The 72089-nt window shown below is 36.8% G+C and overlaps 1 protein-coding gene and 1 long non-coding RNA gene across 3 annotated transcripts; both read left to right on the plus strand.

The window, feature by feature from the left end:
• Positions 1–7945: 7945 nt before the first annotated feature.
• On the plus strand, positions 7946–56006 carry LOC122844892 (gamma-aminobutyric acid receptor subunit beta-2-like). 2 transcript variants are annotated; one of them, XM_044140728.1, is made up of 10 exons: positions 7946–8286; positions 8440–8537; positions 9153–9220; positions 34547–34767; positions 41140–41222; positions 46006–46143; positions 47529–47681; positions 49387–49631; positions 50923–51063; positions 51306–56006. In XM_044140728.1, exons 1-10 carry the CDS (start codon positions 8111–8113, stop codon positions 51651–51653), a joined length of 1671 nt encoding a protein of 556 aa, XP_043996663.1. In that variant the 5' UTR covers positions 7946–8110; the 3' UTR covers positions 51654–56006. The 2 variants fall into 2 exon arrangements, with proteins under 2 accessions (XP_043996663.1, XP_043996664.1); XM_044140729.1 differs by lacking the exon at positions 8440–8537 and having other exon boundaries at positions 8180–8286; positions 51306–55980.
• On the plus strand, positions 23198–24902 carry LOC122844894. The gene is made up of 3 exons (XR_006372950.1): positions 23198–23456; positions 23658–23798; positions 24789–24902. It is a non-coding gene; the product is annotated as an uncharacterized LOC122844894 (long non-coding RNA).
• Positions 56007–72089: the final 16083 nt, after the last annotated feature.

Genomic DNA, 72089 nt, shown 5'->3' on the forward strand with positions numbered 1-72089 from the left:
ACACATGCGGGAGAAAGTTAATATTTTGGCCAAAATGCATGATTGCGTGTGGCAGAAAACTTATTCTCCAAATTATTCTAAACACAATATCTTTAGACTGAGGCACTGTGGTGGCAGCATCATGCAGTGCCCATGCTGTTCACCAAAGGAGAAGGGGATTTCAATCAGAATTGAAGAAAAGATTTATATACCAAACTACAGGAAAAATGGTTGGAAAAATCATATTAAAGAGCAAAAAAAAAAACATTTGTGGAAGAGTTTCACCTCCCAGGTTGACATCAACTTTAACAACACACTAAGAACTACAATGGAAAAATTTTGCTTAAAGCATATAGATGTGCTAGTAAGACCTATTCTAAGTTCAAACCTAAATCCAGTTAAGAGTCTTGAGCTGCAATTATTTTAATTTGCAAAGCTGGTAGAGACCAACTTTAAGATTGCTAAAGTGAAAAAAAAGTATCATTTTCCTAGTACTTCAAAGATGTGCATTTATTTGGTTGGAATTTCACATAAAATCTTAATAAATAAAATTGAAGTTTAAGATTGTAATGCGACAAAATATAATAAGTTCAAGGCGTATGACTATTTTTTAAGTCACTGTAATCTGTCTGATTACTTGGCTGACTGGTTTGTTAAGTGGCTGATTTCTAAAAGACTAGTAAGTGTTTCCTCTGTGGTAATCTAAAGTACAGACAACTACAAGAATCCAATACTTGACTTCCTGACTGGATCAATGGCAATCTGGACACTCCATCCTGGACCATGCTCTGTCAGGCATCAAACATCCACAGTAAGTGGTGCAAGGAAAGTAAGTAAGTAAATGTTTTGACTGACTCTATTGGGAGGCAGCTAAGTGCAGGTTGTTAGACATTAAGTCTAGATCCTGAAAGCTAGTAGCAGTAACAGTGAGCTCCGGCTTTATTGATTGTCCTGCTACACCAAGCGCAGTCTTGATATTTCACTACTTCCTTTTGGTGCAGTTCAGGCTTCCATTGTAAATGGTCATTAGTTTTTTTAAAAACCCAGTTCAGTGAATAATACTAAATAATGGGGGGTCATTAACTCCTGCAGATAATATTTCTGCAAAATATGAAACACTGTAACAATGTGTTGTACTGGAGCTTTGAAGTGAGATGAGAAAAGCCCAGCGATTATGATGGATTGCAATTATGAATGCCCCATTCCATGAGAACAATGCACCTCATATGCCAGGGATGTGGGAAGCAATTCAATTATGTCATTTTAAGAAGTACAATTACTTGTAAGATAAGAAAACATACTTCGAAATCCACTGGGTTTTGGAGATGATAAAAAAATGCATCAGCAGGAGTTTGTTAATGAGTTCATTACTCAACAAAAAACGGTTTTAATTAAATAAGTCATGATATGCCTTCTGTGTTTGATTCTACTTAACACACAAAACAAGACTGCAAGGCTGCATAGCTTGCAGATGAATGCAAGAAAGTTTTCAAAACCTGCTGACCCTTTCAAGGTACCAGACTCTGAATTGGCAGGAAAAGAAGTGTTGTTAAGCTGCATGCAAAAGTAGATGCAAAAAGCATAGAAAAGACAAAGGAAGAAATACAATGAAATATATATACCTTGTTCAAGTTATGTTTATTTTTTCCACTCCATAGACAGATATAAAGTCACATGTTTCTGAATTATTGAGATGTAAACAATCAAACACAATCCAAAATCACTCTTGACTCAGTGTCCATTTTTCACATTGTGTATTTTATTTCTGGTTATTACTAAATAGAAGAGCATTGTCTACACCCAATCCTGGCCACACCACAATGCTTCTATAAATACATGATTTCTCCCACATGAGATGGACCCACTGTACTTTATGAGCCTCACCATGTGGTATCTATGGTAACCACTTAGAGTAGAAGAAACTCAGCATGCATGGTGCAATTTGAGTTTGAGTGTGTTTCAAGACTATTAAGAACTGAGTGTGTTCACAAAATTGAAAAATAGAACAAATGTTCAGGTCACAGCCAGTAAAATGACTTGAACCCAGTGTCAGGTAAAACATGAAGTTAGAATCAAGCTAAAGTTCAGAATGAGCTTCAATCACTCTGTAGTGAACAAAAGGTCTACAGCGGCAACAGCAATTCAATTTTGAGATACTGTTTTGGGAGTCGGTAAGGCAAATATTATAATAAAAGAAATCATTTAAAATGAATTAGAAAATGTTAGACTTAATTTCCTCAGCCGCATTTCGACACAGACAGCAGTACTGCAGAATCTCCGCCTACTTTAAATGCTACGCTACAACACCTGCAATTGACATTAGGAACAATCTTACCATGCCAAATCAAGCCAGCCATTATTTCAAAGAAAATTAGATTTTTAGAAAATGTTTGACCATTTGAATGTTCAAACCCATATCCAACTCATGCATGCACAGAGAGAACCATACAAACTCAATGTAGAAAGACTCAAGATGAACCCAGAGCCCAGATGATGCAAACTCACCAGATACAATCAGAGCTCAAATCAGACTCCTCTGCAGCAATGTGCAACATCCTGCTGATGTTTCAGAACCATCTGCCCATGCCTACAGCCTCTCTAACAGATCACAAACAAGAAGGGTGAGGAAGACCTTTTCCCCTCCTCTCACTATCTTCTGTATTATCTAGTTGCAGCTTGAAAGGCTGGATTTGTTATGGGACCTTAGCTGAACTGAATCTTTTTGGTCTATTTACAAAAATGTTAGCACAGAGAGAAAAAAAAGGTTGAACCTTGATTTTGTTTCCTATAACAGTTGAAAACATTAACAACTTGGATCTCAATGACTATCAAACAAATTATACATGTAAAAAAGCTAGTGGCAAAACAGAAAACACTCTAAAAATATCAGACACCTAAACATTTTGTTTTGTTGATGATTGTTCTTCTTCCTAAAATAAAAAAAAGAAATCCTTCATCCTGTGAAAATAAAGTGCTGACATTTTAAAACATTGCAGTGCATTTGAATTTCCTCTTTTAGCCCATGTATGAATAGAATGTCACTATCCAGTCTCTATGGTTACCCACTCTGGAAAAAAAAACATCAATGTTAACTTAAAGTCAAGGAGCCTGCAGAGGTAGTACTTGGCAGGCTAAACAGAACTGTATTTTCACACTCATGTGATCTGATTAAGCAGATGGTTATTTTCAGGAGTATTGCTTCATTTCAATTTTCTTTTACTTGATTTGACAAATAGCTGCATGAATAGAGTTGGAAAGCTGATGTTCTTGTACTGTCAACATACCATCAATTACAAATGAACAAGTCTCTAGTGTTTATAAAATTGTAATCCCTTAGGATCTCTTTGAATGTCAGTTTCACTGCATCATGGGAGCTCTTGATCTTTGTAATCTGCATGTGGTTTGGAGGAACAGCAAGACCAGAGGCCAACCACTGCGTTGTCATCCTGTGTCACAGTCTAATCACCACTTTTGATGCCAATACCCCAAAATAGGGTCGTTTGACAGAAGTTGTCCAATAATCCTTCCTTTAGTTTCCCTTTTCTATCAGTCCCTCCATCTTTCCTTCCATCCAACTGTGGCTAAAGCTGACACTCAACCTGGACTCGAGTCAGCAGTTCTGGCAGAGCTGGCCAGCGTCTGTCAGGGGCAGGATGAACAACTGAGAGAGAGATGAAAAGAAACAGAGTTGGCCAGCAGTCCATGGTTTTGGTATTGGTCAGATGGGTAAGGTCATTGCAACCTTGAAAAAAAGCAGGTGGCGCCTCCTCTGGTAGTAGTAAGGTAATGAGGCATAAAGAAGGTAGTTGATGGAATTTGTTTAACTATGATTAAGAGGTCAAAACTGTTGCCATAAAAACTTAGGGGATAGGAGGAAATAAAGGGTTAGTGACAGCTTTCGATTGGATACCTAAAGTGTTGTGTACCTCAGTAAGATTGGACTGCATAAAATAAGGCTCAAGCAGTTTGTGCAATCACTTAGGCATAATATAATATTCATGATCAGTACTTCAGCAAAATGCAGGTATAACAAACCCTTTAATCTTCACTTGTTAAAATGGGTTACAGCTGCAGTGTAACTTTTACAAAAATATGTTCTTTCCATATTTATTAAAACTGTCACATGTCGTCACATTATACTATGAGTCAGATAATCTGTGAAAAAAATGTGCTCCTGGAAATTTTGACTGCTCCCAGTGAAAAACAGCCAATCAGAGCCAGAGGGGAGGTCTGTAAAAAAACTCACACCTACAGAAAAATCATTTATCATCGGTGGCTATGCTAACTGGCCTTAGCATTTGTGGCAGTCTATGTTTTGGTGAACCGGGTGTAGCTTAGCAAAGAGCAAGCAGGAGGGGGGGAGCTCCAGAGTCAGTGTTATGACCCTCCTCCTGGCTCTGATTGGCTGTTTCCTTCTGAGGGGTATTTTGTAGCAACTAGTAATAGTTGCAGATGAATGTCGATTTCTGTATAATTTCTGAGAAAATTGTTGTGATAAAAATGTTTACAATCAACATGTCATTTTTCTCGTCTCCCAAATTACAAGATTCTGTTGATCTCTTTCACAGCTATCAGTGATGCAGAGTGATCATGGTTTTACTGAACAAAGCTCACATTTACCACAAACTATTGAACCAAACAAAAACTTCATAATTTGACTTTATGAGGAACAATTTGATATTTTTTCCATTAACTTTACAATAAGTATACAGGTTTTTTGTGGTATATCTTTTAATTTGGATACTGTGTAACTGAATCTATATATATATTTTGGATGTATATTAATGATGGTTGACATACCTAATTTTAGCAAGCCATATAATCAAGGTGTATGCTATAAACACCTAGCAGCATCATGTTCAGGAAAGGTAGTAAAAATCATACCAGCTGACATTCTGGTGTGGCTGCAGATAACTGAGGAGAATGCAGACTAATCATCTGAGTACAGGACTTTACCCTTTTTGCATCAGTAAGATAAGATTTGTCTCAAATTCACAGACTATATAAAAATAGACATGAATAAAAAGATAGTGTCACCTTAAAGCAAATATCTGATTTTATCAATTCAGTCACACATTTGCTTTACCATTTCGAGACGAAGGCTTTGTCCACTCTTTTAATGTAATGTTGGGTCAGTTACTACAAAAATAAAAAGTAGCAGGTTAATGGAAGGCAGGCCTGTAAATATGAAAGCTCCCCTGCTGAGTTAGGGAGTTTTAATCAGCAGTGTCAATGCTGTAATTACAACATACATAAAAGAAAAATACACAGAGATGTTTTAATTATAGGCAAGCGAGAAAGCAAAAGCAGGTGAATTGTGTTTGATTATTCCATATATATACATCCAAACACATACTCAATATGTCTGAGTGGTGTAATAAACTATATATATATATATATATATATATATATATATATATATATATATATATATATATATATATATATATAGTTGAGAGATACACTGTACTTGTTTAGGTGTTTGATGCAGATAATTTTAAGCTCTAGTACAGATAGGTGAAACACGGAGGCAATTACAGTACTTTATTTGAGCCATGTGCTCTGGCATGCTGCCAGTCTATCAACGCAGTCCTGAGTAGATATCAGCCTGCCAGTCCATGGGAGGTGTTACCTGCTGAGAGCAGACCAGGTGGAAGCTCCACAGTAAGACAGCATGAAGCAAAGGTTTATCAAGCACTGCATGGCAATTCACCCTCTTTTCGTAGCACGGTCATTCTGCACATGCTGGTAATGTATCAATAAGTAAAAGCCAGTTGCTATTGATTGCTATGGTGTTATTGGCTTACCACTAAATAAATTACATACTGTAAAGACAATTACATGTGTTAAAAAAAAAAAAAAAAAAAAAAAAATTCTTGGTAACTGAATGCATCTTTCAGAAATCTATACAAATGGTAGAATTAATAAGACTATTTGACAGTCTGCTTCCATTTGTTGCTAAACTTTGTTTTAAAAAATAAATAATTTGAACTCTGACAGACTTTTCTGTTCTGAAGAACTAACTTTGGAGCTGTGAATTTATGTCTTTTTAAAAACAAGGTGACTTCATGTCTTCTTCTTGCTTAAAACCAAATTTAAACCATTTTAACATTTAATGTCATTCCCATCAAAACAACAAAATGATTATCATCGGCTCCTTTTATTACGGATTTTAAAAGGACATCTCAGAACAATAAAACAGAAAATGAATTACTAACTGCTCAGACATCTGTTATCTGTGTATCCAGGCACTTCTCAACAAATTTCTTCATCAATTTATGATGCTGCTTATTAAGTTTGCGTCCAGCATCAAAAAAAAATAAATAAATAAATAAAAAATAAATAAATTAATTCAGCAAAAGGATCATAATACACTCAAAAAACCTACTATATTCATCTTCCTGCAAACATGCAGAAAAACACAACCGAGCTAGATCCATTTTGGAAATATTAAACAACTAAATACATAAGTACCTATTCTATTATCTGTTCCATTTTACTAGTTAAAACTGAAATGAGTTGAAATGAGATGTTTTGATCCACTTAGCTATGTCCTGTTTGGTTGTTTTGATGGATTGGGTTTGGGGCTTCTCAAGCTGATATGCTGAAGTGAATTTTATTCAGTCATCAGAGTGAACAAAGTTCGATACAATTGCATGTTACATTTTTCTCTTCAGTTTTTTATTTTTATTTTTTTATTTTATCTTGTTCCTCTTTTTCTCCCATTTCAAAAGCCAAACTTTGTCACACATAATCAAAATAAACTACATTGGATTTTCTGGTTCAGTACTGTATTCAGTACAGAATGTTCATCTGTTTTAATAAAAAAGAACCAATGCATATATTATTTGTATTAGTTCAGATGTATATGTTAGACACTAATTTATGTTTAGCCTTTTTAACTCAGTATTTTTTTACTTTTACGAATTTTAAAATAAGCTTCCCCTAAGGTCAAATTCAGTTCAGAATTATTCTTGATCATATTGAAAAAGGACTGGATTCCATATTTATGAGATGAAGAAATCAGAAGTCTAGAGATAAATAAAGTCATTAATTATGCATTTACAGTTCAGAACACCCTGCAGATTATGCTTCGTTCTTTGACTTTATAATGCACTCATTCCTCTAACTTCCAGCTCTGATGATACCATATCCATGACGATTTGTGTCCAAGTTCACACAGCGGAGCTCATCCTGCTTAGCAGTGCATGGAGCCAGCCAGCAACGAGCGTGCATGGCTGTGAAAAAACAGCTACGGAGGAACCGGCTCATGCTCTATCAGCCCCTAGGCGCTGCATGGACTCTGCGCTTCCCTGGGCATTAAGGCTCTCCTCTCATCAAAAACCCAGAAGAGTTGAGATCGATGCGTGAGCAGTGTTGGTACAGAAAATCATTTGTAGCATGAAACCCCGAAGTTTACTACATTTTCTTCACAAGGAAAGAGGCAAGTGTGTGTTGGAGGTTGGAAACTGCATTCAGCACCATGGACAGAGCAACTGGATGGGATTTTTTTTTTTTTTTAGCAGCAGGTAATTTATACAAAAGATAGATAGATAGATAGATAGATAGATAGATAGATAGATAGATAGATAGATAGATAGATAGATAGATAGATAGATAGATAGATAGATAGATAGATAGATAGATAGATAGATAGATAGATAGATAGATAGATAGATAGATAGATAGATAGATAGATAGATAGATAGATAGATAGATAGATAGATAGATAGATAGATAGATAGATAGATAGATTTAATATTTTTCAATTGGAGTTATTTTGTAGGGACTCCCCACCCCCGATGCTCCAGTAACTCTGCTGGAGCAGGCTGGGTTGCAGGACTTGTTCAGTGTCAGCTGAACGTCAGTTTCAGGAACAGCGAATGGAAAGAGAACACCCCACCCACATTTCCTCACTTTTTCCCTAAACTTTTTTCTTACAGTCCCCCACACCCCTCTCCCCCCTTTATTTCTGAAACACTGTAAACTGAACTTAAATATGGCAAGACCCCTTGTCCTTGTGGGTAACACGGAGTCATGATTCTCCTTTAAATTCTTTCTTGTCTGGATCTGCCATTGGCATCAACAGCAGCACCGCTGCTGCTTCTTGATGTTGTGATCTGAAATACGCATGCGCCCGGTGTTGGAATTACTGCACTGGCGAGAACAACTTAGACCTCGTCAAGTCTTTACTAAAAGAAACCGAAAACCATATAATTTAAAAATTGCAGTCGTAAGCGCGAGAGGGATGAGGACGACGTGTGTCTTGTTGATCTTCTTCACGGCAGCTGTGATGCGCGCTCAAAGGTGAGTGAAAGGGGGTCGGAGGATGCTCCACTCATTTTACTAAGTGTGACTGTCTCACAAGCGGGATGCAAAACAATTGGCATGTATTGCACAGCAGTTCTCCGTCTCTAAAGCTTTGCTCTCTGCTTTCTCTTTCTTTTCTTCCTCCTATAGTGCCAGTGTAAATGACCCTAGCAATATGCCTTTGGTCAAAGAAACGGTGGACAGACTGTTAAAAGGTTATGATATACGACTGAGGCCAGATTTCGGAGGTAATTAGGTCCATTACAAACATTTTGTTCCAGTTTGAGCGTTGCCAGGCGGGAGTTGTACAGCGTCATTAGTCTAACTTGGTTTAAAATTCCCGAAAGTAGTTGTATCACTAATCTAAGAATTTTAATGCTAAAGCATTCCTAGACAATCTATATGATACAGTCTGATCTGATGATAAGTTGAAACATCCTGTCGTAATGTTGGCGTAAATGAGTAACATATCTCAGACATCAATAACACGAAAAATACTAAAAAAAGAAAAGAAAAGGAAAGAAAGAAAGAACGAACGAAAGAAAGAAAATGTCAGTCATCTCCGTGTTGATTTCTTTTTAATATCTTAATATTTTCGCGATCAGAAATGTATATTTGGAGGGATTGTGATTTACTGTGAGGAAGACACTTTGATTGCAGGTCAGCGCATCTAATCCTAACCCTCGCATGAGCACTGTGAACTAATAATCCGCCTGACAACAGCTAAATTTACAAGTGTTAATCTGTGTTCCCATTACACACCTTTTAAAACTCTTTCTACTGATGAAAGTCAATAATTTGATTCCTTTTGGCGGTAACTCCAGCTGTTTTCTGATGCTTACTGTGTTTTTCATCTGTCCCAGGTCCTCCAGTTGGAGTGGGAATGAATATAGACATAGCCAGCATAGACATGGTATCAGAAGTCAACATGGTAAGAAAACCAACGACATTTGTGATTTCAAGAAACTGGTGCTCGTTGTAATCGCCTCCTGAGGGAGACACCTCCCGTCCCTCCCACCTCCCTCAAAGCGCAATGGGGAAACCCTCCGTTATGGGGAACTTACGTGACACTGACCTGACCACGTTAAGGCTATAAGAGCCATTAAAGTTGCGAGAATGAAATCATGACTTTATTTTTGCTGATCTTTATGAGCTTCTTGATAAAGACAGATGTTTTATTTTAAGTTTTCCACTTAAATTTGTGAAGCAGAGAAATGATCATTCCACGAATCACCATGTTTATTAAATCAATATTTGAAGAGTACATTAACCCATCTTTTACTATGTCTGAAGGAACATAGTATGGATGTACTATGGATGAACATAGGTGTTGCGTGTAGGAGCATCGGAGATTAAGTTTCATACAAGTGCGCCTCTTAGTGTTGAAATTGTAAAACTGCACATGATTATTAATATTTTTTCCAGACAGACAATGCTGCATCTTATCACGGTTGAAGGTCACTCTTGACATGATTAAGGTGACAAAGTGAGAAAAAAAAGATTTTTAAGCTAATATGCATTCTTAGATCCACTGTCATCAAAGTTTTTATTTTTATTTTGGTTAGATGCTTCTTCCTGTGCTTGACCTACACTGTGTTTCTATTGCATATTTTTAAATCCATTTTTTCTTTTGGGGGGTGGGGGGGGTGACAGAAGTACATCTGTATCTTGGTCCTGTAAATTTTTAGCTGCAGATAAGATGAAGCCTGATATTTTATGTCTGTTCACTTGTATTTACACAGACAACTGGCTTGGAAACTGATGCAAGCAGACAAATACGCATATACATACAGAGCAAATTTTCAGTAACCACCACCCATCCAAAACAGCATATTATAAACAGTAAAATCAGACTTCTGAAAAGTCTTCATTTATATATTATATTACATATTAATTACTTTGTAGTCCTTTTGCATAAATTATTTCATCAATGCAGCGTGGCACAGAGGCAGCGTTATTAGTCCAACTTGGTTTGCAAGTGGCATTGTGAAGTCTTGAGCCAGGTTGCTTTGGTAGCAGCTTAAAGGTCATCTGCATTGTTGGGTCTGGTGTCTTTCATTTTTCTCTTGACATTACTCCGTAGATTCTGTATGGCAGGGATCCCCAAAGTGGGTCCTTGAGGACCGGCATCCTGCATGTTTTAGTTCTCTGGTGGCACCAACAACCTTTTCAGCATGTCAATGTTCTTCTTAGACCTTCTAACGAGCCATCATTTGATCCAGGTGTGTTAAACCAGGGAGAGACTAAAACATGCAGGAGACCGACTTTGAGCAATCCTGCTCTATGGGTTTAAGTCATGCTTGTTTGCTGGCCAGGCAAGCACAGTAACATCAATAACAAGCTTTTAGTACCTTTTGCAGTGTAAGCAGGTGCCAAGTTCTGCTGGAAAATGAAATTAACATCTCCATTGAGAATCTCTCCAAAATTCACTCATGGATTTTGCTTAGAAGTACTCTCGACAATGCTGCTATCCCTTTTGCTGATGCATTCTTTCCTGCCACACTTTTTCCTTTCACTCAACTTTCTATGAATGTGTTATAACATTTTAAGATTATTCTAATTTTATGAAACACTGAATTTTGGGTTTTCATTCTCTTTCATTATCAAGTGTAGGTTCTTCTGATTTATTTTTCAAGTATGACTAAAGCCCCGTACTCCTTAGCCTTTTCCCTGTCCACTTAAACAGTCAGTTAGACACAACTGTTGCTCTTGTCAAATGTTATCTGCAACATTTGACAAAAGCTACGACCACAATGTTTTGTTCAGAAAATAAAACAATACTCAGGGAGAATGAGAACTAAAGTTAGGCAAAAGTTATTTTCCTGAAATTAATTCCTCCTTTCTTTTTTAACAGTAGCAACTTTAAGATCTTAAAGCATATAGTAACACCTGTGCTCAATAGTTACTTGCTTCAAAGCAAGTTAGAGCTAAAGTTTTCTGTATATACACACACATCCAAACAAAAAAAGTCCAACTCTGCTAACATACAAAGCGAGTGCCGTGCAGCCTCTTTGATCATCCCATTCCTTTGAGAAGGTTTGGCTCACTCAACACCCTCTAATGTGAAAGGGGAGTCATTACCACCTGACCCATTGCAGCCTCGTAAAAAAGAAAAGGCCACGTGTGTGTGTAATGGTCTCATCCTCTTTGATCTGCTCTCCCCACTAATATAAATGTAGCCACTTTTCAGAATAGCAGCTGGTGTAGAAGCACTTTCCTTTCTTCCATTTCCTGTACCCCATCTGGCTCTCTATCCGGCACTTATTTGGTGCACGGGTAGCACCGCCCTATGTTCTGTCTCTTAGCGAACAGATAGGGAACTGAGTTGAGGGTAATGGAAATATGTCAGAGGGATGCTTCCAACAGTGTCCTTTTTGTCATTATGGGAGTGCAGGACATCAATGCTTTGTTCTGTATGAATGATGCAGAAGGTTATTTCTTGCCTATGCACACTGTTGGAGACTTCACATTAGAAGCAGACACAAAATGAGGCAAAATGTTTTCTCCTAAAGCCATCTCATTTCATTCAGTTATTACTAATGTAACAGGGAAGAAAAAAAACTAAAAGTTTACTACAAATGAGTTACCATCCAAAAAGTCAATTTGAAAATTCATCTGTTGTTAATTCAGCCTGTTTTTTGTCAAAACGAGACAGGAAATAGTTTTCAAATCCACAATACAGACTCAAATATTTTTCCAGTTTTACACTCAGAACTAAAACTGAAATGCTTCTACAATGCAAAGATAGGAAAATATTAGAAAACATTTATTGATGTTCAGTGCCTTACAGAAGTATCCATAAGTTTTGCACAGTTGGTCATAAATTTCAATACTATATTTGGATTTAGAGCTGAACTTTGACTTGTCTGTTTTCACCCACGAATTTGTATCGTGTTGTATGTTTAGGGTTCTACTGCTGGAAGGTAAATATTCATGTCAGTCTCAAAACGTTTTGCAGCTTTTAACATGTTTGACATTAATTATGAGCTTCCCTGTCCATGTTAGAAGTGGAGCATTCACAAACATCTACCAGGTTTTACCATCAATGGATGATTTTTCAGGTGCAGTTGAAGCTTTTATACATTTATGTGCTGCTGTAAAGGAGAGTTGTCTCAAGTGTTTGTTGGTTTCCTTGAAACTGTTATTTCATAATGTTTTCCAATAAATCTCTTAAGCCCTCTGTACCATTGCTAACACAGATAAATTTATACTGAGATTAAATTACACTCTTAGAATCTTTGCTAATTAGGTTCTCCTAAAGACTTTTTGTCATACTAGACTTTATGTTTCAGGTTTTGATTAAAGGGGGAACCAGGTATCTACACAGCATCCTTTATGTATATTTATTAAACATTGGATTGCTCCAAATTTATGGTTTTAATGCTGCAACATGTGAAAAAGTTAAAGAGAGGGATACTTATGCAAGTATTCACATCTGGATTTCTGCAGCCTTACATACTCATGCATCATGTTGACAACATGAGGCCAAAATGTCATTTAGGCCTGAAGCTGGACATGAAATAAGGAGGCTGTCGCTAGTGTTTCTTGCACATCCAGAAAAGGTCAGAGCTTTCTGAGCATCACAGTACACATCTCAAGCCTGCTAGGGGAAAAACAGATAGGGTGCGAGTGTATAAGACCTGTGGGTCAAATTTTCACCCCTGAGCGTACAACATAAACAGAAAGAGAAACGGATGGAAACAGACGTAAGATGGAGCTTTAATATTATCAAACTGCCACATGGAGAAACCACTGTGCTGTTAATGTTGGGGGGAAGGTCGTGTACCTGCTGGTGCTGAGGGTTCATTGTGCATGAGTCAGAGGTGGACATACACGTAGTTTTACACACACCGCATGCTGATGTCGCATAAGATGTCTGGGCAGAACACTTTGGCTACTAAAGCCTTCAATTTTTCTTCTGACAAAAAAGGATGGAGAGTAAGAGAGCATGGTGAACCACTGCTAGATGTCTCTCTCTCTCTTATCTCCAAGCAATTCCCTTCAGTGATCCTCTGCTGCCATTCTACTCTCAATATTTACTTTTAGTTGAGCCTCTGAACACTTGAATTATAAGCCAGCAGCTTTTACAGGGGAGGAATACTCCTGTCTAAGGATGAACTAAAACTCTCATCCTCATCCAAAAGGCAGAAATACTATTATTGATGCACATAAAGGTCGAGAGGAGCTTATTGATTGTTGAAGGAGGGCTATGAAATTCTTCCCCAACTACCTCTCCACTCCACCACAATGTCAGTATGTTGTGATTTCCTTCTCTCAACACGTCTACTGTAAATGCATCAACATTGCGCTGCAAAAATATCCCTACTGCTTACATTATACAGATGTGATACATTATGATGTACTTTGCAATATTAAAGGGAAGGAAGTTGGATGAAGCACTTATGTGTTATTGCTTTATACATCATCCAGGCCCAACAGCCATTAAATGACATTAATTCTGTATTTGTGTTGTGTCTAAATCTGTTTTACAGTCACTTTCAACATTCTGCTCGTTATTTGGACAGATCTCCTAATTCATTAGTGGCTGAAATCAGCACAACCAGTCATCTAAAGGCTATGAGATTTTGGAGGAATTTCCACCAGAGGCTCTTAACCTCTAAATCACAAGAAGGCTGGAAAAATCCATCTTTCATTAATGGAAAGTTCTATTATTGATCCTGGCTATTTAATTGTGTTTATAGATGTTTAGAACAAAAATCTTACATTTTTGTTATCCATTTGGACTTTTGACACTAATTAAGCTTCAGTTTAAATGGAATGAACCATAAATAGAAATGAATTTATACTTCTGTTAATATGTTTTATATTAAAGGATAAAATGATAACACAATGTTCCATGTTCTATGACAGAACTAATCTGTGATACTTGGTAGGTAGTTTTAACATTTTATTAAAACAATAAAAAAACTACACCATAATTAAAATGTTTTGAATGAAAAATGCATGTGGTGAGCATTTGGATTCAGTCTGAAACCTCAGTATACCACCTAAGTAGTGAACTGAGTCTTTGTGTATCATTTAATCACAGTTTTAATTACAGCTCTGCAATATGCAGAATCAGACATTATTAGAATTTACAGTTTAGACCAAAATTATTCATACTTTATCAGATTTAGGTTTCTTTATTTATTTTACTAACAGGTTTCCTCTTTTTGAAAGTAAGTAAAGTGTTCTTCTAACTACTTCTACCAATAATTTTATTATACTTGGAGAGATGTCTTTCTCACTATTCATGCCAGTGATATAAATAATGTTTGGCTTAACTGTAATTGTGTGAAATTTAGCCAAGGATTATTGAGTGCAGTTTTTTTCAGGCATCAGCTTGACAAAATTCCTTTATGGAAATCTAAAAAAATCTCAAAGTAGTGACTATTGAGCCAAATTTCTTAATTTTATAAATGAATTAACTGTATTTTTTGTGTTTAATGCAGTCTATCAAAACCCTCTGAAGTAGAGGAGCATAATTTCCACCTAAATATGTTGCCTTTTTAAACATGCTTTCAAAAAAATGCAGTCACGCTAGCATTAGATGTGGCTGAAAACCTTTTCATAATGTCAAATGGAGAGCTCTTAACCCGTTTCCCCAACAACAGGTGAACAGTAATTAAGAGGGAGAGAAACAGTACATAGATCAATTTTATTTGAAAATCCATAAAAGGACAAGAGATCAAGGGATTACACAATTAAGAGAGTGCCACTCAAAACCCAAAATGAAGAAAGACAAACCAAGAATTGATCTACATAATGAAAAGCCTGACATCAGAGAATACCATCGACAATGTAAATTAACCAGTGTGTGCTCTCGAATGGAATCTGCTTTCAGCTTTTATTGCACTTTCTTCCTTGTTTTTTACTGCTTGTAGTTAAGTTGACCTGTAAGTTTTCACTTATTATTCTTAAAACCATCTGTTAAATATTTAGAAAACATTTTCTAACTTTGTTCTTTATATCCACTTGTCATCTGCAAAAGATGAACAAAGTAATACAACGTATGAATTTTAGGGGAGTTAAGCAGTTTGGTCTTTACAGAAAGACATTTCTTAAACCAAGAACTGTTAGAAAGATTTCACAATCTATTGTTTGTGATTCTCTGAGAGTGTTCTCTATGGTCACTAAAAACAAGCAGATGTAACTTCCAATAATCTGTATTAATAGTTTACAATCACCTGAAAACAAATCCAGAAATCCTTATGATAACAAAAATAGTAAGAGTACAACAAACAAATATACAGTACATGTTCATGTGTCTCTGAACCCTAGATGGAAAAATAAATTGCCCAATTCCCTCTGTATTTTTCCGTAATTTAACTTTACCTTTGCATAAAAGGAAGCCAGGGTTTCTTGTTTTGCAACAAATAAGGTTAGGAATAAAAACGCTGAAATCTGTGTAAACTCTGTAGAAATTACAAACTAGAAAATAGAACATCCATGTGCTGGAGAAAGTCTGAAGGGATATGTTGTGAAGGAAGAATACATGATTTGGGGGAGAAAAGTGTTGAATCGACCCACACTCAAACTTGCATTATTGATGTGTGAAGGTTTCAATACCCTTCCTGCTCTACAGAGTTTAAGTAATCCTTTTGGATCACATTCTGGGACCGCTTTCATGCAATAAAAAGAACATGTATTAATACAGTATACTTTGCTATTCATGCGTATATAAAGAAGGGACAGTGACCACGGATAACACAAACAGTGCAACATACTGCGATCACAGGCTGTTGGTCCCTGCATCTGTGGTAATTGCAAAGAAACAACTTACTGCTACAGAAAAACCATTTACCCACAGTCACCGGTGGCTATGGTTACTAGCCTGCAGCTGTAGCATAGACGAGAGCAAGGCTAGAGGGTATGAGCAGCGTATTCATGAGCTTGATTGACAGTGATGAGATCCTCCTCCATGCTCTGATTGTTTGTTTTTGACCAAGCAGTGAGCCAGATTCTTTCAAAGACTTTCTGTCAATTCCATAACAAAGATGTTTTGATGTTTTCGAATAGGCAAACATTTGTAAATAAGTTATTCATGAACTTAACAAATGCATTTAATGAATGCACCATCTTAGATAAGTGCCACTTATTTCTCCTCAGCCTCCCCGAGAACTTGCTGATGTGTAAAACTCCCAACCTTTATGTAGAGTTTGTAACCGTGAAAATAACAGACTCAAACTGTAGATCAGTCACTAGTGCTTCAAACACTGAAAGTGTGGGTATTAGTAAAGCTCTGGATTATTTGGTTTTTATTTATTACTTCCATTCTGTTGCGAATACGGGTCTGTGAAATTAAACTTCAAACTTTTACGGTCTTCAATTCTTAATGCTTTATTTCTGTAGATACTATGTTCTTTTTAGGTTTTAATACGCAGCTACTTAGGATGCAGTTTAATTGATTATTCATATAAACAGAGACTAAAATAACTGAACACATTATTTTTCTCAAACATTATATTTGCAACATTCTAGCAATTCTATTGACAGACAATTGACACAGATTGTTGACAACAATCCACCAAAATCAAATCCAAATGAAAGTTGCATGCTCACCCTGTGGTTATATGGAGAAAGGTTGTAAAAACGTTCTTGTAAAAATATTGTCTCCAAAACTTGCTGAACAAGTCTTTTAACTTTAACATTTTCACTATCCTTCTTAACAGTTTTCTGTTACTGTAGTTCAAGTTCAACAGACTGTCTTTTTAAAAAAAAAAAAAAAAAAAAAAAAAGCTTGGTAAATTCAAAGCATGGTGCCCCTTTATTGTACACTACGAATGGGAGATATAGTTCACAGTTGTCTCGTGTCGTATGTCTCATGTTCGCATTTCGCCCATATTCTTCTTATCTCTGGATTCAGTCTCATGTCTGCTTTTTTTCTCTGCTTGTTTGGTGATGACACTGTACTTGGGCGCTGCTGCAGGGGGATTAGACAGAGTTGCAAATCAAAGTGGGTTAATCGGCTAGAGTACCATTTCAGGAGTCATCTCTAAGCTTACTGGCCACACTGCTCCATTTAAGTGCTGCAGTTGACATTTACACGTTTCAGGCTGTAGGGAAGCAAAGACTCCTAAGAAAAGTACTAATCTTTCAACATAAAGATTAGCAATGTGATCCCGTTTTTGTCCAACTTACATAATGATATTCCATTAGGTAGGACTTTCATGTGCTGATCACCATAAAATTACCATAGGTAGAATAAAGCAATTGTTTTGCAAACCACAAGTAATTTTCTTATCTTTCTGGCAACTCTTGAGTCAAATAAAGGCATGAAAGTCCCAAGTTGAGCTGAAGTCCTGAACTTTTCATTTCAAATCTCAAACAGATCATATGACTCTTTGTGTAATTTAATTAGAATAACTCTGATGCTGATATTTATCAATTGTTTCAAACAACCAGCATAAACTGTCTGAAAATTAGTGATGATTCTTATATTCGCTTCTTATAGATTTTAACAGAAATGAAACAAATATTAGTTAATTTCACAAAATACTGAGAACATTGACCCATAATAAAAATAACCCAATGGACCAAATAATACAAATAATTATTTTCAACAGCATAAAGCTAAGTATACATATAGCTAATAAAAAAGCTAAGTATATATACAGCTATATAGAAATGATTTGTATGAGTAAGTTCATTTATAGAACATGATTTTGATTATAATATCAAGACAGCAGGATCAACCTGGATGCACTTTGTTTGTCGATGAGGCTGAAAGCAGAGAGACTTTCCATGTGTACATATAATAATCAGGATGAGATTAAGGGAAATATTGTTAATGATAATAATTAATATTCACACTAGCCTCTATCCCATGGTTTGCACACTGCAGAGCTCTGTTCTTTTCATTTGAATGTTGTTTGGTAAAAACCATCAACTCATTTCATCATGAGAGTTTTAGTGCATGATTAAATGAAAAGTTCATTACATTTTGACGTTGATTCTGATCACTTTCTATAGAACAGTTTGAAATGAATAGCCTCGGGATTGGCCTTGGTGGTGGACTGCATTCTGAGTGCCTTTTTAACTCTGACGTGCCAAGCGTGAACCAACAGATATTTGCTTTCAAAAGTTCTGCCTGGACACATTTGGTGTCTTTTGATGACATGGCTTTAGGCCAGGTGGTTGTTTATGTTAAAAGTGGAAAATTGTGTCTCATTCATAGTTAATTTTAAATAGTCTGCTCCCAGGGACAGTTGTTCAGTATGTCATAATGCTTTAGCTCTTTTCAGATCATACTTGTTCCATTATTTACATATTATATATTTGGTCGAATCCACGACTAACTCAAACGTAACGAAAGGTTTTTATCAGTACACCAATATTATACCGCAGACCCATCTTCAGAGGAAGGTCATCCATAAACAACTAATCACTATGAAACTGTAAGAGGGAAGATGGAATAATGGAAGAAGTATTATTTGTTTACAGGAGCATAAGTCTGCTGGTGAGCACAGAGTAGATTTACCTCATGATCTGATATGAAAAATACAACGTATTATATAAAACCTAATACCTAGATTCCATCTCCATGCTCTAAAAAACACACAGTGTACTTATATTCACCAGTTTAAATAAAGAATTCAAACTGACATTGTAATCTGTCAGAGGTGTATTGTGTTTTAAAATGGATGTATATTACTGAGTTTGTAATGATGGGAGGATCAACAATTAAATTTTACAGAAACACTTATAAGTGTTTTTATTGATATATGTCTTTATTTCACTGACAGAAAAGAAATCCATTTGGTCAGGGTTGATTGTAGGTATACACAGTCGTCTGGCTGTAAGTATGTAATCTTTTCTCTTAGCTCTGGTCTAAAGGGGCTGAACCATAATCTTATTATTAAACAAGTTTAATGGAGAAAGTTTGACACAGGATGATTTATTGCATAATTAACAGCCCATGAAGTGACTGTACAGAGTTCAAAATCATCTGTGTAAACATTAAACCTTCTGAACATTGATATTATGAAACATTATGATGTAATATTGATTTTTTCTAAATTTCTTTGATCTAAAAGTGATGATTTATAAATGAGGATAAATCTTTAAGTGCACTCTATCTGTCATTTGTATTTGAATTTAGAGCTGTGACTCAGAGAAGATTATGACTGTGACATTAATGTGTCATTGACTGTTACATGAGTTCATAAGACATTTCTGCTTTTTGTGTCTTTTCCAATGTTAAGCACCAGAGCTTTCTAATGAGCTCAATGTCTTTCTGTTAACCTTCCTTTTCACTTTCAATGAACAACAATGAATTAGAGGCACATCCATTAATTTGTTGTGTAAACGTCGGTTACACACAGTATCAATTTTGCTCTTCAGATTTAAATGTTTATTATAATACTATTGAGAACCTGATCATTTATTTATCTGTACAAACCACTGTACAAGTTACTGATGCAATAATCTGGTAAACATAAACTTATTTTCAAGTTTATTAACTAATTGTGTTAAATGTAATCAACACTGCTCAGGCTGTGTGATTCTCAAAAAAGGAAAAAATGTAAATGATTTACTGGGATGTGAATTTTTAGACTGAATTCAAAAGATTCAAAACTTGTTTTGAACTGCAGATATTTGTTAATCATAAAGTTAACCAGCTTATTCTTTTTCCAAACTTTATACAAGCCCGACATTTTTAAAAGAGTATTTAATGCATAACATCATGCATTATCTTTACTATGAATAGAATATGAGTGAAACTGAACAATATAATGCAGGAGCTATTGATTTAAGGTGGTGAGCTATAATCATTAATTAATACAACTTTATAATGTATTCTATTATGTTTGTTTTAAACGTGTGCAGACATTAACTAAGAAGTCAAAAGTTTCTCAGTCTACATATACTATATCTATATCTATATAGATACAGATAGATAGATAGATAGATAGATAGATAGATAGATAGATAGATAGATAGATAGATAGATAGATAGATAGATAGATAGATAGATAGATAGATAGATAGATAGATAGATAGATAGATAGATAGATAGATAGATAGATAGATAGATAGATAGATAGATAGATAGATAGATAGATAGATAGATTGATCAGATTAAATAGACAGTTGAAGAAACGTGTGAGTTTTGTAATTTGATGCTTGTCTGGCAACAACAGACAGATTTTCACAGTTTGTAGAAATCCTTCACTGTTAGTGGACTGCAGTTCTAGTTTCAGCTTTAACTGTGATGATCAGAATTCACACAGTTGATATCTGAGCTGGAGAGATGGCAGGTGTGGATTGGTTTTCACAGCAGCTGAAAATTACACTCAGAGATGATAATGTGTTAGTATTGAGAGGCAGAAGGCATCGTTTGCTTTAGGTGCCAAAGTTTCCCTGCTTTAGCACATCTATATCCAATAAATCCATCATTTCACTCCAGCAAACCTGGAGAAAGGCTGAAAACACAACTCAACCTTTTAAACTAGATTAATTGCAACAAAGAAACTTTGTAGATACTCAAGACATCAGGGCTGAAGATACTCAATTACCTACCTCTGACCTTTAGTTCCCATCAGAATAAAGGAATCATTTCCCGCCCCAAGCGAGGGATTCAGAATAGCCACTGTTTGAATTTCTTGTAGACACCTTTAAGACTTTGAGTACCTTTTATATTTACAGTTATACAAATGTACACCAGCCAGTGATTGTTAAATGATGATGATGTTGTAAAAGTGAAATACAACAAAAAAAAGAAAGAAAAAAGAATTTTCTGGTATTTCTTGTTCCTCAATTATCTATGATAGGGAAACAGTGAACCAATCTAAAAAGGCTTTATTTTAAATTTTGCTATATTTTTATGTCACCTCCAAACACTCCGGCGCTCGTGCCAACACACAAAAGGCTTGATTCCCCAAAGGCCTCCTGTGTCTGGCAGAGGTCACTCCTACTGAGGAAATATTGCTTCTTCAAGGGTGTTTTTGCTGAAGGGACCAGTGCATACATGCCATCAAACCTGTAGTCACAGAACTCTGGGCTTTGACAAAAAACAAAGAAGTTCACTCAGATCCATTCATGAATTGGTTGTTGGTGAAAAGTTTTTTGTTCTGTCTTAGGCACTGAAGACGTTTTCACATTTTAGATGTATGTAGACTGTATTGCATTTCCACCTTATGGACAAAGGTGAAAATGTGCTTTTTGGAATTGGACAGTAAAACCTTTCCCATGACCTCTCCAGACTTCTATAATACTTCATTTGTGGCATCATTTCAATGGGACATGTTTTCTGCACATTGACACCAAAACGTCTCAACTACGTGCTCTTTAAGCAGTGTCAGAAAGAAAATAACTTATTGTCATGTGTTCTGGCCCATCTGCCTGCTTTGTTTTCCTCCTCAGCCCTTACCTCTCCAATCAGCTCATCTGGCTCACCTGCATGCTGCTGCACAATCAGGCTCATGTCATCCACCTGTTCACCAGCAGTTATATTCAGCTCTCAGGCAGGCAGACGGTGCCAGATTTTTGAAAGCCTTTGTGTGAGTAGATATCCAGCGTTTCCTCTGTACCTGACCACGATCTTGACCACGTTTTTGCCTCTCGGAGTTTACTGCCCTGTCTAGCCCTTGTCGGATTTTCTACTGGATTCTGGTTTCCGGACGTGACCCTGTTTCTGCTTTTTGACTTCTGCCTCTGCCTCGCCCCTGGATTTGTCCACCTGAAATTGCCTCCACGTGCTGGACCCTTTGCTGTACCCTGACCACTGATCTTCGCCTGTTCCTCAGATAAGTTACCTCTTACTGCCTTTTCATCCTGACCCCTCTCCCAGATCAACCCCAAGGGACTGCTTGTTGTCACAAGCTACCTAGACTGTGTTTTTCCCTCCCACTACACCTCTAGAAGAAGCTCCTGTCCTGTTACTGGGGTTGCGGTCCCATATCCTGATTCCTCATTAAAGGCTTGTTTCTTTAACTTTGTGTCTGACTGAAATTTCGGGTCCTCAGCTCTGATCGTTACAGAAAAATCTGGCCATTAAAGATGGACTCTTCAGCACAACAGTGGCGCACCAATGTTGACGATTCAATTAATCGGCTTAATGCGGGCATGAATGAAATCATTACCATGCTTCGTGACATGTCTCCTTCTCATGAGCAGGCACAACCACAGGCCCCTCCCAGCCAGCTCCGATGGGCCCTGCGTTCCAGCCTGCTGCTGTTAAGGAGCCTCGTCTGACCCCTCCTGAGCTGTTCAAGGGAGACTCTGACCAGTGTCGTGCTTTTCTCACGCAGTGTGAGATTCACTTGAGCTGCAGCCCTCCTCTTTCCCTACTGAAGCGTTCAAGAGTAGCTTTTGTGATCTCACTTTTGTCCGGCAAGGCCAAACAGTGGGGTACAGCAGAATGGCAGAATGAATCAGTTTCCTGTTTGACCTACTCTGCATTTTCTAAGGAACTGATTAGGGTTTTGACCCCATCCTCCCTGAGAGAGAGGCAGCTAGGGGCCTACTTTCCTTAAAACAGGGAAGTAAGAGCGTGGCTTCTTATATCATTGACTTTCACTTGTTATCTGCTGACAGTAACTGGAATCAGGAGGCATTAATGGATGTGTTCATGCAAGGTCTTAGTGAAGATATCAAGGATGAGTTGGCCACTCGAGATTATCCTAAATCTCTCAAGGACCTTGAGGACTTGGCAACTAGGATAGATCTTCGACACACTGAGAGGAGAAGGAGAGCGTCACAGAGGGGCTCATCTGCTCCATTCTGCTACTCGGGCCCCCGTTCCCAAGCCTTCCCCTCCCTCAGCTGAAGCACCAGATCCTGAGCCGATGCAGCTGGGGAGAACAAAGATTTCCATGGAGGAACGTTCTGCAGAAGGCAGTTTAATTTATGTTTTTATTGCGGAGGCAAGGGTCACATGGCTGCCAAATGTCCGTTAAAGGTCAGGCTCAGTAGATGAGAGGAGAGAGCTACTGAGCCATAGTATTTGGTCCATCTCCTCATCATTTTCTTTCTCTGCTAACATTGTGGTCTCCTCCATCCCCCACCAGGTATCAGTCTTCATTGACTCAGGAGCTGATACTGAGTTTATGGATGAGTCTTTTGCCAAGGGCCTAAATATCAAACTCCTCACTACTCCATCGATCCATAATGTTCTGGCTTTGGATGGACATCCTATTAGCCGGTCCCACCTCATCACAGAAAAGGTCAGTCTGACGCTTGGGGGTAATCATAAGGAGGAGATTGTTTTTATTATTATCCAATCACCACAACTACCCATTGTTTTAGGGGCCTCATGGCTTAAGAAACACAACCCTCACATCGACTGGCAGGCCAAGGAGATCTTGGGCTGGTCAAAGTCCTGCTCTGCCACTTGTTTGCTTTCGCTTGCACCCCTTCTGTTCCAGACAATGCCATTGAGGAGACTTACCCTGACTTATCCAGGGTGCCATCTGATTACCATGACCTGAAGGAGGTGTTCAATAAGTCCCGGGCCACTGCGCTTCCCTTTCATAGGCCCTACGATTGTGCCATTGAGCTCCTTCCAGGTCGTCACCCCTAACGGGCGTTTATATTCACTGTCTGCTCCCGAGAACGAGGCAATGAGGAGATATGTCGAGGACTCCCTCAAGGCTGGAATCATTCGGCCATCCTCATCTCCTGCTGGTGCAGGGTTTTTTTTTGTTGGCAAGAAGGATGGGTCTCTAAGGCCATGTATAGATTACAGGGGCCTTAATGCCATTACAGTTAAGAATCGGTATCCTCTTCCCCTCATGAATTCGGCTTTTGATCAGATTCAGGGAGCCAAGTTTTTCACAAAGTTAGACTTGCGCAATGCATACCATCTTGTTCGCATCAGAGAAGGAGATGAATGGAAGACCGCATTCAACACCCCCACTGGTCATTATGAGTATTTGGTCATGCCTTTCGGGTTAACCAATGCACCAGCGGTCTTCCAAGCTCTGGTCAATGATGTCTTGAGGGATATGGTTGGGCAGTTTGTATTTGTCTACCTGGATGACATTCTTATCTACTCTCGGGACCTGGATTCCCACAAGTGCCATGTTCGATCTGTTCTTCTTCGTCTTCTCCAGAATCACCTTTTTGTTAAGGCGGAGAAATGTGAGTTTCACACTACTACCACCTCTTTTCTGGGCTACATAATCTCACCCGACAAGGTGATCATGGATCCCTCTAAGATTTCGGCTGTTGCAGAATGGCCCACGCCCACTGACCGCAAACAGTTGCAGAGATTTCTTGGATTTGCAAACTTTTACCGGCGCTTCATTAAACTATAGCCAAGTAGCATCTCCACTTCATGCCATTACCTCGTCCAAGGTCCAGTTTACGTGGAGCAAACAGGCAGATGAGGCCTTCACTAAACTGAAGTCCCGGTTCACCACTGCTCCTATTCTTCGGTCCCCTGACCCTGCAAGGCAGTTCATTGTGGAGGTCGATGCTTCTAGCACTGGGGTAGGTGCTGTCCTTAGTCAGAGAACCTCTGATGGTCGGATTCATCCTTGTGCTTTCTTTTCTAGGACTTTATCCAGCGCTGAACGTAACTATGATGTGGGGGAAAGAGAACTGTTGGCTGTTAAGTTAGCCCTTGAGGAATGGAGACACTGGCTGGAGGGGGCCAAAGACCCATTTCTCGTTTGGACAGACCACAAGAACCTGGAGTACTTGAAGGCAGCAAAACGACTCAATCCTAGACAAGCTAGGTGGGCTCTGTTTTTTGGACGGTTTAATTTTACGCTCTCTTACAGACCTGGGACCAGAAACACAAAACCAGATGCCTTGTCAAGAATTGGTGAATCCTCTGATTTGAGGGCGAGTGGTGCAGAAGGTTTCATCCTCCCTGACTCAGTAAGGCTGACGGTGACCATGTTGGAGCTGGAGAAGGAGGTCAGGGAGGCGACTCAAGACCTACTGGTTCCAGCCTCATGCCCCTCGGACAGACTGTTTGTCCCAGAACACCTGGTTCCCAAGGTACTCAAGTTCTGCCATAAGTCCCGTCTGTTTTGTCATCCAGGCATCAGTAAAACCTTACAGATTGTTCAGTCTCAATTCTGGTGGAGCTCCCTAACCAAGGATGTTAAGGAATTCATTACGGCCTGTCATCAATGCTGTCAAGCCAAGTCATCTCGGCGCCCACCCTCAGGACTGCTGCGGCCCCTTCCCATCCCATCCCGCCCTTGGTCACACATTGCCATGGACTTTGTCACTGGTTTGCCTGTTTCTAATGGTTTCACTGTCTTGTTAACCGTCATTGACAGATTCTCTAAGATGGTCCATCTGGTCCCCCTCAAGACACTCCCTTCTGCAAAGGAGATGGGGGAGATTTTGGCACAGGAGGTGTTCCGCCTCCATGGGCTCCCTACGGACATTGTCTCAGACAGGGGACCTCAGTTCGTCTCTCGCTTTTGGAAGGAGTTCTGTGCCATGCTTGGCATATCCGTCAGTTTGTCGTCAGGTTTCCATCCCCAGACTGATGGACAGACCGAGAGGGCTAACCAGGAGATTGAGACCAAACTCCGTATCCTTTGTGACGCTGACCCCACAAGGTGGTCACACAACCTGCCATGGGTGGAACAGGCCTTAAATGCTCTTCCCTCAAGCTCCACTGGTCTTTCACCCTTCTACATTGTCCACGGGTTCCAGCCACCAGTGTTCACTATTCAGGAGAGGGAGGCTAGTACCCTCTGCTCATGCTGCGGCCATGAGGTGCCAACGGGTTTGGAGAAGGGCAAGGAAAGCCATGATCAAGACATCAGAGGTGCAATCCAGGTCTGCCAATCGGCGCCGGGTTCCTGCACCAGCCTACCAGGTTGGCCAGAAGGTCTGGCTGTCTTCCAAGGATCTCCCCCTACGGGTGGAGAGTCGGAAGTTGGCACCTCGTTTCATTGGTCCCTTCCCAATCTCAAAGATTGTGAACCCGGTAGCGATCCGCCTACAGCTGCCCCGTTCCATGAGAATTCACCCTACATTCCATGTGTCCCGGGTCAAGCCCTACACCGTGCCTCGTCTTGAGCCCGCCTCCAGGCCCCCTCCTCCCGCCCGATTCTTGGATGGAGACCCAATCTACACGGTTCGCCGCATCCTCCGGTCCAGGAGGAGGGGACGTGGCCTCCACTACCTGGTTGATTGGGAAGGCTATGGACCAGAGGAACGGACCTGGATTCCTGGACGTTTTGTCATTGACAAGACCCTCCTGAGGGACTTCCACCGCCGCCACCCTGACCAACCTAGAGGTCCGTCGGGAGCCGGACCTTAGGAGTACTGTCATGTGTTCTGGCCCATCTGCCTGCTTTGTTTTCCTCCTCAGCCCTTACCTCTCCAATCAGCTCATCTGGCTCACCTGCATGCTGCTGCACAATCAGGCTCATGTCATCCACCTGTTCACCAGCAGTTATATTCAGCTCTCAGGCAGGCAGACGGTGCCAGATTTTTGAAAGCCTTTGTGTGAGTAGATATCCAGCGTTTCCTCTGTACCTGACCACGATCTTGACCACGTTTTTGCCTCTCGGAGTTTACTGCCCTGTCTAGCCCTTGTCGGATTTTCTACTGGATTCTGGTTTCCGGACGTGACCCTGTTTCTGCTTTTTGACTTCTGCCTCTGCCTCGCCCCTGGATTTGTCCACCTGAAATTGCCTGCACGTGCTGGACCCTTTGCTGTACCCTGACCACTGATCTTCGCCTGTTCCTCAGATAAGTTACCTCTTACTGCCTTTTCATCCTGACCCCTCTCCCAGATCAACCCCAAGGGACTGCTTGTTGTCACAAGCTACCTAGACTGTGTTTTTCCCTCCCACTACACCTCTAGAAGAAGCTCCTGTCCTGTTACTGGGGGTTGCCGGTCCCATATCCTGATTCCTCATTAAAGGCTTGTTTCTTTAACTTTGTGTCTGACTGAAATTTCGGGTCCTCAGCTCTGATCGTTACACTTATTTTATTTGACACCTCTTTATATAGTGTCATATATATAAAGACCATTAGATTGCAGTACATTCTATTGGAAGATGAAATGAGCAACACAAAGTAGCACAATAAGAAAAATCATACATGGTGTTATTTAAATAAATAAAAAGGGGAATCTGAACACTTTGGATCTAGAACCATTTTTACTCAGAAAAGAAAAGCAGCACAATTAATTGCCTTCAAAAGTCACTTTGTTAAGAATTGTAATTTTCTGTGTTTAATCTCACTCATTTTACAGCTGCTCTGTGAAAGCCTCAGTGCTTTCTTAGAGAACACATTCTGCAGGCTGAGACTTATGAAGACCAAGTAACATGCATGGCAGGTAAAAGTTGAAGGTGTGTAGAAGTTTAATGCAAGTTCGGTTATAAGACAATGTCACAATCTTTAAATACTCTATCTGAAAGTGGAAACCAACACTGCAGACCTACCAATATGCTGCTGTTCACCTAAACAAACTGGCTTTGCAAAAAGAAAACTTGCAGCCAAGAGACCCACAAGAACTATGGAAGAGATGCAAAGAAGGAAAAGGATGTGGAGTCAACAAATCTATTTTTATGGAAGAGATTCACTGGCACAGGTGTTGTTGAAAGTAATGTCTAATATATTCAATGTAAAACTAATTCTGCATCACAGTGAACATATACTATCCATGCAAACTGTGGGTGCTGGTTTCCCATAAAGTCACAAAATCATATAAAGTTTGTTGTTTGAATGTGACAAAATCTGAAAAGGTTCAAGTGCAGTTTCCCAAAAGCTAAAAAAGTCATTAATCTACTCCTCTCATCCAGCTCTACAGTAAAACACACATACAATTAATTCCATCAGAAGCAGGAATCGGGACATACTCCTCCTGAAACTTATTCAATTTTTAGCCCTCATTTCTGTAGCCAGCTAACCTTCCATCTCACAGGAATGACAGCTGGAATTGGAAATTCCTGCAAGCTCTCCCCTGTCTTCCAGAGCAATTCAAATGCACCCTAATAATCTGCCTTCTGCTCTACTGTGTAGCCCCCCACCACCATGAGTCCATGACCTCCCGATCTGAATTGCCACTCCACTCAACTCATCTCCAGAGACGGAAAAAGCCTGCAGATGCTCCAATCAACTCTAATAAATTCTATGTAGTCAGTTTAGCTGCATGACTGCCAACTGGCAAAGCTGTGAACTTCTACTTTGGGAGAACTAAAGGATAGGGACGGGGGAGAGGGTCGTTTTCTAAATTTGATTCACCTTCAGTGAGTTCTCTTGAAAGCCATGTCCAGGCCCAAGTAAATGATAAAAGAGTATGGAGGGAAAATGGGATGTGTGCTGAAAGATGGAAGAGGGACTGAAAAAGCATGACAGCATCCATGTAATGGAAAAAGAGGTTAGACAAAGTACAAGTAAACAAACAAGTTCATCCTTTTTTTTGTGCTGAAATACATTATCTTGTTTTGAACAAGCCATAAACTAAGGAAATGGCTTTCAGAGGAAAAATATAAATAACATACTTAGTCTAAAAGCTTTGGCCAAAGTAATATACTCTTAAGACCTTAATTTCAAGGCACACAAAGGAAGTCAACACTTTTTCTATTGCTGACCAAAATTTAAATTAAATGTGTCTTACCTCAGATCTTGCCTGAGGTGGGATAAACTAGCATGCAAACTAAAACTTTGGGTTTAGTTTGCAGGCTTTTGCTCTGTCTACATTTTTCTCCAGGTTTCAATACACAGTCCAATATTAAAGATGCTTGGATAACTGGAGACTGGTGAACCTTCGATGGTTGTGTGAATGTTACATGTCTAAAGTTTCTCTGTGGCAGCCTTGATGGATTATGGAATCTGCACAGAGTTAACTCCAATTCTTGCCCACTGACCAATGATAATAGGAAGCAGCCCCCCCTCCCCCCCCCTAATACCCCCCCCCCCTCCCCCCATAACTATGAACAGGATGTAGAGAACAGGTTAGTGATTGAAAGTCAAGAAATTCAATGACCATTTACATCAATTTACACCATTTACACCCTGTCATTACTGTAAAAAGTAAGCTGTCATGAAAAATAGCTTTCATCCATTTTTTATTTTATATCCATAATCCATACTCATCAAACTTGCAAAAAAAAAAAAAAAAAAGCTTGAAATATTTTACTCTTTGTTTTATGGATCTGTATGAAATGAGTACTTCACTTCCTGGGATGACTGGCACAAAATATTGCCTTTTATGCAATAATCAGATGTTGCTTAAATGTACCTGTAGATTAAGTGTTCACATAGCCTAAAGATATTTTGATAAAAATTGTATTTGAATTTTCTTCTTATGCTTTCACAATTTTTGGACTGTTTTAGTGTAGAGAAATTCATATTCTGATTTATGTTCCACCATTTTGCATTTCAAAACTAATCATTTGATTTTTGTATTTATTTCTTTGCTATTGATGTTGTAGGTTTTTAGAAAATGGAATAAATGTATATTTTAATTCCAAGTGTCACTATCTAATTGTTTAATAATCTTCATGTCATTTTTCTGTTTATTATATTTTCTTTTTTTCTTGCTTAGTTTTGTGAGTTTTGTGTTTTGTGTTATTGTGGTTTTAATCTCTGTTCTGCATTTTTACACCTATATTCAAAAAACAGAAACAAAATCTAGTGGAGAAAAACAACTGGAAAAGAATAAAAACGTATAGCTAGAGAGCAGGACAGAATAGCAAAGAGAAAGAAGAGGGTGTGCACAGGAAGGTCACTGCTGGTTCTGAAACCAGAAACAGAGAATAAAAGCAATTTGCATCACTGCTCCACTGAGCTTTGAAATGTCTTTCATATACCCCCAGCTAAGCCTCTGAACCTTCCATCCCTTTGAGCAAACTTGCCATACTTTCCCACATCTGTCACAGAAAACAAGATTTAAGGAGAAATGTAAGGATGTATAGCCATGATGTCCACTTTTAGTCCCTTTTTCTTTTTTAATTTTAATTTACAATGACAGATTTTTAGGGAACGATAGGTCCATGGATTTACATGAACATAAAGGTAAGATACACAATTTTCAAATGAATCAGATAAAAGAAAGGTCAACCAAAAAAAAACTTTCTAATTTTGAAAAATATAATCTGACCTGGTTGCTGTTATATTTTTCAATTGATTAGAAAATGTTAAAAAGCTTTAGATATACTACATAATATCTATCTGATAAATCCAATATTAGCTCATATTTTGGATTAGGGATTTGTACATCCTCGTCTGGGAACATTACGACATGTCACTGGGAATTATTTGTTTCCAGTGCTGGTCATTATGACCTCAGGCCTTCATTCAAAATGAAAGCATTTTGATTCCTAATCTAATACGTGCTCAGAAACTGGTCTTAGATCTTCCTAGTGCTGCACTGAAAATGAGCCAAACTGGATCTAAATTCTGGTCCACCTGCATTTGTATCTTAGGAGCAGAAATCAGAACTCAGGACTTTCACTCCATTGTTACACATCTTTTGGTTAAATAATGTTAAATGACTTGCATTGCCATCTCTACTCCATTGTCCTTTCATCGCTGACCTTTAGCAGTTGTTGGTGGACTTATTTTGTTGATACTTTACAGAAATCTTAGCAGTGTAACAATATGATTGTAAAACATTTTGGATGTAATTTCCTGCAGGTGGCAGGTATATTGAATACAAAAGAAAAATCCTTGTTGATTTCAGAGGTCAACAATCATTTACCATTTTAAACTCAGACTGGTTTAAAATGGTAAAGCAAAAGTAGCTCAAAAACCATTCATTGCAACCGAGGTTTGCAGAATGTCAAATATCAAATGCATGTTAGCCCTTGAAACACTGAAATTAAACTTACAACCTTCGCATTGCATGACACCCACTCTTCCCACTGCGCTCCTCCTACAGAGCGCAATCAGAAAAATAAACTCAGTAAACTTCATTAAACTGAGTAAGGTTATGTTCTAATAATGCCCATTGCTTTATGACTTTTATGTAAATTGATAGTATTTTCCTCTTCTTTCATTTGGATCTGCATATGTTTTTAATAAAGTGAGGTAAGTAAAAAAAAAACCCTTGTGGCATAGTACTTCCAACTGGTTCACATTAAAACTTTGATCTGAAATTAGACTGTCAAAGAATTACATATTTACTTGTTCCACCTACTTCTTCACTTACTATAGTTTCTGACTCCATACAATAAAATAAATTGGTTACATTTAACAAGTTTAATTATAAACAGTTTGGTAAGAAGTTATCTTAATTAGGAAACCTATTACCTCTGCAGGCAATGGGAACTGGGTGTTATTACATTTTGATAATGAATTCTGTACGAGTCCTGATGCACATTGTCTTCCTTTGTAGCTGGGGAGCTGCTTTCATAATTTCAACATCTTTATTTTATAACAACCGTCTCTTTTTCCATTCCTCTCCTACGATCTCTTTTTGCATCTCCATAGTTTATGTACTGATGCTCATTATGACAGTTTTTATGACAACCCCCCAGCTCCAGCACACAGCTGCAGTTTGTGGAGACTCATTGTTCCTAGTTACCCACAGAGAGGAAACACTAAAGACACAGGAACTGGATGTTCAAAGTAAAATTTCTATACTGACACATTAGCCACAGTGCAGATATGTGTTGCATTTAGTTGACTGTGTATGTCTCATTTCTTGATTCTGTACTGATAGCCTGACATAAAAGCTTCATTATGCATATGTAAGAGAGGCATTTCTACAGTTTCGCACGTCAAAGTAAGTGCTAAAGACTGGCGATATGTTTTAATGACTTTAAAGTAGGTAGTTTTAGAGGATGGCATGGCAACAAGCATATCTTTGCTGCACACGCTGTGGTGCTCAGCATGCCGGAAAGTAGAGTGTGAGCTGTTACATAATCACCAACCTGGGACCAAAGAGTAGAGCAGGCAGCACATGCAGTCAGAGATGTGCTTGTGCAACCCAAATTGCAAACATCAATTTGCAATTGATGCAAACTTTCTTCAAAGTTCAAAACAATTTACAGTAAAGATGTTATTCAGATATCTTCAACCTTCCTACATTTGATGCATTTTGCCTTTGGGTTGGAGCAAATTATTTCTGTATATGGTGCCCCTCTTTTTCTCTTTAATCAGTTTCTTTCTCAAACGTATTTCACAAATGCCATCCAATGTAAATAATTGAATAGTACCATGCTGAGTTTTAACTCTGATCTGCTCAGATCAGGATTTTCTTCCTAGACCAATTATGGTGTCGCATGCTACTGCTCCCACTAATGTCTTTAAATAAAACTCTGTTCTCAAACATGGCTGTCAGCACCAGTAGCAAAATATGCTACAAATAACAATAACATGACAGAATCTATTTAAGTTAAACATGAGGAAGGCTGCTCCCATTTCCCTGACTGGGCCTAATCAAGATCCCAGTTCCAGTTCCCAAGGTGCTGTTGGATGTCAGATCCATAGCCAATGGGTGTTTTCAAAAATGCATGTTCAGCCCCTTTGTGGGAAAGTGGATGAGCCTGTCATGACAAAAAGTTCCCTGAAACAGCTATTTTATTCAACCTAGTTTTTATGGATGATCTGTAGGCTTTTTGCTGTATGCAGTTTCAGGAGAATCTCAGCCCCGGGTTTGTTTTTGACATGTCCTAGATTAACCATCAAGGAATTCTTTTGTGATCTGTTAAACTGCTTCTATTTGTTTTTAAATAATTAACTTACAGTACAGGGTTCAGTATGACTGTATGCTTGTGTGTGACAGAAAATTTATATTCACAAGTATTGAGAATATGTGTGCTTAAATATAAAATGTTTTACAAAATTACTAGATATTAACAGAGCAAACAGATCCTTGACTGCAAGGATGTTAATGCTTTCTATCCAACTGCCCATTACTTTAATCTTATGTGGTTTATATAACCTTAATTTGAGATACAACAACAAAAAAGATGTCTATGTGGCACTTTGTGATTCTCTAATTGTGATTTTCAATGAAAATAGCTTAATCAATAAATAGAAAAGTATATATTAGGAATCTGACAAAAGTCTGACTGTAGAAGCTTTGCACAAAACAAAGTCGCTTATACAGTTTTAATCTCGACTTTTTTTTTCAAGTTCATAAACTATTTGGTGATAAAGGTTTGCCAGAATTGACTAGTTTACTGTAAAAGTAAATAAAATGTAAATAGAGTTTTTCACAGTTAAGATCCAGCCCAAAGTTATACGGAAGGGATTTTATTCAGGGATCACTTTCTAACAATGGCCATCAAGCATAAGCTACAGTTTAAATACATATTTTGGTGTTTCGAAGTAGGTACAAGAATAACTGGTTGTGTTTGCAAGCAGTCACATAAAACTTATAATACTTTAGTGTTACATATCTTGAGAAAATTCTGATATCTAAAACGTCCCTTTGAAATTCATTCATTTGCTCCAGGCTCACATTATTCACTGTAGTCCTTACAGTGAACACCTTTTAATGTTGCTGCAAAGAAAATCAGCCTGTAATTTGCAACTGGGAGCAGAAGAGGAATCTACAACTCTAACTAAATAGTCTGACCTTGTAAGCACAAGAAACTGCTGCTCTTTCTGTTAGGGGAATACCAATCAGGATGTTCACATATAGCTAGAAAAATGAGAATATGCACAACTGGTCAAATATACAGAACCAATATCCTTCTGACCAGTGTGCTGGAGCAATACTTTTATTGTCATTTCTTCTTCCATTGTTCCTTTTCTGATGTTAGAAAACATGGATCACCTTCAGGAATGTAGAGTTCATATCTCAGTGAATCAAAGCTGTCCTGGCATCAAAAGTGGGACCAACACACTAATAATTAGGTGGTCACAATGTTTTGTCAGATCTGTCAATCTATCACATACACAATCCCATAAACATTAAACCACAGGGAAGCTGTAAGAAAGTCTTGTACTTTCTTTTTATGGCTGTATTGTACATTTATGACCCAGATGTTTTTAAGCAACAGAGCAAATAGAAACTTTTATCTCCTCAAATATAAGAAGCACACTTGGTGAAATCCAGACCATTGGTGCTTCTCACTTACTTCAATCATCTACTGAAGTTTCTGTTGTACACTGGGCCCTTCTTTGCCCAGTACAGCTGCTCCTCCTCCATTTGCTTGAGTCTGAATTTCATTCAATATTAAAATCTAGGCTTATCTAAACTTAGTTCTTGCCAGGAAAAAAGTACAACAGCACATTTTTGTAAAATGCTTGCTTTGTGAAATAACCGTTTTCTCTCTTGCTCATCTCTTTTGTATGCCTTTGCCAATTTGACAGCGTATCTCTATCGTTTTTTCTGTTTCTCTGTCCTCCTTCACCCTTCTGTGTGCACTCTCAGGACTACACATTGACAATGTACTTCCAGCAGGCCTGGCGAGACAAGCGGCTGTCCTACTCAGAGATCCCCCTCAATCTGACCTTAGATAACCGAGTTGCTGACCAGCTCTGGGTCCCCGACACCTACTTCCTCAATGACAAGAAGTCGTTTGTTCATGGTGTCACAGTGAAAAATCGAATGATCCGACTGCATCCGGATGGCACCGTATTGTACGGCCTAAGGTCAGATTTTAATCTCTTGAAGTAGTATTTACAACTGCATTACAAGACATCTGGGTTGGATTTCATGTTTGTCTTTAAAGCACAAATAAAGTAAATAATGATGGGTGCTTTCAGTAAGTTAGAACATGAAATTCAAACCAAACTAATTTTTCACCTTCACTATAGCAGTGAATCTACACTCAGAGGCAAATTATGGAAATACAATGTATCTTCTGGGTGCAGCAGAGAAATGTGTAATAAATGACTTTTATGTTAGATTATGGATTTTGCAAAGACTTAAAGAATCTTAATTTCAAATTGAAAAACTTCTCTTTGTTTTAATGTACACCAGGGATTACCATCTCGCTGACCAGTTTGCAGGCTGATCATCTGCTCAGTTCTGGCACTTTGAAATTATTTTTCCAAATCAATTCAGCAAATATAGATGCTTTTATTGTAGTCATTGTTACAGTTCAGCTTAATTATGTGTATTTTAATGTGTTTTGATTCTGTTTCTTGCAATGGCTAGGTTTTTTTGTTTTATTTAAGAAGATGTTTTATAGTGGAGACTACTTTTTAAAGTTACAATCTAAACCTAAAATATAAATTATTCTGAAGAGATACCAAAGAAAATGTAGGTTCGACTGAAGTTTTCTCCACCTGTATGCTGCATGGCGTTAGGCAGAGCTGTTTCTCACCCTGTCGCCCAATATTTAAAGACATCCTAGATTGAGAAGATACTAAAGACAGACATTTCAGAAAAAACTATTTCACTGATTAAGGTTTGGATAAATCACTCGGGTTTCCTCTTTGGGCTGTGCTTGGCTGGGCTCCATGGGTAAAAGGCCGTCCATGAGGTGGTTTCCAGCGGGCCCCATGTCCTGGCCTGGCTCCAGAGGGGGCCCTGCTGAGGAAACACCAGCTGCATTTCCATTAACTATAGAATTGCACAATTTGAAATTCTGAAAATAAATTTGCTTCTTGGAAACACACCAATTTCAAAATACCTCAATGTTGGAAGTGAAGGTTCTTGCACTAGGATGAGGTGGTTTTTTTCAGTCAAATCAAAATAGATGTATATCATAGAACTGTAATGGAAACAGTTCTTTCATGTCACACAAGTCACGTGATCAACACCACTGGACCAAACCATTAAGATGACAGGCAGAGATTTTATGGGGGTTCGGGAGGATCTTGGACAATGTGCAGCTGGCTCCTTGAACCAGAGTTGTCACAGCAAGACCATTCATTAAAAAGATGTGCATCATTCATATGAGTTGAATCCATAGCTCTTCTGTAAAATTGCTGACTACAGTTTCCCTAAAATGTTGAATACGTAGTACATAGTATTCAGGTAAAGAAGCTTGTAGCTACAATGGCCGAATAAGACACCACCGTCCCCTCTGATTGGCTGATAGTTGATGAGTGATTGGACCACGGCTGAATGATGAATAGTTTATTCAAAGATTGTGTATATGGTGAATGAACTTAATTTTAAAAAGAGCCATTCCAACTACCTCTGTGGTTGAACATTTAAAGGCATAATAGCATTTTTTTTAAGTTGCCACTTGCTCTATCTGTTCTTCATTCATCTTAGTTCTGTTCTCATGCTCCATCTTTGTTCTTTTCAGCATATTGTTACTGGCTTGTAGATTTTTTTTTTTTTCTCAAGTCCCTTTACATTACAACGGTTAAAAGAATAAAACTATCTGTTCCAGTAAATAGCTTTGATTTAAACTGTTAAATGAGTTTGCATGTAGCCCAGAGTGCAAAGTATCAATCCCTTACTTCATTACTGGTTGAAGTTAAAGTTTTCAAACCATTTCTGTTTCCAGAGGTTTGACTTTCAACTTTTTTTCAGTCCCTCAAGCTGGAAGCACTGTCACTTAATATGACATGTTGTATTGTGGTATATTTTCTCTAAATGTGAGAAAATGCTTAACCACAGCAGTAAGGAATCCCTTCTCTCTTTTCAGCTTTCATTAAAAGTTGTTAACAGAAATGGATGCCAGCAGCAGTGGAAGACTGTGGCAATAAAGGGCATATTTAATCATTTTTATAACTCTTCCTTTTCAGTTATATTCTAACTTGTAGCTCACAATTGTTATATCATTTCCAATGTCTGAAAGTTATGAAGATGTTAAAAAAGTAAAAAGAAAAACAAACAAAAAAACACAAAGGAAAGAACAGTAGTGCAAGGAAGCCAAGGACACAGTCACAAGATTAAAAAGTGAAGAAGTTAAGTATGAAAACTGTGCATAAAACATGGGCTGCCTAAGACAAAAGTGACAGCGCTTTTCAAAAAGTCGTTCCGAAGTATACGTGGCAGTAGTATCTGTAGTAAAAAAAAACGTGAAGAGGAAAAAATATATAGGCTATAAGTATCACTGGACAACAAGTTAGATTCATTTAGAAGTTTTGGAATGAAAGGGAAATCTCGTCCATGTTGATAAAATTCAGTGGCATCTTGTCAACTGCCATGCATCAAAAATACATAAATACCAGGATTCATCAACACACCAAGGAAATTCTGAATTCTGAATTAACTAACTTTGTAATTTTTTTATTAAACAACTAAAATCATTCAATCTGTATTAGCAGCATCCCCACAAGGACAATGGTTCTGAAAGCAAAAAGATGTCCAACCTGGTGTTAGTCTGCATGTGTGTGTCACAAAGTGTATGACTTGTGTTTCTGAACATGATGGGGTTTTTTTCCTGAAAAGACATATTGAGTATGGGATTATATAAAGTCACTTGCTGAGCTGTTTATCAAACTTTATCATGGCAAAACGGGGGCACATGCGGAGGCAACAGCAAGACATCTAAATTGCACAACTTTATTGACTATTAAGGATTTAAAAATGTAATAATCAGAGATCAACTAATTAGCCTTTTGCAGTAAAAATGTCAAACAGCAATATTTTCCCTAAAATCCACCACCCTTATGTTTTCATGATAGGCTGTGGGTGGGAAGCAGCTGGCAGTGGGGGCTGACGGCGCTCTGAATGCTGTCATTACCTTAAATATCAAATGATGCATCACTGGTAGTCGGCAAATAGTGTGTTTTTGAATGGAATTGCCATGGTAATGAAGTCTTCAGATCCTACACAGTAAATGTCATCTATGAAAAGAACATTTCAGTATACAGAAAAAAAGGGAAAGCAATTTCACAGTCTCTTTCGAAGTGTTGCACTTTCTGATTTGCTCTTTTCTTTTGCTTCTTTAATCACATATTGTAATCAAATCATGAATCTGCATGGTTAATATAATGTCACACACTGATAACATTAGTGGTAACATTATTACTTACCTATTTGACAATCTAGCTACCATACATTCCATTTAAAACTCTTTAGTAAGTTTATATACATATTTTTGTACTCAGTAGAAAAGTTAAACAACAAACATAGCTAACAGCATTTGACTAAATGTTAGCCACTAACTATGATTGACAGCAGCTCCAAAGAGTTACATAGGGTTAAAGCAAAGGACTAAATGGATTTGGATTGCACCTTTTAGTTTAAAACATTAATTACTTTATAAGTGTTTCACCTGCAGGGACCTTTTCCAGGCAAAACAAGATTACCAAGGAGGGAATGGAGAATTATCTCTATTTCCACTACACCGTCAAAGATTATAAAAAGGAAAAAAAGAACAAAAACAAATTACCCCAGAAAGTAATACCAGTAGGGAAGTGGGACTAATTTCTTTGCCATGTATGTTTGGATAAAGTTTATTCGTTGGAGAGTGTTAACGGTTTTAAAGTGGTTGAAATTCTACATTGTAATTCAGTTATATCAGTTTAAACTCATCCACAGTTCATATTTTTTGTGGACTTTAACCATAACAGAACTGACAACACTGATATCTCCTACTGATATCACTGATACTTGTGGTAAATCATGGAATAACCATATTAGTTTTATTCAAACAAATAATTTGGGTCTTAAGTGGTTTATGTTCTCAAGCAGATATAAAAACTCTTAGTGCATCAAAGTTGAAACATATCTGTAGACTTAAGTTTAATGTGGATATATCAACACTAAAAAGAAATTCTCTAGTATAAGATTAAAAATTTTGACCAGCATTTTCAACATTTTTGCAGCATTATAACCAATTAAGAATTCAAAATCCGATTCATATTTATTTGTGTTCCAAATGGTGAATTGATGTTACAGCAAGTATTAAAAACTAAAAGACAAAGTATCAAGTTAAAAAAACAAACAACAAAACACACAAAAAAGACATCAAATTTAAATCAATACACAGTGGGAAGTATTTTATGGTAGTACAGCAGTGTGTGTCACTGTCGCCCAACAGTTACTACCAACACTAACAATCAGATGCGAGTCCCTCTACCTCGTCCTGCATTAAAAAGTGAAATTGCTATAGGAACAAAGGACTGCTTATACCTTTTACTTTTCAAACTAAGAAAAAAATTATCAATTAAAAATAAATGCAAAGTAATGATTCAACCAACAGTGACATAACTGCATTTATTTAATTTTTTTTACATAGACTATACATATTTGCAATGGTTATAAATATATTTTAAAGCGATTCCCACTTTTCTCAAAAACAGGGACATCTGATGTTATATTCTTTGTATTGGGGCCCAAATGTACTTTTTGTCCTCCAAGTCACAGATTATCAGTCGTAGGTTTGATTCATCCAGAAACTGAATCTGGTTCATTGTGTGACTCTGGGATTGTGGATATGTTGATATGATTCTAATTCTTTTTAACCTACTCCCAAGCCATAAAGGACCGTGTCAAGGGAGGAATGTTGCTGTATGCCACTTAATTGAAAGAGCAAGTTTGAAAGGAAGATAATAGTAGGGAGGCATTTTGACCATCCAGGGACTCTCAGATTCACAGCAAGAAACAATGCTTCACTCAAACATTCAGTTAGTTTTCCCCAAACTCTGCCTGAGGCTATTGTACCGAGTTCTACACCACCGACTTCCTCTTGAGAGAGAAATCAGAAAGTTGTCTGTAAGTAACCAGCAAATTACTCCTCGGCCAAACACTTTGAAGCCCATTCCTACCAGCAAATCCATTGCATGGAGGTAAATGCTGACAAAGTCAGACGACGAGAGAGAATTAAAAGAAAATCCATTTAAACTTTCAAAACACACAACTTTCTTATCTTATGCAGCTGGTATTATTCATTTGTTATTGTTATTGTTTTAACAATAACATTTGTTATAACATTTGTTATATATATATATATATATATATATATATATATATACATATATATATATATGTATATATATATATATATATATATATATATATATATATATATAAAACGAAGCAAAAGAGGAAGCTAAAAATGTTCTGTTCAATGTCATTATTGACCAATTGCTATTTTTAAGTTTACAAGATCAGCAATTGATTTTGTCAATACAATGTTTATCAAAAAACATTTAAAACCTTTAGGTGCAAATATGTAACTAGATACAGTGTACTTTTGAATTGTGGCTATAGTTTATTCAACAAAATTGTGTTATTAATTAAATGAAACATTTAAAAAGCTTTAAAAGGATTAACAAAAGCAGAATCAATCATTTATTTGACATCACAACTGTGTAAAAATGTAGCGACAAGTGACAATTCACAAACCAAATGTTATCACTTATCACTAAATGTCTCATTATAAATAGAACTTCAATTAAACAATAATCTTCACAGTGGTAAATTGTTCTTGAGCCATCTTATTTTTACAGCAGGCAGTTGTCAAACTAAATCACTATCACTGATATTTCTGGCTTACAGCAATCCTGCAGAGTTTGATCCCTGCTGTTGGTCACATCTCAGAAGGGGGCAAACAGAGGACCCACAGGATTATCCTGTAAACTGGGACAGAGAGATCAGCTGTGAACCTCCTATCCCTGGTGGAGTCCCTACCACCACCACCAGAGCTCAGAAGAATGTACCTGTAATGTTTTTAAAATATATATTTTCATTTGAATACCACATGGTAATCATAAGTTGTTTGAAATACAACTCTTGGCTGAATGAGTGAAAACTAACAGCTAAGCATAAATTGCAATTTTATTGGGAAACCGCATAGCAGATTTTAAAAAATGGCCTTTACTGGCTGCATCACAAGGCAATTTCCTAAAACTCTCTGACCTCCAAGCTCATGCCCAGTTAATATTCTGTGATTGTTTTGCAATTTCATTTATTGAAAATGATTTTTATTTGGTTCTAGAAAGCAGCTTTTTACATGATTTTACAATTTTGTGCATTTCGCCATAAAAGGCACCAAAGATTTACAGTTTTCTTCTTTATGGAAGGGTTTTTTCCAGTTGTCTCAACTTCATGAGCTATGTCTACAGTATAACTCATTACGTTTATTCTTTCTCTTCTGTTTTACTTTTCAGAATTACAACCACAGCTGCTTGTATGATGGACCTAAGAAGGTATCCACTAGATGAGCAAAACTGCACACTGGAAATAGAGAGTTGTAAGTAAAAAAAGTCTGTTAGTTAACTAGCAACAAAGTACTCAAGTCACAACTTAAAAGACTTTAATCAAATGTCTTGAGGCTTATAAACTGAGACTGATTAGGGGGATTTATTTTGGTATCATACAGGATGACAGCGTAGTTTAACTCAGTCTTAAAAATGTCATTTTTGTGTAAGGTTACTGCCAAGTATTGTTCCCTTAGTGTAAAATATTGAGTCAATTAATTGTAGTAATGTGCAATAATTTTTCACTAGTTGTAGGTCAACCAACATCAGATTACAACCTATGGGAAATGCTGAGTCACTTGACATGGAATTGAACCCAGATTGAGTTTTGTCCCTGTTGCACTCAAAAGCAGGACAATAAAATATGTGATAAGTAGCAGCGACCGAAGAGCTACTGCCATTATGTTCCAAGCAATTTGCTGGGAATATGCAGACTCCTTTGCTGACTTGATTGCTGATGCACATAAGTGAGATACTCCAGGTACAAACTGAAGGCTGAGCTCATCGAGAACGAACATACTTTTAACATCAAGCACTGGTTTTGGCCACCATATATGTTGGATAATTTGAAATTAGAGACTCTACTTGAAATGCTGGGACTGCAAGAACATATATACATAAAATATAGGATATAGGATTGCAGCACTTTATTTATTGATTCATGCAATAAATTAACAGCAGCAAGTGTCCAACAAATCATTGGAGTGTTGGGTAGTAAATTAAGCTTCACTATTTTTTCCCTTCCAGTCTTTTAATCAAGAAACTAAATGATATTAGTACCATGGTAAGGTTTTTGTGCTTAATTTTTGTTTAAATCGGATTTTTACATACTAAATCATGTGCTGTGTGGGATGCACTTAATGCTATTTATTTGAACATACCTTTGACTGTCAGTAAGCAATTCAGAGGAAGACAGAGAGACACTGAATGGTTACAAATGAAACATTGCACAACCGGTGATCAAGGTGTGGGCAACGAAGTTGCCCCTATGGACTATGTTGGCCATCTTCAGGGTGTGAATTTGCTGCAAGAATGTTTTAATGGGTGTCAAGAATGAATCTAACACCTAAGTCCATGTCAGGATTAATCTTTTTCTAGCCAAATAATATAAATGCTGTTACACACTTTTGCTGCAATGTCAAGACAGATCATTATATGAAAAGGCAATGTCCCCCAAAGATGAAAAAGAAAGACTAAAAAGATCAAAACACCCCCCACACCCACACACACACACGCACCCACGCCCACACACACACACGCACCCACGCACGCACACACACTCTTTCCACTTGTTTAATCTCAGCAGTGGGGCTTTGGGAAACACATTGTAATAATATCTGAAGGAAATCAACTATTCTGTGAGGTTTCATATGTTATACTGCTTCCACTGTGTTCAATCATTTGTTGGAAGGTTGATTTACATCCTGCTCTCTCCAATAAATGTGAAAGTTGCATTTCCTCAGTTCTTACTGTTTCTGTTGTTCTACTTTGATACTTTCTCTCTTTTTCTTTTTCTACATGTACAGATACATAATAATTTATGTATTTAATCATTTATCCATCAAGATGGCCATTAATTATTGCCTTTGTAACTTGCCGCTGTGTTAAACATATCATGAATAGTTTGCTTGAACTCAGCTCTTTTACCCATTTTTTTCTGATTAGATTTTTTACTTCTCTGATTGTTCAAGGCAAAAATCAGAATCCATTTTTTTTACTTTGTATGTATAAATTCATTCAACACACAGAGTGATGTAGTGAAGATTGTATGCTAAACAACGGGCACAATTTCTATGAACACACATACTTTTTATTTTATTTCAACCTAATAGTAACTGGTTACATTCACTCCCAGGAACATTGTTCTTACTGTTACTGTTTTTTGTTATCAGAAATTTATCTGTATAACTAATTTATTATTCTATTCAAATTACAAAATGCTTGTGATCTTCAGCATTAATATTCAACAATCTCTTGTTGACAAGAAAAAAGCTTGGTACCAGAATACATATTTAATGTTAATTTAATTTTAAACTGTTACGATAAGTAAATGTTAATATAACTTTTTTACATGGCAATCATTAAAAATAATTAATATAATGTATTTATTCCTACTATAAAAATTTTATGAACTGATTATGAAGCTGAAAGAAAATAAAACAAAGCTGAGTAAAGCGTCACAGAGGTCCACAAAATCTGATGATCTCACTTTGTATTTAGACTCCAGCAAAAACTGTGTTTGAAATTCCAGTAATTTATTTCCACATGTTGAGGAAGTTTGGCATATCCAAGTTGTGGGAATGCCGTATACATTTACTCAATGATGCAGTTTGAGTATGACTGTAGTTATTGAATTGAATCAGAGAAAAGTAAATGGAAAACAAATTAAAGAGAAATTATACCAACAGTCGGATATGAATAGGGTTAACATAATCCAGTACATTCAACACATCCAGAAGCAGAATTTTGCGTCTTAGAGGCTTTTATATGGATATTACACAGAAATATGTTTCCTACTGATTAGCAGGTTAAAATGTTTTTTCAGTGGCTGAAAAACACAAAGAGCACAACAAAGACAAACCTTCAGGACTCGGTGTTTGCTCTAACATGGAGAGAGGAGGTGAAAGAACATTACTGTTCATTTCTCTTTTGGATTCTGTAAACTTATAGAGAAACTAATATTTTGTAACAGCATTTCTTCAAAATAGCAACCATATTATCTGCTCCAGCAATCCACATCATATAGATGGATTCATCTTTTTTTTCTATTTCATATCTGCTGGTTGAGCTCAAACTATTTCTAGAAACTGCAGACATCCAGTGGGATGTTAATGGTTTTCACACTCAGGTTACACCGCTTATTTATTTTTTTCTTCCATCGAATGATGAGCAGTTTGCAGCATACTGCAAAATCATTTCTAATTACTAGACTAGGAATGACATTACAGACACATTGAACTTAATGAAAATCATTTGAGGAACGATTGGGAGTGAATTAGGTCATCCTCGCTCACTGCAGAGGATGAGGAGAAGGTTGTTGTCAGCAGGAATGTTTTGAATTGCTTTATGTTTTTGAAGCATTGTCCTTTGGTAAAATATGAAAACTGGGATTATAACCACACATCTAACTAATGTGATGAGATTATGTACAATTTACCTGGATAATGCTTTGTGAGACAGTCTTTTCTCTGAGGAGAGGTATTTTAAAGTTTTGAGATAACAGCTCTAGTGAAGCCCACAATTTTAGTTTTTAAAAAACAGCATCTATTTATCCATGCAGGGGTGCAGTGGAGCTAGTGTTGTTTCCATCTTCTTCCGCTTATCCGGGGTTGGATCGCTAGTGTTATTTAACAAAGTTAATTAGTTAACCTTAGCTAACTGAGTTAGTTAACTAAAAATAGTTCTCTCCACAGTAACTAATTAACCTTAGCAGTCATTTTCCTGGACAGTGGGAGGAAGCTGGAGTACCCAAAGAGAACTCAAGCCTGCATGGGAAGAACTCCCAGAAATGCATGTAGAAAGAGCCTGACATTTGCATACAGGACTTTCCTGCCCCAGTGCAACATCACATGTGCCAGTCCTTTCAATAAAAAAAAGTGTTTCTTTCTGTTTGTTGTTAATAAAAATAATATCAAAATATTTAATATTGTTAACCCTAAGGCAGATCAAAATCTTTTTTTTTTTATCTCCAAAATCCTTTTCTCTTATTGAAACGAATCAACTGTGACATTATTTCATAACTCTGAAAAAGAAAAGAGCCTGGAGTCAGATTCGGTAGAGTCCCAGTTAAATAGCTTTAGTATCATAATGTTATTCCATTTGACGTTACCATGAACAATTTTATTTATTTAGCTCTGCACAAATGTTTTACCCATGAAACAACAGATGGACTTAATGTGTCTATTTGACTTCTTCAAATGATGGAACATTTTGTTTGGCTTCTGTCTGACTTTTGTATTAAACTGTTTATAAAGGGAAAGAGTGAGGAAAAAACATTGAAATAAAATAAATCTTTGTAGTTATTCATAGACAAATAAGTACAACTACTGCTGTAGTTAAAAACAAATCCACCCTCTCCCATCAGTTCTAGAACCTTGAAGAATAAATGATCAAGCAATTACTAATTAAATATTAATCATATAAAGTATTTTAAACATAAGCTTTAAACCCAGATTGCTGTCTTGGTATGGCAAAGCACTTTCTAAAATTCTATCCAGCTCTTTCTATGTATCACAACAGCAACAGACTAAATTAGCTAATTATGACTGTCAAACATTAAAATCACCAAAGTGACAAACATTGACTTAACAAAAATTGCATAAATATTGGTAAAAGGAATAATATAAACAGTTTATAAGACTCTTCACAAGGTATGACTTAGTATTGGTATTGCTATTCTACTAACTGTACAGATGCACTGAGTAAATTCTTAAAGGTCATATAATGCACTATGCATCATTTCTTCATGAACAAATGACATTTTCTACCATATAAAACTTATTTTAATTAATATTTTTTATACATAATACAAAGTTATTTGCTCCTAATAAGAAAAATAAATCAGTTTTATTCAATTTATAACTCTCTTATTTGTCTTATTCATTCAGCAACATCTCTAATTTCAGTGGCCTCATTACCAAATATTGTCCTCTTAACATAATTAAAAATGTTAAAAGTTGCTCATGTTTTAGTGCAAAGTGTCATTTAAATACCTGCACAGGTAAAAGGTGGGTCATATTTCTAAAAACATTTGTTGATATTTGTCCTCTGTACCAGATGGTTACACCACTGATGACATTGAATTCTACTGGCGAGGAGGAGATAACGCTGTGACAGGAGTGGACAAGATTGAACTGCCCCAGTTCTCCATTGTGGATCATAAACTTATCTCCAAGAATGTTGTCTTCTCCACAGGTAATTTTCATATGTGTACGTCACATTGTATACCATCAAAGAAAGATGATGGTATATCTCATCTTCTATGATGAGATATACCATCATCATAAAAGTAAATGATTATAATATTAGCTACAACTTTGGTAAGAAGCTTACTGTAATGTCTGGGATTGAAATAGTCATGCAAATGCAGCATACCTCTGGATGCAGCACCATGGTGGGAAATAAAAAACACGCACAATATAATCAGTTATTTAGCAATGATGGAAAACACACGCACACAAAAATCAAATACAATAAAGTCATCTTCCACTTTTAGCATATTTATGAATTTGCTTTGCAGTTAGGCAGACAACGGGTTTTTGAATATAGAGTAGAGGTGTAGATATTGCACTGTGTAACTATGTAGTGATATTAAAAGAATGCAGAAAATGAAAGTCTGTTTTGTTTACAGATTTTTCAAATTCTGAAAGCCTTTTAATAACCTTTCTGTAAGTGCAGAATGCACAATGTGGACCATCAAAATACATCTGGGGCCTCGGCCATGAATGACTTTCATACTGGACTAATTTTATATCTACATGTGACAAAAACTGGCCGAATGAGTTTTCCAAAAAATTTTTTAAGTGTGTTATATTAATGTTTGAGGCTAAATGTGGTTCAGTTTTATCACTCAGATTTAAACAATAAAAGATTAAAATCATGAAAAAAGAAAACGTTTTTTATTTTTTTAGGTTTTATTGGCTGTAGTGGCCTTTATTTAAGAGTGAATTGTCAGGTAAGTGGGTAATGAGAGATGAGCGAAGACATGTGGCAAAGGTCACAGGGCTGGGAATCGAACCTGCGACAGCACCATCGAGGACTAAGGCCTCCACATGCGGGTTGTAACCCCGGCACCACCACAGCTCTGCCAGAGATTGATACCTAATGGAGTCATGCTCTTTCAGCCTACTGAAGTGACTTTTGGTTATTTGTAGTTTTTTATTGTTTCTTAAAAAAGTTTCCATTACTGTCATATTTTCACGGCAGGTCAAAAGTATTCATGGATGACTGTACATTTTAACACAACGTTCATGAATTGTGCACACTTTTATCTGTGGCACTGTTTCAATAAATGCATACAATGTGTAGAAACACTTGATTCAGACCAAATGATGACCGATGCTCCTTGAACCAATTCTTCAGGATCTGACCCTGACAAATTCTGGCATTGTCATCCCATGTGATGTGATTCTTTAAACTACTATGTCACATGGTTTGTTTTTGGAATGAGAAACTGCTTGCTTCTGCAGTTAGCATGACAAGAGCAGTTCCAAGCTAAAGAATTTAGAATTGAAAATTACATGCGTTATAGTATTCAGATTATTTTTTTAAATCATTTCTCTCTTTTCTCATCTGACCAGGTTCTTATCCACGTCTTTCCCTGAGTTTCAAGCTAAAGAGGAATATTGGATATTTCATATTGCAAACATACATGCCTTCTATACTTATCACCATTCTGTCCTGGGTCTCTTTCTGGATCAACTATGATGCCTCTGCAGCCAGGGTGGCTCTAGGTGAGCACATAGTGAATGTTTGATTAACATTAGTTTTTGTTAAGCATCCTCATTGCTGCATGTTATGAAGCACAAATTTATGAAATTTATATCCATCATATCAGATGAACTTTTAGGAACTCCAATATTCACAATTGCAGTAAATTCAGCAACTTTATGTATCTTTACATTTTGAACTCCTCCTCTGGTTTGTAAAACCAGCATAGGCTTGTTTCAGATTCTGCATTTATCAAAAGCTTCATTTTTTTTTATTAATCACAAAACTCCATCAAGCTAGCTTCATCCTCAATCCCCAGTTTAGCCCACAGGGCAATTTCACTGATTGACGACTGTGCCGCATTTAGTGAGCCTGTGGGAAGGCATGCGTGGGATGAAAAAAAAAACAAAAGGTAATGCTCTGTAATGGAGGCAGGTCAATAGTGTTGGGAAATATTCCGTCATGCTCTTTTCCACAATGGATTTAGGAACCATCTAACTCTGACCTGATTTAAGGGTATTAAAGTGGACATGTAAAAGCTGAATCACATGGTTGCTGTGTCCAAAAATCCTTTGTTAGTGTCATTAAGCCTTTACAAAAACTGTGTGGGACATTGCTTCAATCCTTTTTAAACACAGGTCAACGTTGTGACAGTGGTATAGTAAAAAAAACAAAAAAAACATGTTTTCTGTGATTAAATAGAAATTAGCTTATTTTTGTATGTTTTTTAAAAGCTGCTGTCTTTGAGAGGATTTCATGGTGTTTTATGTGCTCTAAACCTATGTTTCTGTTTGCTCTGGAAAAGTAAAGCTAAGCTTCAGGATTAGGCTTCTAATGTTATTTACAAAGCAAATTCCACAATGATTAGCCGCTCTGGTAAAGATGTGTCCAAAAACATCAATGTTTTCAAGATTTCAGTGAGTCCCTTACCATCCTGCTTACTGTATGTGGATGCAAGATAATTGTGGTCACTTCTCCAACCTTGTTTGTCAAAGTTGTAATTGTGCTAAACTTAAGATAACTAGGTTAAGGTAACTAGCTACCTTTTTTGCATCCATTGACTTAGAAAGATCAACACTCATCTGCCTTATTTCAATGGCAATGTCTCTTGTAGTTTTCCTTCTTTAAAAAGGGACCAAGAGAAACGTCCTCCTGTATCCCATAATATTTATATTCTAAGGAAACATGAAGTTATTTATTACGAATTAAAAGTTCTTACATAAAGGGAAAATGTCAAATATAAATTAGGAAAACATTTCAGCTAATATGTATTTTATCAAAGGTTGGATAAAAAAAAAACTGTCAGATTATGCAACTGTGTTTACTGAATATTAGCACTATTGTAAATCAGGATGACACTAAAAACGAGAATATTCAAAGAAATTGCGATATATAAATGTTGGCTTATCAAACACTAGAAGCTCTTGACGAGTAAACACAATTAAAGTTGACTTATAAATTTAAAATGGCTGCACTACTTCAGGTTTGAGTGCTTTATCTTGTCCCTCAAAGAGTATTAAAATGCCTAGAGTGTCATTGATGTTGGCAGCTTTAATGAATCAGAAATTGTTACCCTCTCTGGTGTCAATAGGACACATTTGAGTGAGTGAGTTGGTTTAATCTTACAAAGAGTTATATATTTTTGTTGTTCTTCTCATGGGTAGATTTATGTAGTGATTTAGTGCAAGCTTATGTCCTTCATGCTGTGAAATTATTCTTCTTTACCAGGTATTACCACGGTGCTCACCATGACAACCATTAACACCCACCTGAGAGAAACCCTTCCCAAAATTCCTTATGTCAAGGCCATAGACATGTACCTCATGGGCTGCTTTGTGTTTGTCTTCCTGGCTCTGCTGGAGTATGCCCTGGTGAACTACATCTTCTTTGGACAGGGTCCTCAGCGTCAGAAAAAGGCTGCTGAGAAGATAGCAACAGCAAACAATGAAAAGATGAGGATGGATCCAAATAAGGTAAAAGCTTACCCTCGTTGGTGTCAATAGGACAAGATTTGTTGATGTGTTTTATGTGTTTGGCATGTTGCAGTGTCCAGATCAATTTCAGCTTTATTTTTTATATAAAGATGTCTTCATGCTTTCTTTATACACTCTGTGACACTTCCCTCTCAAAGCTTCACAGGTGGTGTCAGGTGTATTTCCTGTAACACATCATCTGTTCTGGTGTCCAGTTTAAGGTTATACTCATGTGTCAGAAGAACAATTTTTAAAACTCCCTGGTTTATGTTTACATTCTCTCTACAAAAAAAGTCTGGCGTTAGTGTAATAGAGGTTCCCTTCCTGTAAAACTCTATCGAAGTTAAATTTAGGTAGTCTCTTAATGCTTATGTGGGCGTGTTCTTTCATATTTGTAACAAGAGCTTGTTGTAGGTCTTGTAATGACTTTTTAGCAATGTTTATTACTTTTATCATCTAGTGGTCAGCTTTCAGGGGACGTTGTTTGCAGTCAGGTCAGAGCATGTTGTCAGATGCTTTGACTATCCACTGTAGAGTTTTCCTTACAGCCAAATTGATTTTTTCAAATTCCTTTGAGATGTTTTTAAATCTCTTGCTAGACTTAAAACTTTCTACACCAAAAAAACACTTTTGATCTCACTGTGGTGTTCACTCTACCTTTAACAGTCCAGACCACATCAAGCTAACTGTATAAGGTTTGTGTTGGCCAAACCTTTATTTAGTTGCAGGTTTGTATTACACTTGACAACAAGTTAGAAAAGTTATTTTGTTCAGTATATACTGTTTGGTAATTTTATTTGAATTTTTGGTGTGGTACGGGTAAAGTTCATAGTAAATATCAAATTTCCAAATAGTTACAAAGACACATTACCTCCTCCTCACATGAATTAAAAAATTTTAAAAAATTAATTTGTGGTAAGTGGATAGATTTGAACATAACACAAACCAAGTTTGCTTCTATGGCTGATTTGATTTGGACCTGTTTGCACAGTGAGCCAAGATGGTAATTGCCTTAGTTGTCTATTGTTATCTCTTAAGGAAATATGAGATGTTCCAGTCAAGGGAAACCATGTAGTGTACAGTACCATTTGTTGGAGTTAAGTGTGGCATAGAAAACACAGTGCTTACACAACAGTTTCAAAAATTTAGGACATCATTCAAACCAAATCAATTGGTTTTTTGGGGTTTTTTGGTTTGTTTTTTGTTTGCTTTTTCCCCCACAAATGTTCCACTATCATTCAGATAAATTTCCTCATGTTTTCTTAAAGTTTTCTTTGCTACTTGTCTGCAGTGGCTGGTGGGAAACGTGGTTGGCAGAGATGATACTCTGTACGCAAGAATGAAACAAAGAGACCTTGCTGGTCATGATTCAATGTGGGAGCCAATCTTCATGGATGACGCAGCAATTGGGCTTGCAGATCAAAAAAACAAGGTACTGCAAAATCTGTTTCTATACATTCATAGCATACATAGTATTGGCTAACATGCCCACCCCAACACAAACAGTATTCATATATAACTTTATGTACATCTGAACCTTACGCAGTTTGTTAACTTATTGAGTAAATAATAGCAACACAGGAAAGTGAAAAGGTATTAAAATTTACATTTTCATTTACATAATAGATTTTTTTTTACTGTTCAGTGATATATTTGCCACTCTTCTTTTGACAGATGGACACACATGAAAACATCCTCTTAGGCACTCTGGATATCAAGAATGACATGGGTGTTACAGAGCTGGCTCTGGGTCTCAATGACCCGCGAAACACCATGTTAACATATGACAGCTCAAATCTGCAATATCGCAAATCAGGGCTGACAAGGCACAACTTTGGGCGAAATGCACTGGAGCGCCACATGACTCATAAGAAAAGCAGACTTCGGAGGCGGGCCTCTCAGTTAAAAATCACCATCCCGGACTTGACTGATGTAAACTCTATCGACAAATGGTCACGAATGATCTTCCCAACTGTATTTTCCTTCTTTAACATTGTTTACTGGCTCTACTATGTAAATTAAAGACAAACAGGACATGAGTGAAATCAAGCACATCAAAGGTAAATAAGAATTTAACGTTTGTATTTGAGTGACTTCATATTTATGTTCTCTTGTAAAACTAGATGGAATTCCTGTATTCGGGACTGGATCCATGATTTCTGGAAGCACAATCTTTGCTGGCTAACACACGCAAACCTTATGGAAAAGAGATTACATACTTATAAGGTGCCTGTTCCTGAACATTTGTGTATACTGTTGTGTTTTCTTTTTATTGAATATCTTAACATCTCTCAGTCTGTTTGTTTTTAACCATTAAATCAATTTTGATTTAAAGTACACATCATTAACAATCCTAGACATAAACTTATAAAAAAAACAATTTCAAAAATGTTTACTTTCACAGAGACTGCTTAAAAATGATGAAACTAACTTAAAGTCTACAAGATTATCTCACAATAATCATGTCAAATACTATAGGCTATCACTGATCTAATTGCATGAATTTGCTGAAAAAAACTGTAAAAATGCTTAAGAATGAAAATATATTGTATGATATAAAGTTAACATTTTTATAACACCGTGATTTTTAAAACTTTTTCTAATGTAATAAATTGATGGCACTACAAAACTGTATTTTCCTGACATTTTTGTCAGTTTATCATCCTCTACTGTAAATTTACAAATAATACCAACAATGTGTACAAATAAACTTAATATGCTTGTCAATTTAAACAAATAGAAAATAGGATATAACTACCACGACTAAACCATTCAAAACCTTTAGTTTGGTTCACTGTATCAAAATTCAGAAAGACTGGAGAAAAAGGAATGGCAAAAAAATATATCACTATTCTGTTCACCTTTTTTTTGTTAAAAGCACATACTTAAATAAAAAAGGCCACTTGGTTCATTTCAATAAAACGAATTCAAGAGTCTGAAATTTTACATTTCCTTTTTTATGGCACTACTTCAATAGTTTTGTATAGGTTTACTGATTATTAGCTTCTGCAAACATTTTTCTGATTGTTGGAGTGCGCAGTTACAAATATGCTTTTATTTTAGATTGTTTACAAGCCAAGAGGCTTAACCACACTTCTTGCACTTGGTGCTTTTGGGCCTCGTCTTGAGGCAAACTTTATTATCATTTATTTTTGTTGTCAAAATTTATTAGGAATTAAATTGCTCGCAAAATATACTTATACTTGGACCTTAGGTAAGATTTATAAATTATGAACTCTTAAGATTTAACAACATTAAATTTGTGACTAACAAATTAAAAATTTTGTTCAAAGCTTTGTTGTATTGGCATTAACATGTTAGTCTACAATATGGAGTAGTTGCAAATATCTAAATACGTTTAGGTGAAGACTTTTAATGTCGGGGATTTACAATGGGTTTTTTTCCCCAGGTGCTTTTGGGGCTTGTATTTTATGATACTATATCCACCAAGTTTAAAATTGAGAATTATGTGGAAACATAATGCCAAACTCAGACAGCGATGCATATCACAATAGTCACCCAAAAAGAGAGCTGTGACGGCTGAGTCTTCAGTTTAAATTCAGGTTGATAAAGTGAAGAATTAAAAAGGTTTTTGTTCAATGCAGCACCTTTGATACTTAACAAACCAGCACCCTACATGTATTTGAAAGGGCTCTGTGGTACACTCGGTGTGCCTTTAATTCACCACAATGGTAAAAGGCAACTTGTGATAAAAATGACCAAAAGTAAAAAAAATCAGCAACAATTCAGGTGGGACATTAAGAGTTCTGCTCCATTTTAGTCAGGCTTGTTAGGCTGCTTTGACAGAGAAAGTGGTGTATACAGTGCAGTCCTCAAGATTCTTTCTAACAAATATCTTGTGCAATGCTAAGGGATGCGCCAAGCAGAGCATTCTACCGTGTGCCATACGATCAAGTTTAAATACTTTCACTTGCTTTTTGTGATCTCAGCTTGCCCAGTCAGAAGAACTCAGAAGGATCACAGTAGCTAACACCATTGGTTTCAGAAAACCAGGTTATGTTTAGTGCTCTCCACTCAGTGTCAAGTTAACCCTCACCATTCTACCAGACTATTGCTGCTCACTTTCCTCTTCCACTCAAGATCAGTAAATGTCTGTGCATTGGTTTCTCTTTACCACATTGCCACATGCCAGTTTTCACCTAAAAAAAACACTATTTGTAACAAACAACTGAGCCAGTGTGTAGTTTCCAATGTTCCCTTCTCCCCAACACTAAGACATAACGCACAGCTGAACACAAAAAATGCTATGTCCTATGAAAAAGAGCCTTATTCTGATGCCCAAGTGTCAGATTACCCTTTTTCACAAAAGCTATCTCACCAAAATATGTCACGTGAGAAAATCCATAATTTTTGAAAATTTTATTTGTAATTCACAACTTCTCCTTATGTTTGCTGATTAGCCCATTTGAAATTCTACCAGAGGAATCAAATAAGAGAAAGCCTAGACAGAGTACCGACAGCTTGAAAAAGGAAAGCTTTAAATGAATGAAAAAAATATTAACAATTAAATGAATATAAAGAACTGAGGGAAGATATATTTTTTGCACTAATTCCAAGTGTGGAAGATGTAGGTGAACATATATAGAAAGACATAAACAATGCAATCAGAAATAAATACTAAAAAACCTACAACAGTGTATATATCAGGAAAGATCAAAAGTCTTGATTTAGAACATTTTGCTGTACATACACAAAATTTGGAAATTAAAGCAACATTTCCAGTTTTTTTTCTTCTTCTATGTAAAGCAAAAACAGAGGGTGATGTGAAACAATGTAAATAGTCTGCTGTGGTGTCACTTCTACTTTGTTTATGAAGGTCCATGTCGTTTTTAACCAAAGTGTAAAGTTGTATTCATGAATGTAGCTCTTGCTTTTGCACCATGGATTTACTGACTATCAGCAAAAGTAACGCAAGTTCTACAGCACATCATATATTAAAACAAGATTTTAACTGATACTTTTCATCAGGCCACAATTCAGCTTTCAAAAAACACAATTTCAACTAAAACCAGTCGCAGTTCTTGCCCTGAAGGAGCCCCATCTTCTGTTGCCCCTCACCAACCAAAACCTAGAAAATTGAATTCCAGGTCAAAATGAAATGAGTTGCCGTCCCGCACGAAGCACCTTTCACTTTTCAACAGCAAACACCAACTCCTTACAGACAGCATATGCAAAAAGAAGCAATAGAAAACCTGTTCAAAACGTAACTAGCAGATTTTGTGCTAACAAAATAGCATCCATCTGTTACTGACCATATAAAGATTTGTTTAATAAATGTTTTTGTTGTTCTTAAGAGAGAGGGGTTTTGTGAGCTTGTTTCTGATGTTTTGTTGCTTTCTGTGTTCATTATACACAGTAAGCAGAATTGTACTTTTGTTCCACTAAACACAAAATCTAGCCATTGTAACATATTTTGAAGTGTCTTTTACACTAAGTCCACCTCAGCTATAGTTAGAGCTTTGTAATATTCAGAGTACTACTGTACATGGTTTGATGTGGTGTATTTAAATGTGAGCGTGCTAGGAGTGAATGTTTTCCAGACACGTGTGTTTTAAAGCACACTGGTAAAAATATACATGTGTAACTCACACTGATTTTTTGTTATTTTGTTTCATATATTTTTATACTTCAATATCAGGGGTCTCAAACTCCAGTCTGGGAGGGCCGCTGTCCTGCAACTTTTAGATGTGCCTCTGCTGCACCATCTGAATAGAATAATCAAATCATTAAGACTCTGGAGAACTGATCTGCACCAGGAGGAGGTAATTAAACCATTTCATTCCAGTGTTTTGTACCTGTGACACATCTAAAACCTCCAGGACAGCCGCCCTCGAGGACTGGAGTTTGAGACCCCTGTATATTCTATGTAAAAAAAAAAATCACATTTTCATATTAATAATATTGAGAAAGATTATATTGCCCTATTGGGCAGAAAATGTTAGGATATTTGTTAGAATCAAATCCTTTCATAATTGTGAAAAATTCACAACTGCAAGATCACAAATTGGTTCACTTATTTTCTTCGTTGTGCATTAGCTTGAAGGTTTTGGAAATTAAAGGTTTTTGTGGAGTTATGTCCTCTGGAGCATAAAAGGGCGGTACTGTAAACGCCTGCATGACACATCTCAGAAATGGTGTATGTTTGCACACACTCACAGAAGAAGCCTTAGCCTCCTGCTGCCCTGGACCTCTTGCCAAACTGCTTCAGCCCCATTCACCTTCTCAACCTTTTCTGCCCTGAAACCAAGAGCTCTTCCCTTTTTGAAGATATATCCTGTAAAAAGTCATTTTTTGTCTTTATTATAAAAACAATGGAATTTACTACATTGTTAATAAATATTGTATAAAGTTCTGAATGTGAGTGATTATTTATTATGAATTTATGCTCTGTGCTGCTCTAGTATGGCTATGGGTTACATTTATATTTATGTAGCTTATAAAAAGAGAGATGATGTTTGTTTGGGTCGGTTTACTATGGTTATACATTCACATAGCAGGCAAATGTAACCCAATCCCACTTTTTAATGTGATATGTGCTCTACATCCTTTCACCTCAGGTAGAACAACCCGATTCTGATCTTTTCTTTTTCTGTGCCACTTCTGTATGTGATTCTAATTTGGATTAAAAAAAAAATTCTCAAAAAGTCTGCAGTCTATAAGGTCATGCCACATTTTATCTGGCTTTTACATAGTTGAAGTGAGACAAGCATCATAATTTTGGACCAGAAAAAGCCAGATGCTGTAAATCCACTGTAAAACGGACTCAGCCTGTGGAACAGCGACAGTCAATCCAGAAATGACCATCACAAAGGCCTCATCTCAATCCTATGAAGACATTGTGACTGGTGGCAACCTACAAACGTTACTGCGTTAGTAATCCATTCTGAAAAAAAAAATATATATATATACATAGAAATCTTTCAAAATGTTATGGCTATGTTTTCTGGCATCTAGAAATTAATCTAGTAATTCTGAACCTAAAACAAGAGAAGTTATGTTTGATTTAACTTCAGACAGAAAGAAAATGTGTCCATATATTTGGTTTCAATTTTAGTAGCCAATTAAAAAATGCAGAGAACAAAAATGTATCCAAATTAGCTTAGACTTTAAAGCAAGAAGTCCAAGGCTAAGATTTGAAACAGTACCATTGTGTGTAGGAAGAGAGCTTTAGTGTCTCTGGATAGCAAGACATGAGTCATGACACAGAACTGTAGGCAGGCCTGGCATTCCAACAAAGACATTAGAGCCTAATACAAAATGTTCCTTTTCATCCTTTACACACAGCTCTGCATTTTTGTCATCACCCTGTGGCTTTAGTTTCACATTACACTGACAGAGGAAAACAGTGTTTGTCCAGCCAATGATATCATATACAACTACTGTTGTAACACATGAATCACAGATGATGAATGTGTAACTGGAAAACAAAACATGACAAATATTGCAGAATTTCAATCAATATTTTTGTGATGAGACTAGCTGTAATTTTGTGAGCATGCTTTTTTGAAATGTTTTCCCCTCTTACATGAATCATATTTGTCAAGACATATATATTTATTGCACTACAGCACCGTCACATTAGGACTCAACTCTGAAGTGAATTCTGCTCTGTATCAGAAAATCCAGGACTAATAGGCCCAGCCATCAGTATGTGACCTTAAGCTCAAACGCACTTGGGATATGCTGCATGACAACCATCTGAGAGCAAATACCTTTTCACAGCATGTTGCATAGTTAAAAGATGTTCACTTTCTGGGTAATGTAGACGATCACCTTCCTTGTGTTCTGTTGGAATTTTTTTTTTCTTCATTATAATTTTATGAATTACTTGTCTGCTAATCATCAACTGTCTTCTAACCTTACATTTCCAAACAGTCTGGCTTTGGCCAACATGACATTTGACCTTTGGAAAATTAACTTTTCTCATTGTAACACCTTCAGCATTCACAACATAAGCTCATTCCCTGTCTATGTGCAGATCCTGCATTTGTCCCATATTGGGCACAAATGCAGACACTGTATATTAACAGAATACTTTGCACTGTTTGTCATTAGTACCTTGCATTATCCATTATGTATTCTGTATTGGTTGGTTCAAATCTTTCCAATATATTTATACAAAGATGGATTTGATGTTGAATGTTAAAGGATTCCGTAATTCTCCTTTGGGCTTTAGACTCTGGCTCATTGCTTTTAGCTTTTTCAGCCCGATTTTGATTTGAATTGTCTATGTGATCAAACCAAATCAAATACACATTAATCTAATAAATATAATTAGCATCTATTTTTGTTTGCCATTGTCTATCCCACCAAATTTCTAAAGCTGACCTTATCCATTTGTGTTAGTGAGACAGAATAAGGCTGACAGATTAAAGCTTCACATGTGCTTTGTCAATTCATTTCTTGGCTCATTAAACTTCAAGAAATGTCTGATTTCTTTGTCACTTCCTCTCCTTCCCTGAGTGTGTGTCCCTGGTTAATTGGGAGAAATATATGTTAATGTGACGCTGCTAGCGCAGTAATTAAGTTCTGATTAGAGTGAAGATACTGTCAGCTAGCATCAATTTATGCACACATTTGCTTGTGTGTGTGGTTCAGAATTTCTGGTCTTCTAAGGCCCATTTTTCTAACAAATACTGTGTTTTGAGGACCCACTGCTCCAATGGGGCCCAAAGCCCAGGCCCCATAAGAAGTGCTGTTTTGGGGATAGGGTTAGGTTTAGGACTAAAGTGTGTATTGAGTTTAAATTACGATTAGGCATGTAGTGGTTATGGTTAGGATAAGGATTAGGTTATAGAAATTAATGGAAATTGAACCTCTGCTCTACTTGCTAAAGTCCAAGCCTGAGTTTTAGCAAAAAACACAGATTTAAAAGTGGCAAGAAATTTATCCATTGATGCCAATGGCTACTATTGTGTTTTTTCATATTTTACATTTGCATGTGTCTTACTGTCTATGTGTTACTGCACACATCAACCCTTTCTTTGAAGGGAACATAATTTTATTTTTCTCATTTGATCAGCTACAAATAACATTAACAGAAGCTAAGATAATTATTACAAAAGTTTAAAAAGGGCTTCTGTAGGGCACCCTTCTGTGACCATGGAAATTGTCCCCACCAACAGTGACAAGCTTTACACAAACTCCTCAGTCGATGGATAAACATTGATGGTACCTATTGTAATGAAGTTAGATCTTCCTAGATAACAGTGGTTCCTGTCACTCGGGGTTAAGCCCACTGCTTAACCATAAATTGGAACAACTCAAAAAAGACCACAACAAGTTCTCCAAAGCAACACTCAACTTTCATGAATAGGTTTCCAAACTCATCCTGCACCAAGGGCACAAACAAGCCGGGGCCGCAGTAAACTGCAGCACACCAGCTGCCAGCAAAGTAACCAATACCTGCAACACGCAAGCTGTCCCACGTGGCCCTGTGGCACTGAGACTAGTTTCATACCAGGCTTTTTACTCTGCTCCTGAGAGCTCAGAGTGAAACAAGCTGTGCCTGTTTGCAGTGCAGGGACTCAGACGCAAAACTAAGGGGAAGAACACATGCAGCACGACTACATGAAACACTCACTCAGTTTCTGCTTTTCATATCAAATAAAGACAATCTGAGTACATACATCTTTCCAAATTAGGTGTGACACCAAAAGCACAAGCTGTTGGTCAGGCATCCTACTTGAGAGGTTTCTGATAGAGAGTATATTCCAGCAAGGAAACACCAAAACGGTTCAAGACGTCGCATTACCAACTCCTGATCATGTAAATTTTCCATGAGATTTTTTGTATTTAATGTTCAATATTTTCCAAAGAGACTTGAGTGAGCACCTCAGATATTTAAAAAATAAATCTTGAGATTTTAGCCTGAATGACCATCTTGAAAATCCATCAAGTGCATCTGCATAGCACATTTCCACAACAAAGCAGTTTAAAACAGCCTTATAGGAGTTCCATCTTTATGCTTTAGTACATTTATGCTTTTGGACATTTTCATATAAATGCTAATTCAGCAATGTTTTACATAAAACTATCAGTACTGGCAGACGTATGGAGCTCAAAACACTGTAAAAATGCTTTAATTCATACAAATAGGTCATTCCTATTGAAGTAAACGAACCTACAGAAGCACATTAAGAAAACAGAAAGAAAGTCCTGATTAGTCAGTTAAATGAGCAGCAAACATTACTCTATGCCACATTTTTGTAAATTTCTAAAGATTGTCAAAACAATTCCAAAGATTTACGGAAGATAGAAAAAAAAAGAAATGAGAAAACTGAGAATAAGTGTTTTATTCTCACTACAGCCCAGACCAAATGTCTGTTTAGTGTTTAATTTTAAACTCAGGACACAGAAATCATTTTTGCCCACTCATAGCTAGTGAGTTTGTGGAACTGACAGTTTGAGTGGTTTTGGCCAGAGGCGTGTTCGCCAAGTCCATCAGAAGGTCATTGGAAGGAAAAAAAAACAACAGCACATTTTACACAGTCAACTTACAATTGTTAATTAACTTAAAATATATCTTGTCACAGTGTGGGAGGAAAGCATGATAGTCAGAGAAACCCCATGTAGCCAATGGCAAAAAATAAACATTCCTGTTACAAGCACAGCGTCTCACCGTCAGGGTGAGCAGGGATGTTAAAACATGTCTTTAGCAAATAATGTCTAATTTTTTGTTTTTAACAAATCTAATCAATGAAAACAATATTAATTTTCCACTACTACTGGAATTCTAAAAAACAACCTGCCATGCCCTTGAACTCTTATAGTTCCCTCCTGTTGTGAATAATGCTCATGTACTGGACAAACAGGCAAAACTTCATCTTTTGCTGCATCACCATTAGATACATTAGGTTAATACATTTCTTTTAAAACGTCCAAGAAGACTCCTGGAAATTAAATTTCAATGTTCAAGGAGTACCCACAAATGATCAGATATTTGTTAGGAAAAATTAATCTCAAAGTAAGTTATGCCACCAGCTTCATTTTCAGATTCAGGAATTCAGCATCCCAAAATTAGTGAAAGGTTTACCTAATCTCATGCTCAGCTATTCAATGTTTATATTGGGTCTCTGTTGCAATATTTGAGTTGAACTTGTGTAGATTCTGATGGTGTGTCAAATCACAAAATAATTAAACAACACACGTCTAATAGCAGTCACGACTAATTCACTGCTGGGAAATAATGTGGTAGTTAACTTTGCAGAAACACAATGAGACATAGCAACTCTTTTTCAGATACAAATATACTCAGATGAAAGATTGTAAAATATTTCAAACATATAGCAAAAGACATCAAACAAATACATTTTAAACATGCAATGTGTTTATGCAGCTCTTAACAGATTTCTTACAGAAAACATAAATTCTGTAAACATTTAATGTTGTATGACGGTTCTAGTCACTGTATTCAGCTTTCACATGCAAAATGTGGCATTTCACTTTAGAAGAGACAGTTATGAGCGCCCTCATACTCACATGGAAATGTGCATTGTTCACATGTTGTTGTTAAAGACATTTCCACAAAGACACTGATGGCACTCTATAAGTGTTATGGAAAATGTCTATGCCCACTCAGACCAGATTTGAAATAGTTTGAAAACAACCTTCCACCCTGCAGCCAGCTTTCTAAAATAGACATCACTGACGTTATCACCACTATAGAGTAATATAAAGGCACAAGAAGCATTTGGAGAATGAGGTCATCGTTTAACATGACCACCACATCCTGGGAACAGCATGAGTCAGGAAAAAGAGATGCTGTGAACCCAAAACCATGTGCTTCTCCTGCCAGGTGGTCCTGCAGAGTGAACTGGCTGTGGACAAATGCTGTATAATTACATGTTAATTTGCTTCTGGGAATTGTAGGAACAAGCAAAGAAAAAAACAAAGAAACTAAATAACTAAGTTCACCTAAATAACTTAGGTGACTGTCAAAGTCAAGAAAATGGCACGTTAACCAAATTACACAAAATTATATGGCTTAAAATCTCCAAGAAAAGCTCCACTTTGACATACCAGCACAAGCATCCTTATCTACCCAGAGTTACTAGGTGTGCAAACCTCTGTTTGGTGAGATTTTTCATGCACACATAATTAAAAAAAATACAAACAAATCATAGATTTTTTTCTGAAATGTATTACATGACATCATCTCGCTCAAGTTTGTAGTAGGAGCGTCAGATAAGGCAGACAAAAGAGATTAATTTTGGAAATTAAAGCTGTTATTTTATATAACACCACTCATTGTTTTTATCACTGACTGCTGTGTGATCTGTCATTTCTCACACAAGCTTCTCCAGGCTTCAGTGGAGACTCACGTAGTGTAAATTAGGGTAGTCACAAATAGTGGCGAAAATCGTGGCAAAGCATAAAATTCGGGCTGAGAATCAGAACAACCTGACCAATGGAGCGATTGGGACCTTTTTTTAAAAGGATAATATTCACAACCATATGCTAACCATTTAATTTTTCACAACACAAAAATGAGTTTTTTATTAAGAGTTTATAACAAATGGCAGTGACATTCTACTAAGACCAACACCTAAGAAAATGTTTTTAAAAATTACATTATTGCTTTCCTGGCCCATCAGATCTCTTTGTGTTAGGTTTGTGATGCTGGGGCAGTTGATGTTTTTTTTTTTTGTTTGTTTTCTGTCTCGGAGTCTGAAAAGGTTGCCAAGGTGACACCAATTACATTCTCCACTACTCTGACTCTTTGTTGTGGTCTGCTTATGTCCTACATGAAGGCTGAACCTGAAGCACTTCTCCAATTACTTTGTAAAACTTGATCAGTAGCACTGAGGCAAGTTTCTCTGCTCAGCTTTTTCACAATGATGTGTCAGTGCTGGATTTTAGATGGATGGATACACTAAATTATGTAACTAGAGAGAGTAGAGTGTATGCCTGTATGACTGACCTTCAGCACAGCTGGTGTTTATGTCTCTCTTTCTACTATATATCCCATTAATCCCAAGAGATTTTATGAATTTAGGGCAGACAATCTAAACCCAAGCTGTTGTATCCTGGAGTGTATATCTGACATCTAACACGGACCTAGAAAGAGTTGCTGCTTTCCTTAGGAATTAAAGTGACTGTATATAACTAGTTCCTGGTATTGTGAGTTTCTGAGTTGACTCTGTGGGAGACATGATGACCAGACAGATCCATGTTTTGTCGTGTCCACTGATAGAGGGAGACGTTCACCAGCCCCCCAGTGATCACACAAGGATTAGGTGGATTTAGATAATCAAGAAACTTGATTAATTTCAGACTTCTTATCTCTGAATAAGATTCAAGTTTGAGTTTTTAAAAATGGGGCAGTACATATTAATGAACATGAACAGCTCAATACAGGATAATAGCCAAGTGGTTAATTTCCATCACTAGTCCCACTCAGGTTAATGTTAAAACACATAAAAAAAGTAAGGATGAAAACTACAAATATACCAAAATAAGAAACAAATAGAACAAAATAAGAGACATAACCATAGGATGATCATATTTTCAAAGTTTTCAAAAATATGTAGTTTATTTTAGTTTGTTTCCTAGTAATAAGTATAGGATCTAAATAATTCCAGTGCTTATTGGAGAGAAGAGGGCTGCTCTAAAAAAAACAAAAAAACTCCCAAGCAACAAAATCAGTTTCATCTTTTATCAGGCATGCACACTGCAGTACATTAACACAAAACAGCTTTGCCAGAATTTGTATTACCCAGTTGCAGAAAAAGGTGCAAAACCCAAAAAGCAATATGTTGTTAATAGATTAAAAGATTTTATTTGATAAATTGCTGTAATTGTCCAAATATAGCCACCTGTGGTTGGCACAACTTTAGAATCGTTTGGTCGTCAGCTGTTTGCCATTTTAGATGATAATGTAATTATACCACAGCACAGAAGGTACCTGCTAAGTATCTGCTTTTAGATAATCATAGGCAATAGGCATTAATCAGTAATGTGGCATATTTTCATATGTTCAGCAGATGCTGATCTAGCTCAGATCCAGTCTTACACCTGATCTTCCTCCTCCAGTTTTTTATATTTACATAAACTGACCCTGGAAATGTAATTGCTTACTTATGGCATACTTTTGAAATGCTAAAAATCTACATTGGCATCAAAGTGAAAATATTCTACAATCTCTGTGTCCAAAGACAATTATTAAACATTAGTAGTTTTAAACAAAATCATCAAGTGGGGACGTGGTTATCAGGAATTAACTACCAAACTCAAATCAATTGATGGTGTGAATTTGCACATTAATTTTCTAAAACAGCACATAGATATTCAGGGGGAAAAAAACTACTTTTTAAAATATAATTTATTTACAAAATACTTCAAGTTCTAGTTAAAATACTTTAACCAAACTTAGGAAAAATTTAAATAAGAAAGCACAAAAAACAAAAAAAACAAAAAAAAACTATAGAGAAAAGAATAGTTTGAAGGAATATGTTAAAAAGTAATGCAGTGATATCACAGTTCGGTGAAAACATGCATGTTTAAGAACCAATTTCTAATTTGAGCATTTGGATTGAGGCAAAATTAGTTTTAAAACTAATTCTAAGTGTTCAAATAACCAATTCACAATTTAAAGCAGAAGAGAAAACTTAAAAAAAAATAACAATATTTAAACGAAAAATCTTGAATTATAAATTAATACTCTTTTAGACAACTGATTCCTAATGTTGTGTTAAGTGTCCATCACAGTGACTGACATTTGCTACTCATCTCACAGCAAATTTAGGTTCTTTAAGTGCAGTCTGCTAGTAAGCTCAGAAACTGAACATTCACAGATGCAGATGGAGAGACATTATAGGAATTCAAATAATTTTGAAGGATTCTGTGTCCCAAAATAGAAGAAGTAATAATAGCCGTGTTGACTAATCCTTTCATTTTAGAGCATTGTGTGAATATTAATATCATGCAGGCAAGATTGTGTGCATGCTCTTTGGAGCGTTAGAGGAAACTGAAATGAGAAGTTGGGAAAGAAGCTTTCAATAAGAGATCTTACACAGAATAAATCCCTTATGTTGATTGTCAGAAAATTGAATTGGAGCCCAGATTTGTGGGTTACCACAACTCAACGGTTTTCAAAACATTACATTTCCAGCAGCATTTAAAAAACAAAAGACGACACAATTGGAATTACTTGGAGGGTGCAAGGATTGTTACCGGAGATATCACATCCCTCGACTGCATTCTTTTGTAAGCCAGAACAAAACAGCTGCATCCACAGTGACAGAGGAGTGCCTCCTGTTTATCAGCATATCTCTATACAGTTACCATGCTTATACACAAGAGGAGCAAGGTATAACTTTACTTATAATATTGAACTTTTGAGCCAAAATGTCTACACTAAAGCGTTGCTACTTGCCACTACTATTCAGCACAATGTGTTACTATAAGATTAAGTTAGCTAGCACTATGATACATGCTTAATGCTATTAAGCATTAAACAATTCCACCCGCATGGAGTTTGCATGTTCTCCCTGTGCATGGTGGGTTCTCTCCGGGTTCTCCGGCTTCCTCCCACAGTCCAAAAACATGACTGTCAGGTTAATTGGTCTCTCTAAATTCTCCCTAGGTGTGAGTGTGTGTGTGAATGGTTGTGTGTCCTGTATGTCTCTGTTTTGCCCTGCGACAGACTGGCGACCTGTCCAGGGTGACCCCGCCTCTCGCCCGGAATGTAGCTGGAGAGGAACCAGCAACCCTCCTGACCCCATTAGGGACAAGGGTGTATAGAAAATGGATGGATGGACAATTCCACCCAAAATGTCCTGCCATATTGCTAAAACCACTGCTCAGTTTCTCTTCCTTCTAATGGGAATTAGAGCAAACTAGCAGCAGCTTTAGCACATTGTTGCCCCCTACTAGTCTGAAGTACAAATTAAATGCATTTTGTTTTTTGTTTTTTCAAACTGCAAGCCCAGCATGGTAGTGTGTGTTATTCAAATTCACACACCACTTCAGTCATTTACCTGCATTTGGCCAGTGGCAGATGCCACTTCCACCCCTGCATTCCAAGCTATTTATTCAAAATAAACTGACTCATAGATTTCATCAATAATTATGAAAATGTTTTATCTTGGGTATATCATTATTGCTCTAGAAAATGTTCCTTTATGTTGTGGAGCAGGATTTCTTCATGGTGCTCACTGTGTTTTTCTCTTGTGCTGGTTGCTTCTCCAGAAAGTAAGCCAGTCCAGCAGTGACATTTGTGGTAAATCTTTTTGAAGAGAGTGCTTTATTTTGCTTTGGCTAGTTCTCCTGCCTTTTATGTTGTTTTGTGTTTGCACCTTGCAGTGACGTGCGGTGAGGTTCATAGCTGGTGAGGCACTGACGTCATCAGAATCAGATTTGCAAATAGATGCATAGATTGACAGCAGTTTACAGGTTATGTTTCACTTCTGCATCCTTACTCATACAAACTGTAGCTCACAAAACACACATATTATCTCCTGCTTCGATTGAAAGTCCACTTGAGAAAACTTTTTTAGTGTTGTAATGTAGTCATCCATGTCGAAAGTCGGGATAAGCGAGAGGAAAAAAATCACTATCTCTATTATAATCTATCGCTGCACTTGACTTGCTTCCCGAATCGTTTAGCTCGCTGTCACTTACTCGGCAGTTGAGGAGTGAACAAGACGAACGTCTGGGATCTTGAGCGCCCCCTGCCATGAGGCAAGAGAACTGCCTGCCTCACCTCGAACCTGTTCTCTGCCGTTTATAATCGCTCATTACACGAAACACGTTACACAAACACAGTTGGTGACAAAAAGCACTGTACATTATTTACATAAGCTAAATTATTGGAAATAAGTTCACATATTAAATTTGTTTAACCCATTTTATTGACGCCGTACAGCAACATGCTCTCTCCGCTTAGCAGCCAGCGCAGAGCCAGGGGTTGCGCAATCCAAGGTGAGGCAGAGCTCGCTGCTGCCTCACCGGCATCGCTTCCAAGCATTTGAATGGGAAAATAAGAAAATTCAGCGATTTTGAACAAATAAAAATCGAAATTGGTGAAGCTACATGAAAAATAAATATTTTTTAGTACAAACCACCGGATGAATATAACAATTTAAATTACTTTATGATTATATATTTTCTTTCTTTCCATGATGGCTGGTGAGGCACTGCCTCACCTGCCTCCCCTGACCGCACGTCACTGGCACCTTGATTAAACAAATAATGTGTTGTGTTTTGGGTTTTAAATTTGCCTTTATCTTTATACCAGGACCAAATATTGTTACTTCCCTCCATTTTCTTGACATTTTGTTATTCATCCACTGCCTCCCATTTGTCTGAGATCTGTTTGGGGGAGTAATGAATCCAGCAGGGGAAACCCAGCCATCCCTCACTAGTGACACTCTCCAGCTCATTCTAATGGATTTTCAAGGCAGTGCATTCTGGGTTTGTCAGAGTTTTTCCTCCCAATTGGACCGGAACAGGGAGAGGTGTCCTAATCAGATGCCTGAACCACTTCACCTGATGCTGTTCAATATTTTCACAATATTTTGTAGTTAGGTTAAAAACCTTCAATATTTCCACAAATGTACTAAATAGCTCATTGATAATTTGAACATTTTGTGCACAAAAGGTGATGAGATGAGCAATACATAAATAAGTAAACAGAAGTAAGTGCAATTAAATTTATAATTATATATATATATATAAAAAAACAAAAACTTTTTAAAGGGTCTTAAATACAATCTACACAATTTGGGTCATCCTTCTCCCAGTACAGTCCTGGGTTCAGGAAATATCACTTCCATGAAAGAACTATAAGGCAAAAACCACTGCTGACTAAAAACCGCATATTTTCCAGAAAAAAAGTAGACCATGGAAAAAAGAAGAACTTTATATAAAGTGTGTTTAGAATAAATCTGTAAGTGGGCAAATATTTTGTGTATATGGAAATTATATTATTCAATATGTAAAAGTCAGGCTGGAAACTAAATTGTCACATAAAAATAATTCATTTAAAAAGCTGGCAAGTGACTATTAAAAGGCATTGCAACAGTATCAAAAACAAACATCTCCTGTTGTTTCAATTAAGATTCATGGAAAGGAAATCAATCTACTGAAAAAGCCTAGAACTTTGATTAATTAGTTAGATATTATCATATTCAATTGTTGAGTTATTAGAATTTGCTCACTTGGAAACATTTCTTCCGATAATGAAGGTTTATACAAGCACCACAAAAACATTTGGGTGCACTGTCTTTAGTTTCATTGATCAGGTTAAAATGTCACTGACACATTATCAAATGTCAAGTTCATTTTCATTATTTCTTTGGCTGCGTTAATATCATTTGAATGTCAGCAATGTGTTACAGTTAAACAGAGCAAATAAAGCAATGGAAGTCTCTCTCCTTCTTTTTAACTGTGTGGGCTTCTGATATTTAGTAGTCAGTGGATCCAAACACAAGTTAAAGTAACTTCATGTACTTCTATTAATTAGAATTGAATACTATTAAAAAATTAAAAATTAAAAATTTAAAAAATTAAAAAAAAACATTAAAGTGTTTTTTGGACGTCTTACTACCCAACAACTCCCAAAATGCAGTTTTGGACCTTGACATGCTGACTGTGCTTGCAGTTAACAGCTTTTCCAGAAGAGCCTGATCTGCAGCAGAGCTCTGATGCTGTGATCCCCATTTAGAGTTTCTTCTCCTTGAATCAGTATATGATATATGTCACAACTTTTACCATAAGCGGATTGACAAAAACTAGTTGTTTCTTTGTTTTGTTTTGTTTTGTTCGGAGCAAAACATTAAACTAGCATAAAAAGTTTATTCTGGCAACTTAATACTATGTGGCTATATGTTTAAATGTGTGAATATTTTCTACACTACTTTTCTGCTCAGTAGTCCCCAAATCCCTCAAGTAATTTTTAGATACAGACCCTGGTCTTGGTAGCAAAAGTGGTACACCAGTATAACATCCTCTTCTTTTAAAGCTGTTTTAGCTACATCAGTAAATCTATCCTTTTATATCTGCATGTGAATAGTTGTTTTTTTCTTAGCATCTCTTAGCAGTACATGAGTCTTCAAGATGCATCTCAAATCAGAGGCATTCTTGTGTATATATATAACTGATTTATTTAGTAAAATAAATCAGTTACTAACATATCACATTAGGTTCTAATGGGTAGTGCAAAAATAAATGCATATCCTGTTAAGCATAAAAAGCCTATTTTTCAGTTTTTTTTATTGTGACGAGAATCTTAATTTAAAAATAATTAGTAAATCAGATCAGTATTCAGTATGTCAGTGTTCCTTTATGTTGTCTGTTTCAGAAGGTACTTCAATTAAGATAAAACTGTTCACTGTGCAGATGTGACATATGTCTTGTTCTGTTATATTACATTATTGGAGCAAAGACATTGAAATACATTAAAATATTTAGCTGCATATAATTAAATAATATGTTAATAATATTAAATACCATAAATCTTAGGAGAGGATAAGTTTGAAAATACCCTAATTTAATGTATGACATGTTTTGTTAAATGTTTTATCAAATATTTCATCCATTGTAGTTAAAAAAATAAAAAATAAAACAATAGATTCTGAAGTGGATTTTTATTTAAGAATGTGTGTGTGGATGGGTGAATGAGAAGCAATGTAGTGTGAAGTGCTTTGGGGTCCAATGGACTTGATAAAATACAAGTCCAGGCCATTTACTTACTAATCCCAAATTTTAAACATCCAATGGATCTCTATTCAATATATCATCCAAAAATAGTGTGGCAAAACTCCTAACATATTGGTTCCCTCAAACTGATGGGCCTAGCAATGAGCACATTAATCACAGAAGCAGCAAAAAGCTCTACTGTAACTCTGGAGGGGAAGAAAATCCCATTTGTAGTTTGCCAGAAGCTCTGTAGTAGACACAAAGAAATGTGGAAGAAGATATCCAGTCATCTGACATCATAACTGAACTTTTTGGGTAATATAAAAACAAGAAGATTCAATTCTTTTTTTTCTTTTTTTTATTGTCAAATAAGTAGGGTTATTCTGTTAATTTACCAGATGTACTTTTTCAAAACCTCAAGCTAGCAATGTTTCCCAATCATTCACCAATAAGATGGAAAGAAAGAAGCAGCATATACAGATCTTCTAAATTAACTATATTTACAAAAGAAATCAAAAACACAAGCTATCGTGTCCTTTGGTAACAGATACAAGCAAGAGAATCCTCTAAGGATGGATTTCAGCTTGAGCTACTATCATTTCACACCTGAACAGTGTTCGAAAAGACGACTGGATGGCTGTCAGCAAAATAAATGCTTCACTTGTTTGAATTCCACTCCTTCCTCTTCTCTTTTTGCTTCAAATGCCAGCTGCATGGTATAGTGAAAGTGTTGCAAAGAAGTAGGAAGGATGGTGAAAGGTTCACTTTTTGTGTCCTAAGTGCAACCAGTCTAAATGATATCTTTGGCATTTGGGCCCTTGCATTCAGTTTGAGACCAATTTTCACATTTTCTGTCAGGTTTGGACTATTTTATAATTGGTTATGCACCAAAGCTGGTATAATATTGTGTATCTGCTGTCAGTTTTAATTAGGGTTCCTTCCCATTTTTTATAACTAATTTTCAATACTTTTTTTGTAGTTGTATTTTGTCATACAGTTTTTTTTTAATTCTGGATATTTGAGTAAAGAATTTTATCAATGTTGAACATGTAGCATTTTTCCTCAAATAGTGAAACATCAAAGTGATGAAATTGTGTTCTAAATTCTAGAATATGGTTTGGATCAGTAGCTTCATTTTCATATGCACACATCTAAAACCAGAAATCTTAATAATTATTCAGAACAAATTCCTTTTTTTTTTTCTCATGATAAAGACTCAGTATTTATAATAATGCTAAAAGTTGGAACTCTGAACTGAGTTTGAGATCACTCCTTATGTAACAGCTTCCCAGTTGTACTAAACATTATGCACACAGTAATTTAAGAAACAGTAGCTGGAGTGCTTTGATAGGAAAAGACTGTCCTCTAAAGAGATACACTGCCTCAAAATGACAAGCCAGCAGAACACTGAAGCATTTTGTATGCACATAATGAAAGGCTCTGCAACTGTTTATGATGACAAACTCACCTCACAATTTAAGCCCAGGTAATCTGAGAAAAGTGAGGGAACTAAATCTGTCAGCTGCATTACCAAATCAAAATCACTTGACAAAAAGCAAATGGGATAAAATAACTCATCTCTCCTATCTCTTTGTGTAACAAAGTAGTAGGAACATTTATTTGAAGAACATTAATAGATTATCCTGTTAGAAGACACTTGAAAATTTCCTCAACTTACCTTTACAAACTTTATAAATGTACTTGTTTTACTCATCATTCAGCATTCTTTGAAAAGAAAATTCTCCTTAGTGCTTATTTTTGTTCAGAAACCACAAGACCTGAACAACAAAGCAAAGCTGGAGCTTGAAAAGTCACACTCTTGGGACAGGGAAAGGCAATGAAGATGAAATATGGATGGGCAGACGCAGCAAGCAACCAAGAGGCTCAGAGATTGGAAAGGGGTCAGATATGACAGGGAAAATGTTATAGAAACACGTTAGGAGGAGTGTAGAGCTAAAAATCCAAGCTGTGAAGGGACACAATGGATGGGTATTTTGGGGAAACCAGCTGGAAGAAAGGAAGAGGTTTGGTTGTCTCAAGCTGTGCCAGCTGGTGCACCTTTTTCAACTCATAGCTGCATACAGACTGAAAGTCAGGAAGATGTATTTATGTCAAGTGAACTTGCCAAGCGAATAAAAGGCATTAGAAAGCTTCAAGTCAACACATTCAACACCAATATCTGCCTTTGAACACATGAACATATTAGAAGAAACATGAAAGTAGGAAAATATAAAATCAAGTATTTAGTTTCACTATGTTCCTTAAGGTAAACAATGGAGTGACTTAAATGTGTTGACTAATAGAACTGCACTTTATAACTGCCGAATAACATTAAATTATATTTTATAGTCTCAATTCTCCTTTAACCCAAAATGTCTGAGGCTGAACTATTTGGAAACAGGACAAATACTTTAGGCTTTACATATTCAAACCTGGTGAGAGTTATTTTTAAACTGAGAAAACTATATCTCTGTTTTTGTCAACCCTGCTGTTGACAGAGCCTTACATTTGTTACATTGACTTTCCTCTTGTTATGTCTCTTACAGGAATGTCCCTGCAGACTTCACAATTTAACAGATTTTGAAAAAGGTTATGTTGGGCTGGGACTCTGGAGACTGGGAAAAGCCATTTTGATTTACTTAAATATTCAGGGCCTAAATTTATTCTTAGAAGCTTGATAGGTTCTCAAGTTATAATTGTTCTTTAAGGAGCCACATGACAAGCCACTTGGTGTTTTGCAAGCCATGTCGAGGAGTGACTGTGACAAATGCTTTGCTCCTAATTTTGTTGTCAAAA

Source organism: Gambusia affinis, linkage group LG15 (assembly GCF_019740435.1).
Source record: "Gambusia affinis linkage group LG15, SWU_Gaff_1.0, whole genome shotgun sequence".
NCBI classification, from domain to species: Eukaryota; Metazoa; Chordata; class Actinopteri; order Cyprinodontiformes; family Poeciliidae; genus Gambusia; species Gambusia affinis.

Coding starts and splice junctions, on each gene's coding strand:
- LOC122844892 (XM_044140728.1), top strand. CDS start 8,111: ATGCGCCCGGTGTTGGAATTACTGCACTGGCGAGAACAACTTAGACCT. Junction 8,287..8,439: donor GCTGTGATGCGCGCTCAAAG/GTGAGTGAAAGG, acceptor TTCCTCCTATAG/TGCCAGTGTAAATGACCCTA. Junction 34,768..41,139: donor ACCGTATTGTACGGCCTAAG/GTCAGATTTTAA, acceptor TTTACTTTTCAG/AATTACAACCACAGCTGCTT.